At 39.9% G+C, this 72089-nt stretch overlaps 1 protein-coding gene across 2 annotated transcripts; it reads right to left on the bottom strand.

Annotated features, from left to right (window-relative positions):
• Nucleotides 1–15828: 15828 nt before the first annotated feature.
• On the bottom strand, nt 15829–45719 carry SPTSSB (serine palmitoyltransferase small subunit B). Of its 2 annotated transcripts, XM_053221251.1 has the most exons (4): nt 44789–45719; nt 34459–34554; nt 24297–24409; nt 15829–17447 (listed from the first exon to the last, which is right to left on the bottom strand). In XM_053221251.1, the coding sequence occupies exon 4, from the start codon at nt 17412–17414 to the stop codon at nt 17184–17186; it is 231 nt and encodes a 76-aa protein (XP_053077226.1). In that variant the 5' UTR covers nt 17415–17447; nt 24297–24409; nt 34459–34554; nt 44789–45719; the 3' UTR covers nt 15829–17183. The 2 variants fall into 2 exon arrangements, with proteins under 2 accessions (XP_053077226.1, XP_014921528.1); XM_015066042.3 differs by lacking the exon at nt 24297–24409 and having other exon boundaries at nt 44789–45685.
• Between the last annotated feature and the right edge of the window lie 26370 nt (nt 45720–72089).

The raw sequence follows: 72089 nt of genomic DNA, 5'->3' as shown, positions 1-72089 counted from the left end.
TCTTGGAGCAAACTGAGAGGTTGTAATGAAGGCAAGACGAGGAGGGCGCCTGGGTGGCTGAGTTGGTTAAGCATCTGACTCTTGATCTCGGCTCAGGCCTTGATCTCAGGGTCATGAGTGTAAGCCCTGAGTTAGGCTCCATGATGGACATAAGGCCTACTTAAAAAAAAAAATAAATAAAAGACAGGACCAGTGGTCCAGCGAAAGGTACTGTTTTTGTCAGGAAGCTGATTGTCACTGACCCAAGGGGTGTTGCCTGTATAAGAAACACTAGTGTGCAAATCACATGCAGAGAAAAAACTTGAAAAGAGGGATGACAAGGCTACATTGCAAAGATTCCATCCTCTGCCTCGGCAGACAGCTGTGAATGGGTGCTTTGGAGTTATAACCTGTAATTAGAAAACTTTCATCTTTTATAACCATCAGTTAGTGAACAACCTATAGTTATAGAGGTAGAATTTCAGACCAGCAGAACAGGGATTTTTTTTTTTTTTCCATCCTACTGAAATGGCACAGTGTAAGAATCTTCCTCTGTTCCCTGGTCTATTGAGATTTGCAGGAATTGCCACGGGATGCTTCCTGCAGTCGAGTTGTCTGTATTGTGCTAGATTATCCCCTTGGAGCCAAACTACAGAACAGTGAATGTGTAGGAGTCTGGGAAGAAACAGGTGCTACATTCCAACTGCATAATTTGAAAAGAGGGTAAGAAAGGGACCATTTTACAGAGTCAGGAAAAAAAAAAAACCAGAGTGCAGAACTCTAAGATGAGCAAATTTAGGAAGATCTGACCACCCTAGGCCTGGGAGGTAGAGCTTACCAGAACCCAGAGAGGGCTGAGGACAGAAGCTGTGGGCTTTGGTACAGTGGGCACCCAACCCGTGGTTCTCTGGTAAGGAGTGAACTGTGAGAACGAATACTGTACTTCCCTACACTCCCCACTCTGCCAGTGCACCCACTGTCAGAGCCTGTCTGGAGGCTGAAAGACACAGGGATCTGCTGATGTAGTTCATAAAGGTCATCCTTCCCAAGACACAGAGCAGGTGGAGTCCACAGAGGCATGAACCTGAAGGGGCAAATAATGGATGTCCAGCAGAAACAGAAAACCATGGCATTGGCCAAGCAGCGCATTTTGCTACTTTCAGAGTTAACATAATCTCATAAAACAGCTGTGATTAATATTAATAGTAATAATTGGTATAGTAAAAACATGCCTTTTATCTATTGGGCACTGTGCTATGCCTGCATTGTGCTTAGCACATTGCATGCTTTAATTCATTTAATTTTCACAATATTCCTATAGTCACTACCACTGGTATTTTGCAGATTAGGAAAACTGAGGCTTTAGAGGATTAGTTGACTTGTCCAAAGTACCATAGTTCAAAGGAAACACCTGAATCAAAATTTAGTCCCATGCTTTCTGAAACCAAAGTCCGTGCCCTTTTTATCACTTGAGTAATCTACTGATCCCTTTTATTTATGCATTTACTTATTTTCTACTCTGTCAGATGAATAAATTTACATATAAATTGAAACAATAGAGAAATTATAAAGTCAAAGTTCAGGTTGCTCCTTCCCATCTCTATCCCTCAAAACACTTAACCTCCTTGGATCTCAGAAGTCTGTTAATGGTGTGGTATGTCTCCTTCCAAACATTTTTGATGCATTTACAAATATACATGTACGTATGTTGCTCCTCTATTTTACATAAATAATATCATTTTGTTTATAATTTTCTTCAACTTTAAAGAAATTAATGAATTTTTTGATATATAATTAATTGACAACACAATGCTATATTAGTTGTACAACATAGTGGTTTGATATCTCTATACATTATGTGATGCTCACAAGTGTAACTGCCATCTGTCACCATATGAAACCATTACAATACCATCGACTATATTCCCTATGCTGTACATTTCATCCCCGTGACTTACTCATTCCATAACTGGAAGATTGTACTTCCTGCTCCCCTGCACCCATTTTGGTAACTTCTTTTTTACTCTGCCTACCCCCCCCACCCCAACTTTAGACCCCTTCATAACATAGTGACTTGAATTTTTTATGTAGTGGCTTCAATACATACAGATATATAATTAGGTATAAATTATATAAGCACCTTGTGCTTCTAGGTGGTACACAACTATAAAACCCAAATGAATTAAAGACCAACAAAATTTCACAAAAATAAAAAATTATCAGCATTGATGTAATGCAGTTTAATGTAACTTAAATGATATAGATGTTTGGGTTTAATGTAATTTACATTATAAAGATGTTTGGGTTGAATAATAGGGAGATGTTTGATTATTTATTTATTTATTAAAGTTTATTTGGAGTGAGAGAGAGACCATGCGCACATGCACACAAGTAGGGGTGGGGGGCGGTGGGAAGTGGGAAAAGAGCAGAGAGAGAGGAGAGAAAGAATTGCAAGCAAGCTCTGTGCTGTCAGTGTAGAGCTCACCAGTCTCAACTTGGGCTTGATCTCAAGAACTGTGAGATCATGACCTAAGCTGAAATCAAGAGTTGGATGTTTAACTGACTGAACCACCCAGGTAACTCTTTATCTTTCAGTTGTTGAGTTGTTGGCTTGATCCTTTTGATTCTGAGTATGGTAGACTATTCTTTATGTCATCATCGTCATTATTTTTATTTTTTCTTTAAAAAAATTTTTAATGTTTATATTTATATTTGAGACAGAGAGAGATAGAGCATGAGCAGGGGAAGGGCAGATAGACAGGGAGACACAGAATCCAAAGCAGGCTCCAGGCTTTGAGCTGTCAGCACAGAGCCCGATGCGGGACTTGAACTTGTCAACCGTGAGATCATGACCTGAGCCGAAGTTGGACACTCAACCGACTGGACCACCCAGGCACACCTGTTTTTTCTTTTAAACAATAAATAATACACTCTCTTTTGATCCTATGACCAATCAATGTAATAACGCATGCCTGTTTTACAAAGGACAATTGAACAAAAATATTTTCCATGTATCTCTTCAATTACACGTTCTGACAACAAACTTTTGCAAGCTGATTGGTATAGAAGAGGATATATACAAAAAAATCATCTTGCTTCTTGAGTGGTGCTAACAATCATACCATTACATCTAAACTGCTGTGGATAGTATGACTTGATTCTCCAGATGTTAAGCTTTTGCATAGCACAAGATGAGGTAATTTGACCTCCTGTTGAACTTGCTGCCTCATTTCCATTCTAGGTCTGTTTGAATTCTTTCCTCATTAGCTTGCTGCATTTCAGTATGTTACTGCACATTCATTTTCATGATGTCATATCAAAATCCCAATTTATTTTTAAAAAATTTTTAATTGTTTATTATTTTTGAGAGAGACAGAGACAGAGAGCAAGAAGGGAAGGGGCAGAGAGAGAGGGAGACACAGAGTAGGAAGCAGGCTCCAGGCTCTGAGCTCTCAGCACAGAGCCTGACATGGGGCTCAAACTCACACACTGTGAGATCATGACCTGAGCTGTAGTCGGCTGCCCAACTGACTGAACCACCCAGGTGCCCCCTCAAAATCCCAATTTATTAAGTAAATTAAGAAACTCAAGTTTTAGGGGGGCCTGGGTGGCTCAGTTGGTTAAGCATCCGACTCTTGATTTTGCCTCAGGTCAAGATCTCACAGTTCTCTGTGAGATCGAGCCCCTGGTTTTGATCATTGTGCAATGGTTATACACCATATTAACAGTAAAAGAAGGTGGGTGAAGGGTATATGGAAATTCTCTGTACTGTTTTTGCAACTTTCTGGTAAATCTAAAATTATTTCAAAATAAAAAGTTAAAAACAAGAGAAAAAAAATAGAACAGAGAGTCTTTCTTGAGAAGGGAAGAAAAAATTCAATCTTTAGGACCATCTTTAAAGTGTCAGGCAGGTTGAGGAGATAAAGATCTTTGAGAACACTTGTATATTTAGTTTGTGTGAAGATGTGTGAGGCATTGTACTGATTTGATTTTGTCCTCCCTTTCCCATTTTTCTGCCAAAATAGCCTGTTTTTCCTTGATAAGTGTGATTTGAAAATTGTGTTGTATTTTACAGTTGTCATTATAAAATTCTGAACACACAATTTTTCCTGTTGGGGACTCATCTCAAACTTTTATAGGGAAATAAAATGAGTTTTGCTTCCCACAGTTATATGTGGTAGTCTGCTTTTAGTGACTATATCTCATCTTTTAAATGAGTCGCAGTTGCATCCAAATCTGATAAAATTAATCAATCAGCAAATGTCCACTTACCACTTGCTGAGAACTCAGAACATAGCTGCAGTCCTCAGTAAGTTCACAATCTCCTTGGAGAAACAAGGTGAACACAGAGAAAGCAGGAAAAAACCCTCAATGAAACCCTGAGTGAGGTTGTAGTAGAGAATTTAAGTGCTGTGTTAGGAGAGGTGGTCAGAGGGTTGGAATGGTCATAATAACTTTCCTACAGAAGAAATTATTTCAATATCCAAACATCAATTTGTACAGATTAAGTATATACAATTTTTATATGTCAAAGATATCTCAATAGAGCTGTTAATAAAAAGGCATGATTTGATCTCAGTCTTGAATTGTGGGCAGAATTCCATAGATGGTAGAGAAGGGAAGGATTTCAGACAGGGAGAGAATAAGCCAGCAAGCCACCACTTGAGTGATCAATGACAAGCACAGCCTGTCTGGAGTGGGCAGTAGCCAACAGTAGGGGAAGGAGGAGGACTGGATTATGTAGATTCTTGAAAATTAGGTCAAGAATATTAGATTACAAGCCTATAGCAGATAATACAGAATCTTTGCACATTTGGGAACACAGAGTCTGTCGTAACGATCCAGATGGGACCTGAGGCCTTGCGAGGTTTGCATGTTGATAGTGGGGATGGAGAATGGACCTAGAATATCATAGGAAACATTCAAGATTTGATAAATGTGAGGGAAATGGAGAGGAGTCATAGAGGACTTGAAAATTAGGCTCAGGTAGGTGGATGTCAGTACTATCGACAACAGGAAATTCAGGAGGCAAAAGAATTCAGAGGCAAAGGACATCATTTTGGTGTAAAGTCTGACATATTGTAAGAGAGTCAAATGAAAGTGTTTTGGTAATAGTTTTATAAACTCATTCGTTTATTCAAAAAACTATCATGTGCTTTGTGCCAGGATTTATGCTAGGTGCTGCACGTTTTATTCTAAGGGAGTCTGGTAGAGACAGATATACATGCTGTGATTGTAGAGAGGATGAAAAGGCTCTAAGGGCATCAAGGAGGGGCAAGTTTCTCACGGTGTTGGGAATACGGGACAACAGGTCAGACAAAATATGGAGGATCTGAAAATGTTAAAGTCATCTGCAAGAAGTGATAAGTAGAAGCCTTGATTGGCTAGATCCAATTTTAATGAGAGCCAAAAAACAGGAGGTCAAAGTGTGTGTCCTGCTGTGACACAGAGAAAATAGGAGAAAGTCGAGTGTCAGTGACAGGGAGAGAGTACTGGAAAAGTTTCTGAGAATATGTAGTGGTGTCACAGACACTAAAGAGAGAGTTTCAAGGAGTTTTCCAGTTGTTCAGATTTTGAAACAGCTTTGAGCTTTAAGGGGATGGTTTCAGCAGAGCTCAAATGGCAGAATTTGGAGAGGAACTAGAGAGGAAGTGAAAGCATTCAGCACTTATGTGAAAAGTAATAAAAGAAACCTAAAAAATAGGGAGATAACCAGAAAGAGCACAAAGAGAGAGTGAAGTAAAAACTCCTCCGTTCATTCACTCCATTAAAAAAAAAATGTTGATTTGGTTGCCAGGCACAGTGATGGGTGCTTCATATATATTTTCTCTTTTAGTCCTCACAACTTCTTGAGTGGGTAGTGTCTCTTCAGCAAACATTTTTTGAGGGCTACTTGGTGCCAAGTAGTGTTTCCTGTGACACGGATATAATAGTGGACAAAAATAGACAGAGTTCCTGCCCCCTTGGCACTTACTGTCTAAGGGGGAACTGACATTAAATAAATCATGTCACACGGTATGAAAAGTTGAAAAAGAAACAAGGTGTACTTGCTAAGGGACTTGTAATCAAACAGGGCTGTGTTCCAGTTCACCTTTGTACTGTGAACAAAAATTTTGCTAAACAAATTAATAAAGGAAAGGCCATGACACATCTTTATGAAAAATGCTCTAACTTGCAGAGAAGTGTGCAAATGAGCACACTGGGTTTGCTGTAACTCTGATTGTGGGCACTGACGTTAGGTGACTTCAAGTGGAAACTTGTTCTGCTGCCCTCCTGAATCTTCTGACTCATCTGAGGCAACGTATCAAAGTCAGGAATTATGCTCTGTGTGTGCTCTGAAAGAGTGGAGCTGGTGTTTAGCATTGAGCCTGGGAAACGGGATCAGGTTGACCAAATGTCCCCTCCACCCCAGCCTCCCAGGGGCAGTGTGAAATTTAGAACCCCAGACATGCCTCACCAAGAGTGGAGACCATGGGGTTTCCAGACAGCATTCCCCCTCCAGCTTCTGGTGTTTCTCACTGGGTCTTGACACCCTATTTCTGTTCTCCTGGTTCCTGATTATTATTTGTTTTTGCCCAGATCTTGATCTTGGTTTTTCACTCTGGCCCAGTAGACTGAGATCACCTCTGACTGATTTCTTGTCTTTTCTAAGTTGGTTTCTGTCTCTGGAAGAGTCCGGCTCCCACCACCCTGATAGATTGCATCCTTTTTTCTCCTGCTTCCCATCTGGGAATTTAGAGGATATATGACCATCTTTAAATCAACTTTTTAGCTCCGTTTGAGTGTCCCATTATGATAATTAACCCAGAGTCAACCCAGGCTTTGAAGAGGTGAGAAGCAACCATGTCCTCCTTGACATTTCTTCCCTGAGCTTCTCGATGCTTTCAGGTGCTACAGGTAAATGTATCTTATAAGGCTTGTATCTTTGCATGTCTGTGGAATAAAGTCACCGTCATGGTCAGGTTGAAAGTTATTCATTATTATAATTAATCTGAAAAATATGGCTGTTAAATAAAAGGCATGATCACTAAACCAGAAATAAGTAAAAACAGGATTCCAGTGAAGTCCCTTTTTATTCTCTCTGATCAGCGTGCTTTCCTATCGGCCCAACCATCCCTAAACTAGGGCTCAGAGTGTATATGTGGAACCAATCTTTATTTGTCTGAAACTCACCAAACTATAGCATCTTTTCCTTCACGTCTTCATGGAGTTACCGGCTCATTACCTTTGATTTATTGGAGATTCTGAAGCTCTTGGCTGTAAGCGGAACAATTTTCCTCACTTTCTGGTGCCCTGAAATATTTTCTCCTTTCTGAATCAAGAATTTTATTAAATCTTTCCCTCCCTCTCTACTCTAAGAACCCAGAACATCACCTGGAAATGACATTTTAAGCCTTTTGTATGTAAAGCAAATTACCACAATTACGATAGGAATGCACTTTAGTCTTGCATGTAATTTAATGGTGTGGGTTTTCTTCTTTTTGAGTTTTGGGGAGGGGTGGTCACTCCATTTATAAAATAATGTATTTTGGGGTCCAAGCAATATAGCCAACTAGAATGGAAGAATTTTTATATTAGAAAATAAGCTGATTTTAATTGCTGATTTTAATGTGGCCCAATTGCTATTTATTCTTTAATATGTAACTCAGATATGATCTCAGGTAGAAAGCTTCTGAATTTTCCCACCTCCACCCGAAGACACTGGCTGGACAAACCAGGATGTATGATTAGCCTCTATAAAATTCTGTCTAAATCTCAAAGTGCTTACCACATTGATTGATCTCTGGTAATCACATGGAATCAATAAATAATAGAATGCAATATGGTGAATGGGGATGGTTGATACAGATGTTCAGAAGAAGATACCATTTCATCCAATGGTTAACCACATTTTCTCCGCTGCAGACTGCCTCAACTTAAATTCCAGCTCTCTCATTGACTGCGTAACCTTAAACAAGTCACTTAAACAGCCTGTGCCCCAGTTTCATCCATCTGTAGAATGGGGATAATAATAATATCTACCTAAATGGATTGCTGGGAGGGGTAAGTGAATTAAGTGCCTGACACATAGTACATGCTGCACAAACGTTATCATTTATTATTTGGCATGCGGTTGACCTCTTCTAGTAGAAGAGATAGATTTGAACTGGAGCTGAAGGGTAAGTGTGACTGGGTAAAGACAACTATGTGCCAGTATGTGTGTACGCATTTTTATATGGCTATAAAGATTAGCAGTAAGGTGGTGTAAATAGCTGTTTTCATTTTATTTCCACTGGTTTCCATCCAGTGTATTTTTTTAATGTTTATTTATTTTTGACAGAGAAAGAGACAGAGTGTGAGTGGGAGAGGGGTAGAGAGAGAGGGAGACACAGAATCTGAAGCAGGTGCCAGACTCTGAGCTGTCAGCACAGATTCCGATGCGGGGCTTGAACTCACGAACCGTGGGATCATGACCTGAGCCGAAGTCGGATGCTTAATCGACTGAGCCACCCAGGCGCCCCTCCATCCATTGTAGAGTTGGGAAAGTAATTCTCTGGTGTTTGGCCCAGTGGAACTTTAGCTTCACTTTCCTTCTTCTGACCTTGTGATAGACACTGATATGTTGATAATGGATTTCTTTCCAGTGAGCTGATACAGCCTCAGAATGCTTCCCAATGCCCTCTCCAGGAAGGCCCTGCCAGTGCCTGAAGAACCAAAAAAGACAAAAAACATATATGCCATCCCCAGGTGAGTCCCTCATTTCACAGCAGAGAAACCTGGAGCGTAGAGGAAAGTGACCTGCCTAAGGTGACACACAGCTACCAGAGCAAGGACTAGAACTTGGGCTTTCCTACTCTCTGGTTGGTATTTATCCTTTCACCATCCACGACTCGTATTTATTTTTCAATTACACATTTTCACTTGGTTAACTTAGTTTCTAATTAAAATGGCTTCTGTTACCACCCACACTGCTATAGCTTTAGGTGGTTTAAAAATGTGTGTGTGTATAATTGTCAAGAGCTCGTAAATAGCAGAAGTAAAACCAGGAATCACCTAAGTAGTAACCAGTAAAAGTTTATTGTGCACACACCAGAAAGACAGTCCTCAAACTGAGAACCCTCAAACCAAAATATGGAATGAGACTCAGACGTGTATCGTTATAAAGCAATTTATATTGTAGAAAGGCAGTGACTATTTATTCTTCAACAGTGATTGGTTTATAATATTATAATTTTCTTAAATGATAAGGAATTGATTAGTGGTTACCTCATATCAACTTTGGGAAACTTGTTTATGATTTCCACAGGCATAAGCAAGAAATGACCTGGTCAAGTTAGTCTTGCCAAAAAAAAAAAAAAGCTAAATTAAGCTTTGCTTATATTACTCAACTGGTTTTGTCTGCTCAGAGAATTTTCAAGGCTGGTCTCTGTTTGTTTTTGATGTTTAACAACATCTTATATTATGTGTATATTACATGAAAGACGGGTAACTACAAGTAATTGAAAACAAAAGGAAGCCAAGGTACCATCATTCATCCACATGATGCCTTGATGCCTTCCAATGTTCTGGTGAAATGTCTAAGCCTTGCTCCACCCTCTGCTGCAGTGTTGATGGCACTATCTATCTGGCTTAACCAAATTCTTGTGACATGATCTTGTACTCAGGTTGCAAATGAAAAAGCTCCACCAAGCCCATCAGTGGCAGACTGAGTGTACTTAGAGCTTCAAGCCTCTAAGCATAAATTGTGATCTTTTACTGCTTCTAAATTATGCATGATGAAATGATTGAAGACATCATTATGTGGAACCAAACCCGGTGGGGAGTGTGATGTTCTTAACTATTTCGCACTTCGAGCACTAAAGGGAGTGTTAAGTACTTTTACAGAAAAACTGTAGGGAAGTAGTATTTGTTGCGATTCAAGCTATATCTAGAGAAACAGTGGAGCCTTGACCCTATCACAGACATATTCAGGAACCCGGCAAGTGGGAGAGAGTAATGGAGAATCCGGATCTAAATTGGATTTTAGTGACTTAATTAGCACTTCATGATGACCTGGTAAAGTGGTCCTTAGTCTGGGCTGCATATGAGAATCACCTGGGGAGCTTTTTAAACTCTCAGGCTGGGGCTCCTTCCAGGGATTTTGATTTAATTTTGGGGGTGGGGCCAGACACCAGTGGTTTTTAGAGCTCCCAAATGATTCTAATGTATAGCCACAGATGAGAACCAATGGTGTAATACTTGAGGAGGAAATTCATCAATTAACCTTTAAAAACCCTCTATCTTTTAGCAATGCGCATGCGGGGATTGCCACGAGAGGAAATGTAGGAGCAGAAGATGAGCAACAGGTAGGAGAATATAAGGAAGGGTCAGTAATTTCTCAAAACCTTCACCTCCTTATTCAGAGTTTAAAACTCTCCCTTATAGGGGCACCTGGGGTGGTTCAGTCGGTTGAGCATCCGACTCTTGATTTCTGCTGGGGACATGATCCCCCAGGTCATGGGATCTAGCTGGAGTCATGGGATCCAGCCTGGGATGGAGCCTGTTTGGGATTCTTTCTTTCTCTCCCTCTGCCCTTCTCTCCTGCTCAAGTGCACATGCATGTTCTCTCTCAAAAAAATTTTTTTTTTTTTAAAAAAGAAACTCTCTTTATATGTGAATCACTCAATACAAACTCTAATGACAAATCATATCTGGAATATTACTCTATGCCTTTCAACCTGGAATTGTAAAAAGGACTTATTTATTCATCAGTTCATTCAATGAGCTTTTACAAAATTACATGAGGAAAACCACAACAACATCAACAAAAACCAAACACACACGCAAAACACGTGGTCTGTGCTCTCCAGAAGCAACACCCACATACCTCTGTGGGAACTGACATAGGAGAGGCATGGAATATGCATATGTGAGTAATGGACCTTCCTTTTTCCCCTCTCCTTTGGAGCCATTTACTTTCTCTGGCTCGAAGAAATACAATTCAGGGCTAGGAGGTTGGTAGTGCCTTTGCATAATAAGGTGCACAAGATAAGCTACCAGAGGTTACACTGACAGCTGATTTTTTGGACACTTTGTCTATTGGCTAGACCAATAGACATGAACCGCTTCTCTCTTTTTGGATTCTCCTCAGAGCCGCCCTGCCTATCCCCAGTCCGTTGTGTTCATCCAGTGGTGAAAACGGAGGTTGCTGAGAATGACAGTAAACCTTCCTGGGGCTCCAAGTAGGCGTAGGCAGGAGGACCTTGAGAAGGTCTGGGAGGTGATGGGGAAGGTCTGTGCAGTAGGGGTGGCTACTGAAATGCAAGATGCAAGCTGAATCCCCCAGGAAGGCCTCTCCTATAAACCCACCATCCATTCAATGAACTAGATTTTCTCAATTGAATCTAAGGTAGAGGACTGACCGATTACTCTTTGGGATTTTGTGTGTTTGTTTGCTTGTTTGTTTTTATGTATGGATTATATTACCTTTCTCCCACAACAATGATGGTCAGTGCTAAGGTTACAGAGACCATAGAATTTCAGGGAAATTCTGAATTTCCTATCAACAACCAGGGGATGGGGTGCCTGGGCGGCTCAGTCAGTTTAGTGTCCGACTTTGGCTCAGGCCGTGATCTCACAGTTTGTGGGTTCAAGCCCCACAATGGGCTCTGTGCTGACAACTTGGGGCATGGAGCCTGCTTTCGATTCTGTGTCTCTCTCTTTCTATGCCCCTCCCCTGCTTGTATTCTGTCTCTGTCTCTCTCAAAAAATAAATATTTAAAAAATTTAAAAAATAACCAGGGGAAGCTTCAAGAAGCTGAAATATTGAGAGTCACTAGAATTTCATGGACTATAGACTTTAATTTGAAGAATCCCTGGAGAGACCCAAGTCCATTCTCTAATTTTCTAAGGAGGTTATTGAACTTTGAAAAATAGTGACACAATAGGCCTGGGATAGGGTGAGGCAGAGTGAAACTTAGAAGCCAGGCGATAGAGGAGGGAAGACATAAGACCCACTGGAGGATGGAGAGAGGATCAATTGCCTGATTATTCAGAAGACTTATTTTAACTGAGGGAAAAGGAGAATTATTTTGACAAAAGAAACAAATATTAATATGAACAAGATTTAAAACATTTGGATATTGCTCATGTTAGGAAAAAATATGAGATCAGGGAAGTTCTTTGAGGAATGAGGACAGAGAAGGATTGCACTTTGCTTGGAAGTGAGACTTTCCCAGTATAAACTTAAAGAACAAAAGGATAAACTTTCTTCCCTCCCCTTCCCTCCCCCCAATCTCTCTCTCTCTCCTTCCTCTTTGTCCGTTTTGATCAGGTCTGATCAGGTCGGTGCCATCCAGGGACTTTACTGGCTGCTCGGTGTGGGTGTGGCTTTGGCAGGTGGAGGCTGGGAGGGTGGAAACTGGGGTGCTCTCCTCTGTTTTGCAATCTCCCCTCCCCCATAATCAGACATCTGGGTTAAATGCTGCCTCTTTTAGGAACAAAAGTACAATAATAAAAAGCAGCAATTTGAATTTTGAATTCCATCTGGAAATGATGAGAAGTGTGAATATTGTTAATGGAATACATCATCATTTTGTTCACAAAAAAGCTACAGAAATAGGCTTTGCCATAATAGTAAAGGCAACTGTCATTTTATTTTGGAACTCCTTCTGTACCCTATTTCTTTATAATTTCCAACCAAATAGCTAAAATTAAAAATTGGTCAGCCCAGTATGATAAGACCGCCATTAAATCTTCTCAGTACTATTACTTTCACTGTTGTCAGCTTAATAATTCAGGAATGAATCAAAGAGACCCCAAGCCCTGAAGTTTTCTTTCAAAGCCTTTTCAAGCTCTAGAATTAGTGTTGGGATAATTTAATCCCTTGGAAGAACCATGCTACTGATTTTTTGGTTTTAGTCTGATGATGCAAAGTACCTAGAGAATAACATTCTGTTTCATGGTGGAAAATAGGAGTCCTTTCTTCCAATCAGAAGTATAGACTCTTGGTGTGCCTGGGTCGCTCAGTTGGTTAAGCATCTGACTCTTGGCTTCGGCGGACGTCATGATCTCATGGCTTGTGTGATTGAGCCCCGTGTTGGGCTCCATGCCAACAGCGTGGAGCCTGCTTGAGATTCTCTGTCCCTCTTTCTGCCCCTCTCCCCTGTTCATGGTCTCTCTCTCTGTCTCAAAATAAATAAACTTAAAAATAAAAAGGATAAGGATTCTTGATGAGATATAGTGAAACTTTAAAAGCTGGAAAAAATAGTAAAAATACATGAACTTGGTTTCCTTCAGTCTCTCTTAGGACAGTTTATCATTTCCGGAAATTACCAAAATGAGAAGGAAGTTTCTGTTGGGTAGGTTAGATGTTTAAAGAAAAAGGTCTTGAGGGGCACCTGGGTGGCTCAGGTTGGTTGAGCATCCAATTTTGGCTCAGGTCATGATCTCACATTGGTGGGTTCAAGCCCTGTAAGGGGCTCTGTGCTGGCAGCTCAGATCCTGGAGCCTGCTTTGGATTCTGTGTCTCTGTATCTCTGCCCCTCCCCTGCTCATGCTCTGTCTCTGTCTCTCAAAAAGTAAAATTAAACATTTAAAAAATTTTTTAAAAAAGGAAGAAAAATGTCGTGAGTATTTCATGGAATTACTCCTTTGATCCAACCTATAATCAAGGCATGTTGTCTTTTTAGCTACAAAATACATGTGAAATCAGACCATCTGTCTGTCTGCTTCTGATGCTTCCACCTAGTCCAGCTCTCTCCTGCATGGGGTATCCCGGCTCTGACCCCTGCCCATCCCATCTGCCCTCACACAGCAGCCAGGTGTCCCCATCTTACAAGGTAAGATCACCTCTTTCCCACATTGTCCCCCTGCTTAACTTCCTACAGTAAGAGAAGTTTGGATTTAAGTCTCACTGGGTCCCCCAATTGCTCTACCTGCCTCGACCCTCTGTTTTCTTCCTCTCTAGCACTCTGCTGTTCCTTTCATAAGACCTTACCACAACTCGTAAATATTTTGTTTGCTTATTTTTGTCTTTGTGTCGTCTTGCCTGCCAGATTGTATGATTCATGAATTTGGGGATGTTACTGTTTCTGTCTCATTTATCTTTGTTTCCTAGTGGCAAGCTCAACAACTAGCACATGGTAGACTTGTCCTCCAATGTTTTCTCAATAAAAACTTTCAAACATGCAGTAAAGTTGAGAGAATTTTACAACAAACATGTGAATACCTACCACCTAGTTTCTACGATGCTTTCTTCATAGAATATCTATCCATCTTGCCATTCCTCTATCAGTACATGGTTGGCTTTTAATACACTTGTTGAATGAAGAAATAAACAAATGAGTGTTACTCTTTTGGTTGATAGAAGGAAATTGTCCATTCTGAGGTTGGCTCAATACAAATACTGAGTTTCCTTGTTTCTATGTGGATACAGGATATGGGAAACTGTGTAATGTTCTCTAGGAGGTGTATCTGCTAAGCTCTGTATTACACACTGGGCTAGATACTGGGCATTCAGAAAGAATAAATTTCCTGCCTTCCAGGGGACACATGCTCTGCTAGTGAGATAATCTAAATATGGTAATGATGGAAGAAGAAAGAAGTAGAAAATGTGAACTAGAGATTTTTTTTTTTGTACACACAACTTATTAACAAAGACTGACCAGTATTATCTTGCTGTTAAAACTGCCTGATTTCTTAGCATTTCATATTTTTTTTGTTGCTCAAGTAGGTGAAAGCAATTGTCGACTTGGCCAATATCAGTGCAGGAACATTTTATGATTCCAAGTTTAGTGAGTGACAAACATAAGCCCATTTTAACCATGAAGCTTTTGGCTATTTTTTTTTTTTTTTTTTTTTTACAGTTCTGTGACCACCATTGAAACATACATATAAAAGAAATAAAGAAAAAGCATATAAACAGTGTTTGTAAACTAGGTTAACTGTAGTCATGGTAAAGAGCATCTCTGCCTAGTCTAGAAAATTGACAAAGCAGACACGGCAGGTAGGGCTTTCTTGCCTTCTGCATGCAGATAGGTTTTTATCCAAACTGTTTGATTGTATTTGTTGGACTCTGTGTTTATCATTTTGATTGCTCAGAGGAAATGCTTACCTTCAAAGTGACATCCTGGGGTAGTGCTTTGCAATATCTTTTATTAAGCTTTGCTGTGTCTATTCACATTTATTTTAACGCTTATTTTTAGAAGGAGGATTTTAAGAAGGTCAATGCAGTATCTTTGTAATTGAATTCCAAGAGTACTTAGTAGGGGTCCATGTATATAAGGGTGTTAAATCATTGTGAACTGGGAATGTGTCCAAGTTCATGCTTAACTGAGAATCCTCTGTTAAATATTTAAAAGTGAAAGCAATCTTTCAAAATAGGCAGATGGGCCTGGACAGCATAGAAATGGGTGAACACAACACTTGGGTAACAGCAAAGGTGGAAGCTGGGACTTGGGCCTGTTGTTCCTCTGACCTCAGCTGTCTCCTCATACCCTTGCCCCTTTAAATTGATGTGGTTTTGCTTTCTGACATGTTGGTGACCGTATCCCATCAACTTTCATTTGCTCACATTATCCTCCCATGGGCTTGCATATGGCAAATATTTCAGGGCCCTGTGTGGTCCTGGATTTGCTTTCTTGCTTTGCCACTAGTAGATAAAGGATCTTAAACATGAATCTCATCTTTGCCAAGTTCTACTTTCCTTACCTGTAACTGGGAGACCTTAATACCTACTTCAACATGTAAAATGTGTTCACTATGGAGAAGGCTCTTGATAGATGTTAGTTTTATCCTACTGTTTTAAGATCAGTTGCCACAATGGATTAGTAAGAAACAGGAAGTCTGGGGACAAATGAGGACAGAAGCGCCTGGATATTTAGTGTAATATGAGGAAAAAGCAAATCTGGAGGTGAATATTTTATTTACAAAATTAAACCTAATTTTATTTTGCAAAAATCAACAGTACATGTTCAGATCTGGTTTATCTTCAAAACACGTTTTTGTTTTTTAACAAACATGCATGTTAATTTGGCATGCCAAACATCTTTCTCTCTGGGCTTCCTGGGAATGTTTTCTTTTTTTTTCCCCCCATAATACAAACATAGGTGCAAATATTGTCCAAAAACTATTTCCATTTTTACCCTCCAGAATTACTAACCTTACTGGTTATTGGAAGGAAAGACAAACTATAAGGTTTGGTCTTTGGCATTCACATCTGATTCAGCAGTATACTTAAAAACTTGTATTTGTTTTTCAGATAAACACTTTGAAGGAAATTGAATAAATCTTGTTTTTGCTCTGCAAAGGAGTCACTATATCAAAGCATTTAACTGGAGCTGTCGAGTTCCTGCTGGTAGAATATTACTTCCAGTCTATTTATTAGCGTTTCTTCCTGTAGCCCAATACGTGCTTCCCCCCAACCCTCCACTGAGTGAAATCACAGAAAGAAAGCAGTTTCTTTTCCCTCCCCCTTCTCCCCCTGGCTCCCCAGCATCACGCAAGGCCAGGCAGCATCGCAAGTCACAATATCTAAATTTACTTTGATTATGTTTTGTTCCTTACACTTAACATTTTTGTGTCATAATACTTACTGGGTTATCTAAAATCAACATTGTTGATTTTAACCTGTTATAAATCCAGACATTTAGAAGGCATTTGAAATAATTCATGAACCGTGTCTGAAAAGAGATAATTGCCTCCAGCCTATTCTTTTGCACTTGAAGTAAAAGAATTTTAGTTATCAGCAGTTTACTAGAAAATAAGACTTTAGGGGGCCCATATAATTTATTCATATCTTTTCATATGTTGTAAACAAGGATAGGATACTTTTGACAGGAGCTTATGAACAGATTTTTAAAAATAGACCCTTTAGTACAGAACAAGTATCAAGGGAGCATTTTAAATATGATTCTGGTAGGTCTCTTAGGAGCCAGCTTCCCAGAAAAATTTTATATGAAATTTCTGATTAAAAAAAAAAAATTTGAAGTTGTAGATTTAAGTTGAGAGAATACGGCTGGTATGTGAGGTAAGGTCCTTGTGTTATCCGTGGTCCGATGCACAATGCAGAATGTACAAAAGAACCTAAAGAGACACCTATCTCACATTTCAGGCAAGATACAAGAGTGCATAGAGAAGGGAGCTTTTCAGATCAGAGAGTGGAAGAAGACACAGTATTCATGTAAGTTGGTAAGTTGTAAGCAACATTTACAGAGGCAATGCCGATTCACAGAATGCAACTAAGATCAATTAGAAATTGAACTGTGATAGCCACACATTTTGGAGAAAAATTCCCAAGCCAGACGAATGTGGATTGGGATAAAAACATAGGCGGTGTATACCACCATAGCAAAAATGGTTAGTAAGATCGTATTGAACATGGATCGCTCCCAGGGTTCCAAGACAGCACAGCAGCTAATGATTTGGTACTGATAGTAGAGCCAGGAGAAATAGTCCTTCACACGTCTGAAATCCATGGTCGGCTCCTTTCAAGCTGCAGAAAGTCTGTCCTGTTAACAGATGAGAAGAGAAATAAAATAAGGAACCAAACAGAAGCTCCTTAGGTTTTCATGGTCTCCGCACGTTAACACCTTTAAAAACATGTTAGTGATCACTGAATGGATTAATATGAGTATTATATAGAAATAATACCCAATATGTTAATCATAGGAATTCATAATTTTGCAATTATGAATAATAATTAGTACTAGGATTAATGGCAACAATATTAGTAATGATAATATTTATCTAAAAATGATAATTGCTAGTAATAGTCTAGTGAAAATATCTAAAAATTGAGGCTAACCACATTTTCTGTAGCCATGTGTACAAAGAGTGAGAAGTGTGAACTTTCTATTTCCTACAATATGTATTCTGGAAGAAGATTTAAATAATGGTGTGCAGAAAAGAGTTAATATAGCAAGCCTGAGGCTGCTATCTTTAGAAGGATCTGCTTGCAAGTTTGGCCCTGGGCTGGCATCTGGGAACTTGGCTTTTGGAATGTTCTCTCCATTCCCTAATGGATAAGGATGATTCACTACGCCTAAACTGTGCAAATGACATAATTCATGGTGAACACCTACTTTATTCTGGAAGTCTGGAGTTTTGGTAATTGTCAGGCAAAGGATGTCCATGGAACAAGCCCCAGTGAAGACTTCAGTGCTGTGTCTCTAATGGGCTCCTCTGGGCAGAAATATTGCATGTGTATCATTGCACTTTTTGCTAGTGGAGAAAGAAGAGCACTTGGTCTGTCCACTCATGGGAGAGAGAGAGCATCAGAAGCCTCTAAATGAATTTTTTGGGATACTACCTGTATCTTTATTCCTTGCTGATACTGTTATACATCTGTTCACTGTAATAATCCTTATCTGTGAGTATAAATTATATTGACTTCTGTGAGTATTTCTGGTAGGTCACTGAACAGGTGGGTGGTCTTGGGGATCTCTAAAACAAATGGGAAGCCCAAAGTTGGATGGTCATTTGATTTTTGGGTAGAGAACTTATGAAAACCACATAAAAATGTTTTCTTGGTCTCACTGTGATTAGATGGATCACAGTTACAACTATATGCATCTAAAACCTCCTAGAAAGAAGGGCATCTATCATTTCTAAAAAAGATTCTTGGGAAGATTCTATAAAGTTTCATAGACATGATAGGTGTCTATGGTAATACAAGCTGACCTTTGTGCCTCTTCTGCTTACTCCTAAGAATATAACGGTGCCACATCATCTAATTCCACTTTGAGAACGCTTCCTATTCAAATCACAGTTAAATTTTTTAAAGATCATTTCTATCTTCTGACCTGAAAATGTCTCTTTTCTTTGATTCTTTTTCGTGAAAGTATGATGTATTTGCTCCATAGGACTGTGGACTCCTCAGGCTATGGTCATAAGTAAATATGCGCTGAATGAGTGAGTAAATGAATGACAAGCAACCAACTTAAAGAAAAATAATAGTTATAGATCACTCAGAGTCCCAACCTAAGTAGGATATAGTTAGCTGTTATTGACTTTCAACAGTTTGGCTTTGATAATAAGTAACTCTGATAAGTGTAATTTCTACAAAAAAAAAAAAAAAAAAAAGAAACACCTGAAAATGAAAAGTCTTTGTGTTACCAGGTTGCAATTATCTGTAATAATGGCCAGGGTAATCCAAATAAATGGATGATACAAACTGAAGTCATTGCACTTTCTTATGAAAAGTCAGCCTCCCATCTTTCCTAAAAGCCAAAGTAAGAACTAAGTAATTGGATTTAAATGCCTTGTCCTGGTAGGTGGACCTTGGTAAGAGCTGACTTCCACATTATTTTTCATTCCTAGCTTTGGTTGCAGAGAAAGAGCAAAGGCCAATAGAATTAGGTGTTGGAGGAAATGAATGACCGAAGAAGTGGTAATGTCAGTGAGTGATATTATCCAAACAACCAACATTTTTCACTGATAGGCTGAAATGGAGAAAATGAGGAGGTCTCACCATTTGAGCTGTTAGGGTGTCCCACTAGACAACTGTATATATTATATTTAAAACTCTATTCATGACCACCCATACTTGCTTCCTCTTCATTACCTGGATAGGATTCAGGGTGGCACCAGGTAACTGTTGGGGAGTGTGAGAATACCTTCATCAGGTATCATGTTCCAGGTTGTACTAGGAGAAGGTGGGAGAACAATGACTCAGACATAGGCATAGACCTATGGCATAGATCCCTTAGGAAACTTGGTTGAGGAGACAGGTAGCAATCAAATAATATACACAAATATGTAATTTCCAACTACATTATGCCCTAAAGGAAAAGAGCAGTGTATAAGGGGCTGTGGGAAACCTGATCCAGTCTCAGCATGTCTTGGAGGAAGAGCTATTTGAGATGAGATTCAAGGGATGACTATAAGTCATACAGATAAATGGGTAGTCAGGTGGGAGAATGGCCAAGATAGGGATCAAGTTGTGTTTGTGCCAAAGTTAAGGTGGGAAGAGGGTTGATGGATGTTTGTGGGAGGCAGGGAATGGAGCCATAGAGATCTGGGGATGGAGGGTGGGAGTAGGAGAAAACTGAAGAGAAGGGAATGGCCAGAGTTAGACAACCACTGCAGGGCCTAGGTGGATACGCTAAATATTTTGTCTTTATCCTATGAGTGAAGGGGTCTCTAAGGGTTAACAGGGGATTGCTGTGGTAGGTTTGAGAGAATGAGGAGTTAATTTCATATGGACACATGGCCTTCCCTGCATTCTAAAGCCAAGTTGAAATGAATTTGAAGCCCAGTGATTTCAGAAAACCTGTCTCTGTTCTCCCATGGGCATTACTCATTCAGGATCAACCTTGTACTAAAAATCTGGTTAAAATATTCTTAATACTCTTTTCACTTTTATAAATGAGATAAATTACTCATTTACAAATTATTTATAGAAATATCATTGACTTTTTCTCTCTACGTTTTAGCTTTTAAAAATACACACAAGCCATAGCTTTGTTTTCTAAAATTAAATTTCTTGCTTGAGCAGCCCCGACGGACACCTTGACTGCAGTCTTGTGAGAGACCCTGAGCCAGAGTTGCTCAGCTAAGATGTGCTCAGATTCCAGAGCCACAGAAACTGTGAGACAGTCAATGTTTATTATTTTAAGCTGTAAAAAATCAATCAACCAGTCAATCAAACAATAGATCTAAAGCATACCAAATGCATTACACCAAGGGTGGATACCTGGTAGGACATTGATTACACATTGCTAACAATTTAGAGAATTAAGATTTTAGAAGTTTTTCTTGTCTTGCTAGTTTTTCCAGTCCTCTGTATAATTTTCTAACCCTCTCGTAGCCATTCTGACATGTAAAAAATGCTTTTATTGTCATATGTCACTTCGGTCTTCTGAAGTTCTAAAAGTCAATAAAAGGCATTGATTTCTCCCCCCACTTGGATTGTTTTTTCCCTTATTGATGAAAAGCAATTTTAAAGATTGTTTATTGTTTCTTAGGTAGAAAGATAACTATGTAAATTAGTCATGGGGATGAAAAGTACAGCATAGGAAATATGGTCAATAATAATTGCAATAACTGTATGGTGACTACACTTATGTAGTGAGTGCTGTTAGTGTGCTGAATCACCATGTTGTACATCTGAAATTAATTAACATTGTATGTCACCTATATGTTATTTTTTAAAATGTTTATTTATTTTGAGAGAGAGGGAGTTTGAGTGTGTGCAAGGGAGGGGTAGGGGGAGAGGAGAAAGAGAACCCCAAGCTTGTGTGCTGTCAGCACAGAGCCTGACACGGGGCTCGATCCCACGACTGTGAGATCATGACCTGAACTTAAATCGAGAGTTGGATACTGAACCAACTGAGCTACCCAGGTACTTCAGTATGTCAACAATAATTTAAAAAAATTACTAATGCAGTTGAAAAAAAATGGCATTATAGTATATTCTAGAATCTGTGTGCATTTTTACAGAATAAAATGGGATAAAATTGTGTAAAACATTTAAAAAAAGAAAAGGTGAGAAGAGAGAGTGGGTTATTATTGGTAAACCATCTGCTACAATCTATTGTTGGAATATCACTATATTTAGGTTCTAGATTTGCTTAAGTAATATATGTCTACTTCCTTTTGATTCCATTTTTAAATTTCCTATGGGACTGCATCCAAGATTTAAAAAACCCACTTTTTAAGATGAGTAATGTGGGTAGAAGAATTCACTCATTCATCAACAAATGCATTTTGAGTACTACTGTGTGATTTCTTCTGAATAGTAATGGCTTCAGAAGGAATCTTTCCCCAAAATGGACCTGCAGACAGGAGATGCTCTTACAGGCAGCGCGCTGGACCATGTAACAAACACACAGTGGCTGAGGGGCCAGGAATGAGTACCACATGGGGGAAAGGACATGGAAAGATGCTAAGAAGGAAACTAGGAGAATAGGCTGAATTTGGGGAAATAAGATGGCAGAAATGCAATGAAATGAATTACCCATAGGTAACATAGAACTAGATGAGAGGAAACATCTTGAAGTCTTAATTTCTCACAATGAAGGGTGGAATTAGTTTGCTCACTTCCTTAATGACCTAATGCCCTATCCCAGTAAAGCTAAACAAAGAACTTAAAATGGTAACTCTGCTCAAGCACACAGTGAATCTCCTTGTTTTTGGTTAAGCGCTTTTGAAAGATGATTTCCATATATGGAAAAGAGGGAGGCAGTAGTTTGTTACCTTTAAAATAATTTTTCCCTCGGGGCTCCTGGGTGGCTCAGTTGGTTAAGCATCTGACTTCGGCTTGGCTCGGGTCATGACTCCGTTAATTTGTGAGTTTGAGCCCTGCATCTGGCTGGCTGCTGTCAGCACAGAACCCACTTTGGATTTGCTGTCCCCCTCTCTCTCTCTGCCCCTCCCCCTCACTCTCTACCTCTCCCCCGTTTGTATTCTCTCTCTCTCTCTCTTTTAAAAATAAACATACATTAAAACAATTTTGTTCCTCTAAACTTGATGATTTTAAAAACCTTCCTAGATCTTTAAGGAGGCTGTACTTTTAGGGGTAGCATTGCTTAAGCAGATAGTGATGTGGCTGCAGGGGCCTAGATGGGTGTGACGGACAGCTGAAGCTGAGTGATGATACCCTTGGGTGAATTGGGAGGGCTGGAAGCCCCTATGGAACACAAAGCAGTTGAGGCTCCCTGTAAGAGGTAGGAGGCGAAGCAAAGGGCAGCAGTGTTACTTGGAGGAATGGACTGTGAAGCGTAAGGAAAGGCTTTCTCTGGGCCATTGTTTTAAAAACATGGGGACCAGTGTGGTACTACATTCTAAGGTGCCTAATGGACTTGATTTACCAGAGTTTCTCTAACAATAATAACAAAACAATTTGGATTATTTATAGTTTGGGAAATGTTTTTATTACATTTGCATAATGCAGAGTATGGATTTGGGAATGAAGATAGATATTAGTTCAAGTCCTGACTCCTCCACATACTGGCTGTGCGACCTTGGCCCAGTACTTAACTGTTTTGGGCTTCAATGTCCTCAGTTGTAAACTGGAGATAATAATCCCTAGTGTTTAAGTTTGCTGTAAGGATTAGTAAAAATGAAACTGTAGCATCAATTCAAAGGATTTGTACATGGAGAAGCATATAGATAGGAAGTTAGAATCTAACTGGAAAAAGCCTTTCCTCTTTCCCTCCCTCCCTCCCTCCCTCCCTCCCTCCCTCCCTCCCTTTTATTTACTGAAAATAATTATTGACATGCCGGAAATTGCGCTAGGAACTGGAGATTCCATGGTGACAGAGATAGTCACCATCATCTTTGAGGATTCTTTTTTTTTTTTTAATTTTTTTTTTTACATTTATTTATTTTTGAGAAACAGAGTGAGACAAAGCATGAGCGGGGGGAGGGGCAGAGAGAGAAGGAGACACAGAAATCTGAAGCAGGCTCCAGGCTCTGAGCAAGCGGTCAGCACAGAGCCTGACGTGGGGCTCAAACCCACAAACTGTGAGATCGTGACCTGAGCCGAAGTCGGAGGCTCAACCAACTGAGCCACCCAGGCACCCTTGAGGATTCTAATTCAGTTGAGTATATTCCACCCATATACATTATGGACAATATTTGCCACATGTGTTAGGCAGCTAAAGTGAAATCTAGAATGTTAAAATGAAATCTAGAATGTTAATGGAACTGAGATCCCCTAGACCAAATCACTCAGTTTAAAGAAAAGGGCCAAGTCTATGGGGCTAACACCAAATTGATATTAAATTTGTTGACATTTAAATTGGTTTGTCAAACTGAATGGAAGTGACTGGACCAGGCAGGGAACACCCTGTGTTTTGGGAATTAACATTGGATGAAAGAAGTGAAAAGTCCAGTGAAGGTTTTCTGTGGTCTTAGAAGACTCAGTCTTGAGCAAGGACAATGGAGCCAGGTATGTAGGGTATCTGGAAGACTTCAGCCCTACCCTGTTTCCCCAGTCTCTACTCTTCTTGCCTTACTCAGGACTCTTTCCTGAATCCCACAGTTCATATGCTCCTCTAACCAAATGTGGATCCTGATGCCTATTTAATGCAAATGTTACCTGGAACTGGCAAAAATTAAGGTTCTTGTTAGTGATGTACATCTTAGTATGGTTAAAAGACCCAAAGCAGAGTTTTACCAAGTTCAGGGGAGGAAGAGGGAGAAGGATTATTAGAGTCCTGGGAACCACAGGAAGAGACTGAATCCTACAGAGAATCCAGCAAATGAACAGGGACACTGGGGCAGTGGAAAACAGTAAGGGCTTGGAAGTCCCCTAAGAAGTTATCCTACAATTGATTGGAGAGTAAGTGACTATATTTTATTTCTGAATGTCACTGCCCTTTTTTTATCAACAGATGATGATTTTTTTCTCTCACTAGATTTGTGTCCAGTGAGGAAGGAGATAAAGTTTCACCTCTTTTCCCAGAATGAACAGGGAGGACCTGGGACTTATGACACACATTACTCAGGAGCAGGACCTTGTTCCGGCCTGAGTGGACAAGAAAGGATAAATAGAGCCACATCAACAATGAAAAACAAACAACAACATGTGTTCCCATGAACCCATGTTTGAGTCATGAAATGAGAATACTGTAAAGGGAACGTGCAGGGATGTAACAAATGTGGAGGTGAGGCTTGCTCAGAAGTTCTGTGTTGTTCTCTGTCCATGGGAATAGGAGTGGCAGAAAGTTAGGCAACTGCAGTGAGAGGTAAGTAGCAGGTGGTTTGGCAGGGTGGAATTTACCTTGCTAATATCACAGAACACGTGATCCTGCACCTAAAGAAGGTACTCCAAATTCCTGGATTTTCTCAGTATGAGATCTCCCTTTCTAAACATTAGCTAAAAATGAATCTTCTCTCTTGGGGGATTAAAAAAAACACCCTCCAACACATTTTGGGTTAAATTTACTTCTAAAACATCAGAATCTGGGGCTGAGGAGAAAAGTCAGAAGGATTTGCAATTGATTTTGGGTTAATTCCTTTCTGACTTACTTTGGAACTCTATGTCAGTCACTCAGCTTTTGTGTGTGTGCTTCATATTAGGAACCTGAAAATCTGAGATGTGAAAAAATTATTCTGCCTGCTACAGAAAGAGACACTGAATCTAAAAAGAGACTGTGTCTGTTCTCAGATGTAGGTTTCCTTTTGGAAGGAACTCAATATGATTTACTCCAAGTTCAAGCCTCCCTTTAATTAAGTAATTCATTTTTAAAAGGAGCAGAGTGATTTCCTTCCAAAGAGTACTATTTGAAAAGGGAGATAAAAAAGTAAATTTACAGTGGAGAAGACTGATTAAGCACTACTTCAGCCAGTGGATCAAGGCCAACATCAATAGTGATAAATGATGTTAATGGTAGGTATCTATGATATCATGGCATGAAAATGGCACTTTACCTCTGTGTTTTTATCCCAAATAACTGACAACCTCAGTCTAATCATGAGAAAAAACACCAGACAAAATTCCAACAGAGTAGCATGCTGTAGAATATGTACCCCTTAAACTCTCAAGGTCATCAGAAACAAGCTAAGTGTGAAAAACTGTCATAGCTCAAAGGAGCCTATGGAAACACAACAACTAGATGCAACGTGTTATTCCGGGTGGAATCCTGGAAAGGAAAAAAGGATACTAGGTAAAAGCCAAGGAAATACGAGTAACATACTAGCTTTACTGAATAGCATATCAACATTGGCTCATTAATTGTAACACATGTTCATACTAATGTAAGATATTAGTAGGGGAAACTGGGTACAGGGCATGTGGAGACTCTGTACTATCTTCTCAACTTTTCTGTAAGTCTAAAACTGTTCTAAATAATAAAGTCTATTAATTTTTGGAAGGCAAAATAGTAATTAAGAAAGTCTTGAAAGGTCCAGAGTTAACCCTATTCCCTATTCTAAACTCCAATGAACTTAAACTCTGCGCTTCTGGAAACGTTTTCCTAATAACTCTGAACATAGTTAAATCATACCCTTTCATAAAGGAATGGCTTTCAAACATTTTTAAGCAGAATGGAGAGGGAAAGTACATTTACATTGTGATCCAGGGTACACACACACACACACACACACACACACACACACACACAAACCCAGCTACATAACCGAAACAAACATCTCTCAACAATATTACTCTGCAGTGCATGCTTTTTTTTTTTATTCTATTCTCTTTGATTAGCTCTACTGTATTCTATGTTATTCTCTTTGGTGATTGAAAAATATCCCAATTGTGAGCTACACCAATTGGAAAAACCCTCCTTTAAGGCTTAACTCAAGTGCCAGCTTCTCTAAGATGCCTCTGCACTGTCCAATATGGCAGCTACTAGTCACATGTGGCAATTTAAATGTTTAGTGCTCAGTAGCCACATGTGGCTCATGGCTACCATATGGGACAGCATGGATGTAGAACATTTTCATCACTGCAGCAAATTTTATTGGGCAGTGCTATGGATTCTCTCCATCTCTTGCTTGAACTAATGAAATAGCCTACCAACTTATCTCTTTTTCACCTTAAAATCTTCCATCCTGCTGCTGGAATTAACTTTCTAAAATCACAGATTAATTTCTCTGCTTGAAACCCTTCAGTGGCTCTCCATTTCCTATGATATGAAACATTTCTCTGAGGCCCTTCAGAGTTTGATTTCTCTACCTCTCCAGTAGCATCTCTGAACTCTCCTGCTAAATTCCATTTACTCTTAAGCTTCTATGCTTTTGTTCATCTTTTTTTTTTTTTCTGGAAATGCTCTTGTGCCCTTTCTCTTCTAGACATAATCCTGATTACTTTCATAATCCTAGCTCCTATATTCTCCCTTCTATGAAACATTCCCAAGAGACTACCCTTCCCAAGGGAAATATATTGCTTTCTTTTATGTGTTACTACTAGAGCAGTGTTTTAGCACTTACACCATATTATAATTAGCCATGTACAGTCTGTTTCTCCCCTAGACTATGAGGTCTTTGAGAACTGTGAATATGCCCCAGTCAGCTCTTTATCTCCGCTGTCTGCAATGTGGGATACTTGCATGCTGGCTGATGAGCTGGATGGCTGGATGGATGGCTGACTGGATTGTAAGTGGGGTGAGGGCAGGGATCACACCTGTACTTATTTAATATTTCCACAGCACAATGTGGGGTACATAAAAGGTAGTTATGAATTCTCATTGTCTGCTTTCAGGCAATGAGGTTTAGGCAGATTGTTTTTTATAAATTCAGTACAATCTGTCTTTTTGTAGGAAGGAAAGAAGAAGCTGGTACTAAATTTTTTTCAGTGTAACAAATGCTTTTTTTTCTTTCCTTCTCATACTGTTAAAAGTTCACAGACTCTGTGGGGAACAAAAAACTACTTGTGAAGTGGTTTTAAAGCCCATTAAAATGGCTTTTACAAGTGCTTACTCTAGGTGAGTAATAATTTAAGATTGGTAGGTAGAAAAATTGTTCTAATAGAAAAAAATCACAGGATGAGAGAACATCTGAAGACCTGAATTCTGTTTCAGCTTTACTGTTTTGTCATCATTCATTCATTAATTCATTCATTTTACTTTGTGTCCTTGAACAAGTTCCAAAATCTTCTGGATCACAGCTTCTCTGTGTAAAATAAAGATAATTCATAATTGTCTCTAAGTCTGTCTCACTGATATAAAGAATGTAGGGATAGGTTGTGAGCTCTTTAGAAGTCATAGTCATAGTAGTATTTGTTGTTGTTTCTTATGAATTGGTACCGCTTTAAACTATTTGCAAGATTTTCTTAAGTTATAAAGTCAAAGAGTCTTTGTGAAATAACGGTTATCTATAACGGAGTGCTTTGTATATTTTATGGGGAAAAGAAAACCTCAGCCCTTATTTGTGTTTGCTAGTTGGATTGCCTAGTAATGTTTTTGAAAAAATAAAAAATACAACAACACACATATATAGCGATGACCACAAACCACTACTTGAAAGGCACCGCAATCTCCAAGCACATTTTCAAATATCTTGGGCAGGGTTACCACATACCACTGTGTGGGCTGTGCCCTGCCCAACCTTAAGTAATAGTTTTTGTCTTGGGGACCTAATCAAAAGCTGCTTCTTTATATGAACATGATTTGATTCACAAAGATACAAAGTTCCTATGATTAATGGCAAAACCTCCTATCATGTCTATGTAAGAATCAGGCATAATAGCAGTTTATTGGCTTCCCGCTTTTCCAGATATCTTGCTCTAAGTTTTCTGTGGATGACGCCAATGTTTTCTGCGCCTCATAGAAAGTTCCATCCTTGCTTAACATTTTCATGTGAATTTCCCTTCCATCTTAGAATACGCTCCAGCCGTCCTTTGGCAACGAATTCTTTATGCTGATACCAGGGTTAATATTGGAAGTCAGACCAGAAGTGATGGATTTGAAAAATTCTCTAGATTCCTCAGAGAGGAAGAAACAAACAATTATAAGTCAAAGGACGTTACCGCTTTGGGCAAAAGTTACTCGAAGTCTTCTACTCTCGTACTTAGAAGTGAGTTACTGAAATAGTACTAAAAGGAAAAAGTCTCACTAACAGTTTAGCCAAGTTGTTGTTGGTACAGTGTTGGTTTGAATCATACACGAAAGCAGAGTGTTTTTGTGGCTATCTGGACCAACTTTATTACCTCCAAATTTAACTGACACTAAATAAAAGCAGAACAATAGAAAACATGTGTTTCCAGTCCAACTCTCAACTGAGACCACTGGGCAGCATGGCATGTATTGAGTAATCCTTATTGTTTGACATTTGCTGACAGATTCCAGAGGGATTTGTGAATTAAGGACAACTGCCTGGGAAAGAAAATTTGGAATTTGACTTTAACAGAAAATTTCAAAATAATTTAAGAAATAAACTATTCATACTAGACCAGTCTTTATGTTGGGTAGCTATCAAAAAGAAGATAAATATTTCAAAACTAAAAAAGAGCAGGAAGTACATTAATGTTGAGTAGATCAATAAGAGAAATTTGCACTAGGGGAGATGATATATCTTGTCTTATTCCTGTTGTCCTTTCATTTACTCATATAGAAAAAGAGCAAGTGGGGCACCCGGGTGGGTAATTCGGTTAAATGTCTGACTCTTGGTTTTGGCTCAGGTCATGATCTCATGGTTCATGGGATTGAGCCCCACGTTGGGCTCTGCACTGACAGCATGGAGCCTGCCTGGGATTCTCTTTCTCCCCCTCTCCCTCTCCCTCCCCTCCCCTCTCAAAAATAAAAAACCATTAAAAAATAAATAATAACAAAAAGAAAAAGAGCAAGTATGCCTATTTATTTCTGCCAATACTGGAGTGGAGAGTAGGGCTTCTAAGCCAAGTTTTTAACTATAATGTCATTTCTTAAGATGAACCTCTGTATTACTATTTTATTAAAGAAGAAACCCTGTTATCCTATAAAGAAGGAAACAGGAGGGGCGCCTGGGTGGCGCAGTCGGTTGAGCCTCCGACTTCAGCCAGGTCACAATCTCGCCGTCCGTGAGTTCGAGCCCCGCGTCAGGCTCTGGGCTGAGGGCTCAGAGCCTGGAGCCTGTTTCCGATTCTGTGTCTCCCTCTCTCTCTGCCCCTCCCCCGTTCATGCTCTGTCTCTCTCTGTCCCAAAAATAAATAAACGTTGAAAAAAAAAATTTAAATAAATAAATAAATAAAGAAGGAAAGAGGAAAGACTATAGCTTCTGGGTGGCCCTTTCCTTCTGAAGATACTATTCCCAAGGTCTGCCAAGTTGTTTTCAGAGGTAAAAAGTAAACAGAGTTGCCACACAAACAGTGGCCTTAAAGTCATTAAAAATAATTAAGTCATTAAATGTACACCCATATTATTCACAAGAGCCAAAAGGTAGAAGCAACTCAAATGTCCACTGGCAGATTAATGGATGAATAAAATGCAGTATATACGTATAATGGAATATTATTCATCCCTAAAAAGTAAGGAAATTCTGGCACATGCTACCACATGGATGAAACTTGAGGACATTATGCCAAGTGAAATAAGCCAGTCACAGCAAGACAAATGTTGTATAATTTCTCTTATAGGAGATATCTAAAGTAGTCAAACTCATAGAAACAAAGTAGAATGGTGGTCTTACCAGGGGCTAGAGGAAGGGGGAAACTGAGAGTTGTTCAATGGGTATGGTTATGTTCAGTTTTGCAAGATGAAAACATTTCAGAAACTGGTTGCACAGCAATGCAAATATACCTAACACTACTGAGCTGTACATTTAAAAATAGTTAAGATAGTAAATTTTTATGTTACGTGTAGTGTATCTTATTGCAACTAATTTTAAATGTCAGGGGCACCTGGATGGCTCATTCTGTTGAGTTTCTGATTCTTGGTTTTGGCTCAGGTCATGATCTCATGGTTCATGAGCTTGAGCCCTGTGTCAGGGTCTGTACTGACAGTGTGGAGCATGCTTAGGATTCTTTCTCTCCCTCTCTCTCTCTGCCTCTCCCCCACCAAAAATAAACTTAAAAAAATTTTAAATGTCAATGAATGACTCTAAACATTATGGAGAACTGAAATTTAAAAATACACTTGGAAACAGTCTGAACAATATATGTTTTTTGTCATTAAAAGTCATTGAGGTTCTTCATTCATAGTGGGGCATGACAAGTTGAGCAAAATCACATAGATGTACTATCCAAAGCTGAGTAAGTGAATAACCCCAGATGTCTTCAAATAATAATTGCAAGGTCCCAACAGGGTTCCCTTTTTCTTGACTTGCAGGGTTTAAGAGGAAAATTGGGAACTGCCAAACTACAAAGAAGCTTCTGAGAGGAGGATTGACATATTTAGGTGTATTCTTGGCATCAGTGAAATTCGGCATACAATATACAGAATATAGTACTCGTAGGAACTGTAATTATGATATGCTGATTCGTTTTTGACAATGAACACTTACGAAGGAGTAAGAGTGGAAAAGTGGTTAAATTGTTTGATTGAAACTTTTCTACTATCATTATAAACCCCTTTCTAGGCAACTGTGTTCCACGCACATCATAACTGTTCTGCCTTTCTCTTTTCTTCCCCAGCTCTTAGCCATAAAACCCACAATTTGGTAAAGGAACTACTTGCTTACTGTTTGTTTCAAAGGACTCTGTTTTCTTAGGAGCTAGAAGTCTGACCATGAAGCCTTTATCCATCCCCACCTATCCTCATTATAATTGATGTTTCATCAGAAACAGAAAGCTTATTTCCAAGGAACAATTTGAGGCCGAAGAAGGCGAGTTACTGCAATACTGATGTGTCAAAATCATACCTGCTGAGCACTTGCTCCCAGAGTTCTGTCAAAGGAAATCTGTTTGCATAGGCAGCTGGGCAACCAAGATACTTCCGACAGTGTTTCCTAACTGTAGTTTTCTTTGCAAATTTATTTATTTTTTTTGATAACACAATATTTGCTCATAAAACTTTGTTTTTGTTTATTTTTCTGTTCTTCCTCCTCTGCTTCCTCCTCCTTCTCATTCTTCTGGCTTATTTTTTACTTCTTATCATACTGTCTGGAATGCTCCTGGTGATGAGTTCGGTATTTTTCTTATTTTGGTGACCACTAACACTGAATTTCCATAGGTGTAATTTTTGTGACAGTACTAATATGGTCTGCTGCCTTTTCACTGCCCTCAACTGAGCTACTTCTGTGTCTCAGTTATTACTGCTTTTAGGCAAATGAGTGGAAAGCCAGGCTGACTCCAAGGGTCATGGAGATTGACATAGCATTGTTGAGCTATCTTCTCTGCCAACCCCCAGATCCAGGGGCATTTCCCTACTGAGTTGGTTGGGATTCTAGGTCAGCTAGTTTCTGGGATAGGAATTGGAGGGGTAAAATGAGAAGGGGAGAAAGGAAAGGCAGGTGTTTATAGAGTTATGTCAAAAAATGTTGTTGCTTTTAGTAAATTAAATTACTCTAATTAGATCTTATGATCTTGTACTTAGAATTGAGTTACTTAAATGACATACTAAAAGAAAAAATTCTCGTTGACAATTGAGCCAAGCGGATTTCTCATTCTCCTTGTATGTGGACATATTATCGCTGGCTTTATTCTCCAGGTGCACGGATGCCTTGTGTGATTGCAGTGAAAAGTGGAGAAGCTCTGAGCTCCACGCTTGTTCTTTTAAATGGGTAACACTTATTTGTTTCCTAGAACTTTGCTGATGTTCAAGTAAATGTGAGAAGGTTAGCGGCAAGTGGGTACATTAAGAAAAGTATTTTCAACCGGCAGATTTTATAACCAATTTAACGATACACCTAAACTGGGTGAGATGAAATGTTCTTTTCCCTCTTTGTATAAATGAGGGCTTGTTGGTCAAGAATACCAGAGGGAATCCCCTAAGAGTGGTGGATCCCCAAAAAGCTATGTCCACGTCTTGGAACTTGTGAATGTGATCTTATTTGGGAAAAGGGTCTTTGTAGCTAAAATTCCAGCGAGGGAGGTACAGAGGAAAAATGTTTCCTAAAGCCGTTGGAGGGAGTGTGGCTCTGCTGACACATTGATTTCAGACTCCTAGCCTCCAGAGCTATCAGAGAATACATTTCTCTTATTTTAAGCCACCAACGTTGTAGTGCTTTGTTACCACAGCCCTGGGAAACAAATTAAGAGCTCTTTAAAAACCCTAGAATTTTATAATGTGGAACTCTCTTCAGGGAACAGGAACATTTATTAAGTACCACTGCAGCAGGCACTGGCTAGATGCTTAACTTAAGTGATGAAGGATGAAGAAACTGAGGGCAAAAGTCTCACAGTGACAACACGGGGAGCTGGGTGAGAATCTCACTGAGAGGCAGTGTGGTGAGTATGGAGCTCTGGCTCTGGATCATGTCTGGCTTTGATCCTGGCTAAGTTACCCACTCCAACTCAGTTTCCTCAACTGGAAATTAGAAATCATAATAGAACATCATAAAATTTCTGGCAAGATGAAAACGTGTAAGGTATTAGAATAATACATAAGAAGGGCTAAATGAACATTAACTGTTAAGATTACTACACACTACACCACACACTATATTCTACACACTATACACTATACTAATCCTACTAATCATAGCCTTAGCTATGGACACCAGGCATAGACGAAAAGAGAATGAGCTCATCTGTAAGACAAATCATCTGAACTTTATCAGTTATCACACTGGAGGCCACTTTTAGAGAGATTCTTCTCTAGTACATTTATTCAGTTCTGGTGTGGCTGTCAAAAGGAGATAAAAAATATATCACTTCATTTTAAAGATACAAAAACTGAGGGGTGCCTGGGTGGCTCAGTCGGTTAAGCAACTGACTTCGGGTCAGGTCATGATGTCCCGGTTCATGGGTTTGAGCCCCACGTCAGGCTCTGTACTGACAGGTCAGAGCCTGGAGCCTGTTTCGGATTCTGTGTCTCCCTCTCTCTCTGTTCCTCCCCTGCTTGTTCTCTCTCTCTCTCTGTCTCTCAAAAATAAATAAACGTTAAAAAAAAAAAGAAAACTGAAGTTCGTTATCTTTTTGTACCTTGCTCATGGTCTAAAGCCAAGGAGGAAATGACAGTGGGATTCAGTCCTAGGATTCTCTCACTCCAAAGTGGTCTTTCTGTCACACTGCACTTGCTTCCTGTGACAATGCTCTGCACATGCTAATGTCCAAGGAGTGTTTTTTGAATTTTGAAATCAGGCCTCATTATCCATAACTTTAAAGTAATATTGGAACTTCCCAAATTATTTTGAAATGAAGAAATTGTGGCCAACCATTTCAGGATCATCAATCTCTGAAAACATTATGGCAAAGGGAAGGATTAAGAAACAATCAATTTAGAAGATAAATCTATTTCTTTTTGTCCCCACCCCTACTCTTTTTCCCATTTACCATAGATTTCATAAAAGTGGCCAGGCAACTAGTGGAAATCTAGGTTTATTTTTCTTTTCTTACTTTCTTAAAAATTAAAGAAACAGAAGGGAAATGAATGTCCTATTATAAGCACGGATCATCCTCACTTTCACAGTTAACATTTTGGAAAGAAAATGTTTTCATTTTATATTTCTCAATTTGTCCCATCTAGTTAATTAGATACTAAGACATTTACTCCTCTCTTGTATCAAAGGTCTTCAGGATGGGATGCGGCTCCATTTAAATAAAAGATGAAGGATACTGAAACAGAAGCAGCCTTTAACCAGCAGACCCATAAATAAGAAAGTAGTTGGAGCTATACAGTCCTGACCCTGGCACTTGTACTGAGCTAGCGAGAGGCTCCTCACCTGGAGGTTAAGCACTCGGTGGTGGGGTGCATCTATAAACCCCTTAAAATGTTTGCAAATTTTGCATAAACATTTTCTACCTACACTTCAAAGGGGCCTCGATATCTGTAAGCTGAGAACGGCTGCTTCAAGGCCTCATTACTAAAGCTAATTGCCACATTTTATTCCTTTATATTATCTTAAATGCCATTGTAATGTCAAGTGTATAATAAATGTTTGTTGGTTGCTTATGTGAGAACCAGAAGCTCCATGTTATTAAAGATGTCATATTGTTTCAAAAGGGTCAGATTTCTAAAAGGGCGATTCCATGCTCTAATTGGAAGAATTTACCTGCCAGGGAGGGTCCAGATTGGGTTCTTGCCCTTGTGCCTCTATGGAATGATCCTGTGTGGGTTACTTCTCTTCTCTGGGTTGCTGTTTCTTCATCTGTGAAATAAAGATGGGAATTAACCCAAAGTTGCCTTCAAACTTTAAAACAATTCTGTTCCATGTTGGTGTGCCTGGGTGGCTCAGTTAGTTGTGTGTCCAACTCTTAATTTTGGCTCAGTTCATGATCCCAGGGTCACGGGGTCAAGCCCTGCGAAAGGCTCTGCGCTGAGCATGGAGCCTGCTTGAGACTTTCTCTCTCCCTCCCTCTGTCCCTCTCCTCCACATGTGCATGCTCTCTCTCTCTTTAAAATAAATTTAAAAAAATGAATAAAATCTAAAAATAAATAAGACAATTCTGTTCCATGTCAAAACAATTCTGTTCCATCCTGCTAAATGATTTCCCACAAAATTCTAGATTGTATTATAAAAACAAGGCGTGAAAATTTAGCCATACTTTAAAAATTATTCTTAGAGAAGGTTACAGTTTGAGAACATGCCATTGGCTAGTGACATCTGAATGTACTTGGAGGACTATAAGGTGCCACATTACCACCCATAGCAGGGTTTAGGGGAGGTCCCAACTGGGACAGAGTTAGAGGCTAAGGGGCTTATACCTCTCTTTTATCAGAACAACCGGCTTGTAATCTGCTTTATGTAGTGGGTTTCTGAGCGAGATTTTGTTTGTAGAGAATGTTTTTTGATTTTAATTAGTCTCTGTTGATATCCATGTGGGGGGCAGGGAGGTTGTAGAAAAAGGAAAGAGGTGAAGTTAATTATTGTATTTAAAATCAGGTTTTGAAAAGTCACTGGAAACAGAGTCAGAAGGCCTAAGGCTTGTTTCTTAATTTCTTATTTATTAGCTGTGTCACATTTGGCAAGTCAGACAGTCTTTCTGAATCTTTGTCCTCACATATAGAATGACAAAAGTATCTCATTTACAGGGTAGTTGTAAGAATCATATGAAATGTTTGTGAAAGAGCTTCATAATTGGTAAAGTAACATAAATTTGGGGTTCAAGCTCTGTGTTGGGCTCTATGCTGACAGCTTATAGCCTGGAGCCTGTTTGGGATTCTGTCTCTCTCTCTCTCTCTCTCTCTCTCTCTCTCTCTCCCTCTCCCCCTCCCCCACTCATGCTCTGTCTGTCTGTCTCTCAAAAATAAATAGACATGAAAGCAAGAAAGCAAAAGAAGGAAAGAAAGAGAGAGAGAGAAAGAAAGGAAGAAAAAGAATTTGCAGATAAGTCCAAGTTATGGGGTGGAGTTGTAAAATACAGCAGATTACAGAGTTCCAAGTATGGTCAAACTTTGGGGGAAATATAAAGTCGTGTTCTTCAGTTCGAAAAGTCAGTTGGGGGTACCTGGGTGGCTCAGTCAGTTAAGCGTCTGATTCTTGCTTTCAGCTCAGATCATGATCTCACAGTTCGTGGGATCAAGCCCCATGTCAGTCTCCATGCTGACAGTTCAGAGCCTGCTGGGGATTCTCTCTCTCTTCTCTCTCTGCCCCCTCCCCCTGCTCATGTACAGGAGTTCTTGCTCTCAAAATAAATAAATAAACTTAAAAAAAAACCCTGAAAAAAATAGTTACTTGTCCAAGGGTAGGATGGAGGGAAATGTGGCCTATGATCAGTTCAAGTAAAAAACACTAAAGAATTTAAATTGACTTCAAGTTCATTATGAGCCATTAGTGTTGTGGAAAGGTTGGCAAATAAAAGTGATCTAATTGTCTCAGTCCATTTGGGCTTTTATAGAATGCCACAATCTGGGTAGCTTATAAACAATAGTGATTTATTTCTTATAGTTCTGGAGACTAAGTCCAAGATCAAGGTGCCAGCATCACTGTCTTTCTGGTGAAGGCCCTCTTCCCGGTTCATAGCTGGCACTTTCTAACATGTCCTTACATGGTGGAAGGGGCAAGAGATCCCTTTGGAGCCTCTTTTATATGATCACTAATCCCATTCATGAGGGGGCTCCATTCTTATGACCTAAGCACCTCTGAAGGGCCCCTACCTCCTAATCACTTTGGGGGTTCCGATTCAACATGGATTTTGGGGAGATACATTCAGACTGCAGTGCCAATATTCTTCTGTATCTACAGAAGTACTGTGCCGTGGATGACAAGAGGGGGCTGCAACTCTTTGATTAGCATCTTTTTTCCAGCTGGTATGAGTGGTTACTGCGGCAGGTTGAGCATAGCCAAAGAAAGTTAGATAGAGAACGTCTGGAAGGTTTTCAAGGGCAACATTGAGAGAAGATTTGGAGAGAGAGAAACTTGTGTTTTAAATGTGTTACAGGCTATCATGGAGGTGAAGGTTTGGAATTGTTTTATTGTTTTCAGAGGTGAATCTCAGGAAAAACTTTAAACAATAAGAGCTATCTAAAGGGGAAACGATTGCCTGGTTGAAGGAGTGAGATTTCCATTAGGGAAACTGTTCAAGCAGAGACTGAACCACACCTTCTGAGGGTTGTTACCAATCAGCAGGAAGGTTTTAAGAAGAAATTACTAAGATTTCATCAAATCTAAGATCTTATTTCTACAACAGAATTCAATATCCCACTAGAGAATGATTTGCTTCATTAAGTTGTTTTTTTGCCATAACAAAAGTGTGGGTTTTGAAATTGGCAAACTGGAGTTTGCTATTGTACGATATTCAGAATGTTGTTTAACCTCTGGGAACATCGGTTAGGTTGTCAGTAGCACAAAAATGATTATCTCTGCGTTGCTGTGAAGGTGATACAACAAACACAACATTGGTAGAGGATGCTTCAGGGAGCTCAGAGAGTAAGGGCTCAGAGAGAATAATTTTTGTCACGTTTATTACCTGTTCTTCTTATTTTCTACATGCATCTTATTTCCAGTCCGAAGAGATTCCTTTCAAGTGACTCTACTGGACCCTTCAGAGACATACGAGCTAAGTGGGTCAAATGGTGACTCCCATGAGTCTAGGAGAAAGACTTCACTCCGGAAGTTCACAGGGGTACCATATCACCTCTTTTGTGTTTGCATCAATGTTTGTTTTCTCCTAAATGGAGGAAACCTGTGGAACAACTCCTTTGTCCTAAATTATAACCTGATTTTCCTGCCCTTCGAAACCAGAACTAGGGCAACCTGATTGATTTATTTTCTTTGTTTAAAATTTTAGTCAATAAAATATCTTATTAAAAATTTAAGGACCAAGATCTCCCTTGTGGAGTAAAGTATCTGCAACCTCGAGGAATAAAGAGTTGGTAACTGAAGTATTTGGGTCAGTTATGTATTCTTTCTATGCCTATTTTTTTCCATCAATAAAGCAATTCTAAGCTGATTTTACTTAAAAACGACTCCCCAGTTGATGAGTTAGTAAGGGGCAAGCAGTTTACTATTCTTAACAGAAGATGAAAAACATGACATTCCTCCATGGTTAAGAAAGAGACCGTGTGAATTCTCTCTGACAGAAGTAGAAGGAGGCAGTAAAGACGCTGGGTTTCCATAGGTTGGTCATAGGCCGGCCTTTGGCCTCAGTTAGAAGGTAAGAGGGAACTGTCTATGAGGAGATACTATGATAATTCTGACTAAAGATCTCACACAAAAAGCGGATTATTCGATTTTCAAAAGAAATGAAAAAGATACTATAACACTCTTTAGGTTTATTTATTTATTTTTAAAAATTTTTCACTTATTATTTCTGATAGAGAGCATGAGTGAGCACAAGCTGGGGAGGGGCAGAGAGAGAGGGAGATGCAGAATCAGAAGCAGGCTCCACGCTCTGAGCTATCAGCACAGAGCCTGATGCGGGGCTTGAACCCACGAACTGTGAGATCATGATCTAAGCCGAAGACAGATGCTTAACCAATTGAGCCACCCAGGTACCCCACAATCTCTAGGTTTAGATAAGACTCAACTTCAAATTTTGTTTTCACTTTTCTTTCTTCTGCATGAGCAAACATTTATTGATGCCTGTGGGGCATGACATTCTATGATGCACAAGCATGTTGCAGAACAGCGATGAGCTGGCATTTTGGTCACCTAAAGAAGAGGTCTGGGTGTGAGGACAGTAGAGTTATTATTGCTCCAGAAAAATTGCCATGGAAGTGACATTTTGAACTTGTTTCCTTCTTTCTTCTGCTGGTCCTTTTAATTTATTTGTTCAATATTCTACTTCTATTAATTCCCAAATTCTCTTTTGTATCTTTTCAGAGATCTGGAACTCAAAATGATCACATTAGCTTGGAATTCCTACTTGACAACCTTTGATCTTCTAATGGAGCTGAAAAGGCAGGGATGCAATGTTTAAATAGCAAACTGTCACCCAGGAAACTACCATTCTATTTTGGTAACAATCGCAGAGAGTATTTATTGAACAACTTATGTCCCAGAACTTTGCTAACCACTTTATATGTATTGCCTTATGTAGTTCGCCTAATAACACTATAATGGAGGCACTATTTCTATAACTGTTTCACAAATGAGGAAACTGAGACACTGGGAAATTTAAAAGCTGGTGCAAAGTCTCGCAACTAATGTAGAGAACACAACTCTTAACCACTCTTGCTATACTGTCTCTTTGTGCAAACACCTTTGATCTTAACCTGGCAGATCATTAATCTACATATCCGTCCATCCAATCAACGGTTCATCAAGAGTATGCTGGAGATATAAACTATGAATAAGACTGACACGGTCACTCTCCTCTGGCCACTTTCTACAGAGAGAGAGCGTGCAAGTGAGGGAGAGGGGCAGAGGGAGAGGGATTAAGGAGGCTCCATGGTCAGCAAGGAGCCCGACTCAGGGCTTGAGACCCAGGGATCATGACCTGAGCTGAAATCAAGAGTTGGCCATTCAACCGACTGAACCACCCATGCACCCCAACAGGGATTCTTTTGACTTATTTCTAACTTGACTCTGAACATGCTTAAATTCTTCTCCTGTAAGCCTGAAATAAATGCTCTTTTTTTGACTTAAAAAAAATCAAGTCCCTGCTCTCTTTTAAGCCATTTTCCAAAAGCTCTATTCCAGGAAAGCTGCCACACCCATTGTATTTTACTGAACAATGTGTCCTCAGGTATCTTTTAAAACAGGTGACTTGAGTAGAGATTCTGGGACAGTCCAGCTAAGTGGACACTCTGGTTACTTTCCCCCACCTTTTATCAAGTGATCTGTGGGATTCCATGCTCTGTTCTCTAATTTTGAAAGATCTGTTCTCCTTTCACCTTTCCAAGTTGGCCTGAAAATTTTCTTCCCCTCAACCTCTCCCCTACCCTCTCACTCTTCAAAAAGATGTTAACTTTGGGAGAGCAGTTCTTAATTATTTACCACACAGTCCTCTGGCAGACTACAAGAATCCAGGGCAAAGCAAAAGAGAAAGGCAAAAGAAAACCGAAAGCCCGGGCTAATGATTTCCTTCAACGAGAATATTTGTTATCATAAGGCGGTGTTTTATTTAGGTTATAGTTCTTTAGAGCAGGTATTAGCTATGTCTTCCTTGTACCTGCTTGGAATTTGTTGAGGCTAATATTTTCCTTATTGAAACAGCAGCAAATCTAAGGTAGCAAAATAATGCTGATGGGAAGGGGAAACCAAGACTCCCAGGGGGCATCTTCATGGTCTATCTCAGAGACATGTGGCCAAGTTTGTACACAATCTTTATGTTATCTAATTATATAATTTTACTTCCTAGCTTGATGCCACAGTTTAAAACTGCACCTCATTCCCTTCCCTGGTTAATTTTTCTCCAGAGCCCTTTTCTCCGCTCATATGCTATAAAATTCACTTATTATAATAATTATTATTTTTAAATAATTCTTTAAATGGCTGATGTCCCCTCTAGAATTTAAGCTCCTCAAGGGAGCTTAGTTTATTACTCATTCAGGGCCTAGAGTTGTTCTGGCACAGGATAGGTGCACGATAAATATCTGTTGGATAAATGAATTATTAATCCTGATCAAAGTAATATTAATAAATAATAACTGTGATCAAGGGTTTTTTTTTACATATATTTAATTTATAGACAACTGGTTGGACATTTACAATTACAATTATTTTATATAAATCTTCTAATTGGCAGGGTGCCTGGGTGGCTCAGACAGTTAAGCGTCTGACTTCAGCTCAGGTCATGATCTCATGGTTCGTGAGTTTGAGCCCTGCGTTGGGCTCTGTGCTGACAGCTCAGAGCCTGGAGCCTGCTTTGGATTCTGTGTCTCCCTCTCTCTCTCGCCTCCTCCCCTGCGCATGCTCTGTCTCTCTCTGTTTCTCAGAAGCAAATAAACATTAAAAAAATTTTTTTTTTAAATTCTAATTGGCTAAAATATTGCAAAAGGACCTCTACAAAACTTTGGTGGTCAAAAGTCACATAGAACCCATTTTTATCAGCATGATAGGCTCTTCTAAACATGCATGGCATGGGGCGCCTGGGTGGCTCATGTGGTTAAGCGTCTGACTTTTGATTTCAGCTCAGGTCATGATCTCATGTTTCATGAGATCGAGCCCTGTGTCAGGCTGTGCACTGACAGGGCGAAGCCTACTTGGGATTCTCTGTTTCCTTCTCTCTCTGCCCGTCTCCTGTGCATGCGCACTCTCTCTCTCTCAAATAAATAAACACTTAAAAAAGGTAAAAAAAAATAAACATACATGGAAGGATCAGTCTGTGCTGATGAGAATGGAAAATCTTGAGTTTTCCTGAAGCCGGCAGACTTACTTGAGTCCCTACAGCTAAGGGTAAGGGTGTGGTTTGTCTGAGTGTATTATAACTGTTTCTAGCAGCAAGTTGAGGTGCTGCTTACCAGCCACACGAAACTCAGACTCACCAATTTTATATTCTTATTTCTGGACAAAACACTGTCATCCAATTCCATGGTTCTTAGGACCAGATCAGGCAGTCCATTAATTATTTGAGAGCTTCTCCTGTATTTGAGACTGTCCCAATCACAGGAGATGCTTCCCAGCAGTGACATGTCAGTGTGCTTTGAGGACCCTAGTGGCTGCCCCAGCTCGTCCTTTCCTCCCAAGACTCCTACTTCCGGGCCCAATCTAGTGTAAGCGAGACTGGGCTAATCTGAGTAACAAAGTTCACTTTTGACTGAGATTTAGTAACCTCCTCTCACTTAGTGTGGCCTCTTTCAATAAGTGGTCTGAAGAACTGATAAAGGACTAGATTTATCTAGAAGTGGGAGGAACAACTGGCTTCACTGGGCTTAAATTAATAGAGTAGGTTGGTGAATCCAAAAAGGTAGGGGATTTGCAAGCCAATTCTCTCTAGGCCTGCCTTAATGACATTTGACTTATTTCTAAACAGAGGAAAGCTTGGTGGGTTTGCAAACATATGCAAATCACATAGCCGTGTAACACCTGTGCCACTCTTAATTATGTCATCTATTTCAGTGTGGTCCTTGGGAGAAATCCTCATATAAACTATACATCTACTGGTACGTGGGGATTCATGAAGTCCAAATTCTAAATCCATCTGTTCTTTTAATATCTTGGCTAGTTTATTAAAAAAAAAAAAGTCTTATTAACATGTAATTCACCCATTCACCCATTTAATGTATATAATTCAATGGTTTTTAGTATGCTCACAGTTATATAAACATCACCAGTCAATTTTAGACCATTTTCATCACCCCAACAAGATACCTGTATCCTTTAGCAGTTGTCCCCTATTCTTTAAAAAAAAATTTTTTAATGTTTATTTATTTTTGAGAGAGACAGAGACAGGGTGTAAGCGGGGGAAGGACAGAGAGAAAGGGAGACAGAATCCAGAGCAGCCTCCAGGCTCTGAGAAAGCTGTCAGCACAGAGCCTGATGCAGGGCTTGAACTCGCAAACTGCGAGATCATGACCTGAGCCGAAGTCGGACACTTAACCAATTGAGCCACCCAGGCGCCCCAGTTGTCCTCTATTCTTTTCCAATTCCACCCTTTCTTTCTGGCTACAGGATTGCCTATTGTGGATATGGAACACAGATGGAATCATACAATATATGGTCTTCTTCCACTTAGCGTAATCTTTTCAATGTTCACCCATGCTGTAACAAGTATCAGTACTTCATTCCTTTTTATTGCTGGATAATATTCCGTTGTTCCATTCTGTACCATACTTTATCCATTTTTCAGTCAATGAACACTTAGATTGTTTTCATTTTGGGCTATTTTGAGTCATGGTGCTGCAAACATTTGTGTATACATTCTTACGTGGACACACATTCTAATTCTCTTGGATATACAGCTAGGAGTGGAATGGGGCTGGATTATATGGTTACTCTATGTTGAACTTTTTGAGGAGCTACCAAACTACCTGCCATAGCAGCTCACCATTTTACATTCCCACCAGCAGTGTATGATGATTCCAATTTCTCTACCTCCTTTCCAACAACTGTTATTATTTGTTTTTTGTTTGTTTGTTTGTTTCTTATTATGGCACTTTGGTTGGTGTGAAATGGTATCTTACGCTTTTGATCTTCGTTTCCCTAATGACTACTGATAGTAAGCACTTTTTCATGTGTCGATTGGCTGTTTGTACGTCTTCTTTGGAGAAATGTCTATTCAATTCCCTTGCCCATTTTTAAATGGCTTATTTGTCTTTTAGATGTTGAATTTTTCCTCACAGGCCTTAAGAATTGGGGATAGTTGGAGGAAGAGCCTCAGACCTCTTGCCTGCTCCAGTCTAGAAAAGAACTTTTGCAACACAAAGCTGGGGTGGTAAGATGCCGGCAGCCTGCTTTTCTCAGGGATATACCATAGCCCTAGACTAGGATCCAAGTTGAGAGGGAGTCCTGTGTTCTCAGCGGCACCCATCCAGAGTGGAACATGGTCCCATAGCTGGAGGTGGGCAGGGACTGGGTTGTGGCTTAAATGCCTCACACTCTTGCTGCTCTTATTGAATTTTAGTAGACTGTCTTGAATAAAGTTTTCTTCATCCGTTATATTTCCTCAGGACAATTTCTAGAGACTAACTAGTTGCTGATGTATACTCTTTACCAATTGATGTTTTGCTAAGGAGTGGGTTCATAGAGCTCCTTACACACCATTCTGGAAGTTGAGTTCCATTTGGATAATTTTTTAGAGAAAGTGTTTCACCTTGTATACTTGGTGGTAAAATAGTTTATGCTGACATAGTAGATACAGAATTATGAGGGGCAGTTTTTATAAAAGTATTTGCAAGTTTATAAACAGTGGATTAAGAAAACTGATTGAAGTTGAGGACTGGTTGACTTTTAACTTTGTATCCAAATGTATTTGGTCTGACAAACCATTTTTAATTTATTGCTATAAATAGTTGAATGGAAATATTTGAACAATGAGGGTGATAGTGCATTTCAGATGAAAGCTTATTGTTGCTCTAGTAATCTGTGTAGAAGGCCATCACCGCCATTGAAATTTATCAAAATGATGCCTGTTTTTAAAAGCATAGGAATAGTTACAATGTGCAAATCAAGTTATGAAAACCTCATTAGTTCTATGCATTAATCTGAAAAGTTCATAGGCAAAAATGACCATACATTTCTTCATTAATTCAAAAGAACTACCACACCACTCTATGTCTTTTTGAAAAACAACTTTCCCAATTTCCCTGATGAATTTATTTGTAGTTTTAGGGCTAAGATTTACATTTAATAATTCTTCAAATTCTTTATTGAATCAAGGGCTGATCTCCTATATATTAATCGCCAACCAGTTGAATATCACTTTAGTTGAGACTCTGCTCATATCTAAAACCCTTTTCTTCCTATTCCTCACACCCCCACCTCCATGGTGAAGTTGACTATTCCTTTCTCTTGGGGTTTAGAAGTCTGGTTAGTTATAAATAATCACATCAGCATCTTTGAGAGAATACGTATTGCTTAATAATCGTGAGAAAACGTTAAAATGTATTCCTTATTGGAAATTCGTCACTTTTTGGCCAGTTGGCTTGTGTGTATTACTGCCTAAAGTAGCTTTATGGGCAAAAAAAGTATTGTATAAGAACATAAAACTAGAATATTTAAGAATGAAACCAAGCATCTCCCAATGATATTTCCCTGAACAGTTACTGAACTACACAAGGATAAATCCTGAAAGTAATTAACGAAGTAATTTTCTCTTCTTTTGGCTGGGAAAGTTTCAGTAATAAAGTTTGGCTTCTGTTGAGTTGAAACCTCTTAGTTTCTAACACAGTTCAAGGCAAATGGAAAAACCCATTCAATCCTTAATTTTTTAATGCAGTTAAATAATAAACTGATAAATTGCATTAAAGCTAGGATTAATTTTTCCCCTGCAAAGGCAGGAATTCTATCTTACTAAATCTGCTTTAGCGTTCAAGCATATATTTTGGAAGATGCTTACCTCCCGGTTGGGTGTATCTCCCTGCGGCTTAGGTGAGCACCCAGGCTTTGGCTCCTCCCCAGCTGCTGCCAGCTTCCCACTGCGCCGGGTGGCTCGGAGCGTCCTGGAGTTAGGTGTTCGGCCCCGCCCTCTGCACTATTGCTAAAACTCCAATTCTGCCAGACTGATTCCGGTGATTAATTATTGACAAAAGGAAAACACTCCCACGCAAACTTGTGTCCAACAGCACTGCTCCCAGCGATTCCTTCCAGAAGAGAATGCCGGCTGCACCACTCCCCTCCCCCCTTGCTCTACGGTCCCAACTTCCCACACGCTGCCACTCTCAGTCCTGGGCGATCAGGCTCGTCCTCGGAGGAATGCAGCCCAGCGACTTCTACATTTTTAAATTTGGTTTTCTGCAGCTCGTTGGCACTTCTCCGGGGACCAGCCTCTCTGGAGGGGGCGCTTTCCGGATGCAGGGGAAGCCGGGGCTCTGAGAGCAACGGAGGAGGCTAAGGCGTCGCTGTCACCTCCGGCTGCTGCAGTAAAACCCCGAGCCGCCGCGCGGATGGGGAGGAGGGGATAGGGAGGTGTCCTCCCCCTCGCTTGGGCTGGGAGCCCCGACACTACCAAAGGGGCACGTCCTTTGGTAGTGGTGGTGGGGGCGGGCTGATAAACAGGAGGCCCAACGTGGGAGCTTTGGGGCTTTAGCCTAAGCCGGCGTTAACCCGACCAGGGGAAGGAAGCCTGCCCAGCATCCATCCATCTGCAGACCTGGGCAAGGGGGCGAAGCTCGGCGGATGCCGCGCAGGACTGCGGAGCGAAACTCGGCAGCAGGCTGAGGAGTGAGCCCGGGGCTCGGGGCCGGGGCGGCGGTCGGCCGAGCAGGCATCCCACTGCATTTGTTTGTCAAAAACCGAGGAAAGTAAACCCGTTTAGCGTCGGCAGCTAATTTTGGTGCCTTTGAACGTGCAAAACGCCTCTCCCCGCCCCACTCCCTCCATCCCGCCACCTTCCCTCCGCCCCTTGGCTGGGAGGTTAATCGTTGAAAAACTGGACTCCCCCGGGGAAACAGATGGAAGGATCGTGCCCGGGGAACTTGTGTGTGCTCACTCACAAGTGAAGAGAATTAATGTGGGCCCGGACTGCGGCAGGAAAGCAAACTGGGGAAAGAGGGCTGGGAGGCGGCTCGCCGGTGCAGACACGCGCGGCGCGGGCTCCCGCGGATCCGGGGCCCGCGTGCCCAGCGCTCGGGCTCCGCTCTCAATTATCTTCCCGAGGAGGCGCGGGACCGGCGAAATGCATCTTCCCTGGGAGCCAGCATCCAGAACACCATCGATCCCTTCTCTACCGAGAGCAAGGTGCTTAGATTTAACGTGGCGGCTGCTTTGCCGAGAGCGCCGAGGCCCTAGAGGCTCCCAGCCCTGATAACTCCGCACCTGAGACGATCTGCCCAAGACCCAGGGGCGTCCGGGGCCCAGAGCCTCCTTTGACTGATGAGCATTTGGGCAACATCTGCCAGTCAGCCCCCGGGGCTTGAGGAGGCACTGCACATGCTCGGCCCGGGCTGGTTGTGCTGGAGCGGGAATTTCAGCTGCTGGCAGGTTTCTGCTCATCTCACAACACACTTCCAGCAGGTTCCAAGCTGCGGGTGCCGCGAAGAGGGAGACGACGTTATCGGGCGGGATTTTCTCCACGCAGGAGGGAGTGTGTCCCCAAAGGAAGCTGGAGGTGGTTGGGACCTGGGGAAGGAAACCACTAGGAGGAACTGAGCACTTTGGAGCCTGTATTGGCCGTTTTTACATGTTACCTTGTCCTTCTCCTGTACGGCATCTAAATATTTGCACCCGTTGCTAGTATTTTTTATTTCATCATCACTGTGTGCTGTTCGCATTCCTAACCTCCCTGCTTCTCCTGACAAACCTCGTTATTTGGGCAGAGCAAGTAAGACTCCACCATTGGGGTAATGAGGAAAGAGAAAACCTGAAAAGTGACTTGTCCAGGGTCACCAAGCCTGTTGTACAGTACAGCCAATACTATTTACACTAGTTTTTAGGTCTCATTATTCATTATCTAGTTTTCTTCCTAGATCTTGACTCACCCCCCCCCCCCCATGTGATTATACCTTTGTGGAAGCATAGAAACAGGTCTCACTTCTCCCTGCCAAAGGTTTGTGAAATGGATACGAGACCTTGTGATTACTTCAACTGCAGTTGGGGAGAAACTGGTACAGTTGGCAGAAGCATCCAGACCATTAAAAATAATCTTGGGGCGCCTGGGTGGCTCAGTCAGTTAAGCGGTCGACTGCGGCTCAGGTCATGATCTCGCGGTCCGTGAGTTCGAGCCCGAGCCCCGCGTCGGGCTCTGGGCTGATGGCTCAGAGCCTGGAGCCTGCTTCCAATTCTGTGTCTCCCTCTCTCTCTGCCCCTCCCCCGTTCATGCTCTGTCTCTCTCTGTCTCAAAAATAAATAAACGTTAAAAAAAAATTTAAAAATAACCTTAAATGACATGTGTGTAATATAACCACACCCAGATAAACCTTTATGTGTATCTTTTCACTTTCAAGTGGAAAAAAGATATTTTTTTCTATCTAAACATAGAACATTCTCAAAACTTAATTAGGTTGGGAAATAAAAATCAATACATTTTAGGGGCGCCTGGGTGGCTCAGTCAGTTAAGCGTCCGACTTCGGCTCAGGTCATGATCTCACAGTCCGTGAGTTCAAGCCCAGCGTCGGGCTCTGTGCTGACAGCTCAGAGCCTGGAGCCTGCTTTGATTCTGTGTCTCCCTCTCTCTCTGCCCCTTCCCTGCTCATGCTCTGTCTGTCTCAAAAATAAACATTAAAAAAAATAAAAAAAAGAAAAATCAATACATTTTATATTATTTAATATTTATTTTTGAGACAGAGAGAGAGACAGCAGGAGCAGGGAAGGGGCAGAGAGAGAGGGAGCCACAGAATCAAAGCAGGCTCCAGGCTCTGAGCTGTCAGCACAGAGCCAGATGCAGGGTTCAAATCCACAAACTGTGAGCTCATGACCCAAGTCAAAGTCACAGGCTTAACCGTCTGAGCCACCCAGGTGCTCTCAAAATCAACACATTTTAAAAGGCAGAAATCATACAGATCACATCATCTATCAAAGCACAATGAGGATAAAATTAACAAGAAAAATTCCCCCTCGTTGATATACAACTAGACATTTAAAAATACTTTAAATATAGATTAAAGAGAACAAATGAGATTACAAAATCTTTTTTTAAAGTTTATTTATTTTGAGAGAGAGAGAGAGAGAGAGAGAGAGCTGCACATGCCCAAGCAGGGGAGGGGCAGAGAGAGAAAGAGAGAGAGAATTACAAGCAGGCTCCGTGCTGTTGGTGCACAGCTCACCTGGGGCTCAATCCCACGAATTGTGAGATTATGTCCTGAGCTGAAATCAAGAGTACGACGCTTAACCGACTAAGCCATCCAGGCTCCCACAAAATCTTTAAAAACAGAAGAAAAAAAAAATCATACGTAACAAAGTCATGAGAGTATAGATAAGCAGAAATCATGAACCTTAAGTGTATTTTTTGCAAAACAATGTACAAACCAAGAAACTTAGGAAAAAATTACAAAAGAATTATGTTAACTAGTAAAGATTAGAGCAGAAATTAATGAAATAGAAAAGTAAAAATCCAGGAGAATTGATCAATAAAAGAAAAACTTATTCACTGAGAAAATCAAGAAACAAAGACACAAGTAACATTAGGAAGGGAAGATGAAATATAGCCACAGATAAGGAGGATATTAAAAAAAAATTCTCAAATGATGTGCTTTCCCCACGAAGAGGATTCTCCCTTGATGCTGATAATACAAATTGTGAGATAAGAAATGGTTAAGACACCCCACAGCTTACGGAAAGGGGAATAAAATTTAAAGAACCAGAAAGAATTGTTAGAATATAATAGTAGAAGAATCTGAAGTAATGATAATTGTATCAACTGAACATTTTGAACCAGGCCTTTTGTCATCATTATCATAAAGCAACTGTTGCACAACTGAAGAGCCCATGTTTGCTGAGGTAGAAATCTTTTAGAGGCAATAAAAGTTAAAAGTAATAAAAGAGTATATTCCCTTTGGTAACCTGGGAGGTTTGGGGACAAATATTACAAGGAAGGGAATGGGATCACTTGGTTAAAAGCTGTACTCATTGATCGAGAAAGGTTGTTTGGAATCTATCTGGAGTTCAGCATACCAGGGAGGAGAGAGGACCTGATGTGAGATTTTACTTAAAACAGCCAGCTGTCAGGTGCGAGATCTGGTGTGCATCTGCTGAGGATAGTCTTACTTCTGGGGGAGCAAGATTAACAGTTTGAAATGTGAGTTTTCTCAGGCTTCCAAACTTAACCACCGTGGCATGGTGGAAAGGGTTATGGACTTTGGGACCAAATGCTCCTGGGTTCAAATCCCAGCTTTTCTACCAACAGACTATATTCTGAGACAAATGATCTAGTATCTCTATATTTTAGTTTTCTCATCTGTGACGTGGGAATAGTACTAGCTTCATAGGGTTCTTCTGAAGAATAAAATGAACCACCATTTACAAAGTACTCATATAGTTCTCCATCTCTCCCTCCCCCCTTCTCCTCTTGGCTTCCTTCCTCCATTCTGCCTTCTCTAAATACTCATCTTTCAGAACTTCTCTTATGTGCTATGACATTTCTCCTATTTTGTTAGTGGGACTGTATGTTCCTTTCCTTTCAGTGACTCAGCCACCTCCTTCATGACTCTTTAGCATTCAGAAATCCAGGCATCATGACTGAGAACCTTTGGAATACTTTAGAAAGAGCCCCCTGAATTAAAAACTAAACGAGCTGCTCTCCTATAAGGTGCATGTCAAAAGCAGGATTGCCTCCATGCCTGCCTTTCCTCCCTCCCCTCCTTCCTTCCTTTACTTTCTTCTTAGTTTAATGCATTTTCTGAGTACCTATGGAGCTATGTTCTAGCAGCATGAGCAACGCTGCTCCAGCTTACTGATTCCAAGTTTACAGATATGTATATGCTTAAGCTGAAGTCTTTCATTGTCAGAAGATCCTAACCCTTAAACATTCTCAATTTTAATATTAGAATAAAAGTCATATTAATAATGAGAGTCAGTAGTTTGTTCTAAAAACTGGAAAAGGAGTATTTCATTAAGGAATGAATGTGGCTGTCCCGTTAATTGTCACAAACATATGAAATGTATCATAATAGGCTTCTTCTTAAAAGGATACTTCTTAGCAATAAAGAGACCCCAGAAGAACAATACATAAACCCCCAGAGCTGCTGTAAGACCAGCTTAACAAAAGATTTCCTACAGGATCTATTCTAAAGCAGTTTCAAACACTGTCTTTACATAACACTATCCAATGTGTATCTACAACCATGTGGACAAGACAAAGAGGACAACGGAAAGCCAATGGAATTAAGACAAAAAAATAAAGTTCCAGCTAACTACATCAGCAACATCTCCCTTTAACTATTAACCCCTATTCTCTTATATTCATCTTATTATCAGGAGGAGAATAAGTAGGAAACCCAGTAACAGATGTGGGCATTTAAAAGCAAAAAATGGGTGCACATGGGTGGCTCAGTCACTTAAGTGTCTGACTCTTGATTTTGGTTCAGGTCATGATCTCATGGTTGTGAGATTGAGCCTCACATAGGGCTCTGCACTGGGATTCTGTCTCCTGTCTCTCTGTCCCTCCCCTGCGTGCACTCTTTCTTTCTGTGTCTCAAAAATAAATAAGAATAAATAAATAAATAAATGCAAAAACAGAAATTTGAGACAAATTTTATTGACTTCTTTCTGGTTTGCTTTCACAGTGTGCAGGTTAACCCTTATTTTTTAAAAACAGTATTAGATTAGCATCACTTATTTTTATGATGACATAAAATGCTCTTACTGTCCCAGAGTAGAACTCTTTGTAACACTTAGTAGAATTCTAAAGGTTTGTGAAGCTTGCATAGAGTCACCAACTAGCTTTGTACCGACTCTGCACTTTTGGCTAAGCCAGCTACTGTTTCCAGAACCATATCATGGTTAAACCCAGGTGCTTGGATAAATTACTGGAATATATTAATCAATTAAAGGAACAATCTCAGTTTCCGTCTGCTTAGTATAAGGAATGTCATTAGTGATTGTATAGTTATCCTTGTGTTCTCAGAACAAGTGGGTAATTCTGTTTTTCTGTTAAATGAAAACATTTTTTCCCGTCCTGGCTATGTGATTATAAAGATGTACCTGCTATCCTCCATTACTATCAATTCTTGTGTTTCCCTCTATCTACATAGAATTTTATTTTCTTCATTAATTAGAACTTTTAGGTTGAAAACCAACCAACCAACAACCAACCAACCAGGAAAGTTGTATGGCTTGGGTCTTTGAGCTCTCTGTCAAGCTTCAAAAGAATAATAATAATGATAAAGATAATAATAATGATGATAATGACTATAATTTATTGAACTATGATTACCAAGGTTTCCATAAATCATCTTTGTCTTGCCACAAGTCTGCAGGATAGGAGGTTTTAGTTCCTTTTCATAGATGGTAAAGCAAGAATCAGAGAGGTTGTGCCTCTTCGGAAGTGACATAACTTTAAGAGCTGGATTTCAAAACCTGTCTTTTGCCCTATACTCTGTTGGCTCAGTGTAAACAATCTTCCCATGACTTTGTATATATCACTTTTCTCAGAGAAGGTGGCCATGTTGTGCTGGTTAGGAGAACAGATATTGGAGCCAGACCTCCCATATTTAAATCCCAACATGACCACGTAACTTGTGAATGAGAACAGCTTACTGAACCCTCAAAGCCTCAATTTCCTCATCTGCCATAAAGGATAATAAACATAAGTTAATACTCAGAAAGCACTCAAAATTGTGCCTGGCCCCGAGTAAATGTCTCATAAGTGTTCCCTACCATTATTTTGAGAGCTTAATGAGATTATAATACATATATAAAGCAGTTAGCTAAGTATCTGGACCTTAGAAAATGCTTAATACATCTATTTTACTTATTAGAATCTTTTCTTTTATAACACATACAGCTTGAACCTAGTCTTTTAGGAATATGATTGGTTTCTCCTTCTTCTCTCCTTCCCTCCATCCCTCCTTTTCTCTCCTACCTCCCTATCTTCTTCCCTTCCTCTCCTTTTGTGCCAACTATGACTTACTCAACTGTGTTTTCTATGAACCATTTTTTAAGGGAAACCCATTGCTTACCTTAATGTAACAGACCAACATAAGACATATTTTAATTCAGTATCACATATTCAAACACAGAGCACTTCACTTCCTCATCTGTTTAAAAGACTTTTAGTAAAACAGTAGTTAATTAAAAAAATTAAATAATTCAGATTTCAAAAGTAGAAATTAACTTAAAGAGAACAATTTCCTGTTTTATGAGAGAGATTGATTCATCAGTTAAGGATAGTAATGATGGAACTCTCAATGTCTGAAATACATATTGGTCTAAAGTGACTGTATTAGGGTTCTCTAGGGAAACACAACCAATTATAGAGAGAGTGAGAACAGAAGAGAGAGAGAGTGGGGGTGGGAGAGGAGGAGAGAGGGAGAAAGTTTATAAGGATTTGGCTTACTTTCATATGGAGGTTGACAAGTCTCAAGCTCTGCAGTTGGAAATCTGGAGACCCAGGAGAGCAAATGATGCAAATTCCAGTCCAAAAGCTGACAGTCTCCAGACTCAAGAAGAGTTGACCTCTTGATTTGAATCTAAGGCAGGAAAAGACCAACATCCTGCTCAAGCAGTCAGACGGGAGGAGTTACCTCACCTTTTTGTTCTATGTGGGTATTCAACTGATTTCATGAGGCCCACTCACATTGGGGAGGGCAATCATGTTTATTCAGTCTACAGATTCTAATGATAATTTCCTATGGAAACACTCTCACAGACACATTCATAATAATGTTTGCATAAACTTCTGGGCACCCCATGGCCCAGTCAAGTTGACCATTAATCAGCACAGTGGCCAAAATGTTTGAATGATCCAACTATTTTACTTTGGGTTTTGACGTGTAACTGCAACTCTGCCCAGAACAAACTTACTTTGCCTGTCTTTTGCTAAGAGATTCATTGCCTTCTTTTTTTTTTTTTTTTAAGGCTTTTGATTTAGCATCAATCTTCTCAGACTTATCCTTAATTAGTTGGAGTAAGACTCTTCAGCTGTAATTAATAGCTGTGTAATGAGAAAAGGAGAACTCCAACCCCATCACTGCCCCATTCCCCACTGAGTGAATTGTCACCCTTCTTCAACAAAACATCTTTCTCTGACTTTTATGTACTATGAAAATTCATAGCTGCTCTAGGGTTGTGAGATTTTTCTGTGGCGAATTTGGCATTCATTGTAAAGATATTATTTTAGTTACCATCAAATTTAATTTTGGGGTCAGGGTTGCTGTTAGGTATAAAAAGAACAAGCCCAGAGTGAAAATAAGAAACAAGAAACTAAGGCAATAAGAAAATTCAGGTGTCAAGAGTAAACAACAATAGGCAAAGAAGCTCATGCAAACATAATGGCAACTGAAAATGAAGCCAAGGTCCTTTTGTGGGCAGTTTGTCCCACTCTTCAGTATTTGGTCTAGTGACCTAGTGACCTGTATTTTAAATTTATATGACAGCTTTATGGGAGGCATTGGGGGAATTTGGTGAAGCATCTCACAAACCATGTAATAATCACCTAAGAAATTCTTCCCAGCAAGACTAGACTTTTTAAAATCAGGCAGGTCACAACATGCTATTGGCTGTGTAAATTGAAACAGAATCTTACCATAAATAGGAACCAAAAGTGTATATTGATGTCCATCATTTTATTTTTTAAATGGCTGTCCTACTCTTCTTTTATTTTTAAAAAACAGCATTATTGGATATAATTCACATACCGTACAACTCACTCATTTATAAGGTACACGTCAGTGGTTTTTAGTATGTTCACAGAGTTGTGCAACCATCATCGCTATCTAATTCTGGAATATTTTCATGACCCCCAAAATAAATCTCATATTCATTAGCACTTTTTTAGAAGTTCATTTTATTTTTTGAGAGAGAGAGAGAGAGAGAGAATGAGCAGGGGAGGGGCAGAGAGAGAGGGAGACACAGAATCCAAAGCAGGCTCCAAGCTCCAAGCGGTCAGCACAGAGCCTGACGTAGGCCTTGAACCCACCAACTGTGAGATCATGACCTGAGCCAATGTCGGTGGCTTAACTGAGCCATCCAGGCGCCCCTAGCAGTCACTTTCTATTATCTTACACCCACCTCCTCCCTAGCCAACCACTAACCAGCACTCTATCTCTATGGATTTGCCTATTCTGGAAATTTCATATAAATGAAATCATACAAAATGTGGTCTTTTATGATTGGTTTCTTTTATTTAGCATAGCTTTTTCTTTTTTTTAAATTTTTTAGTTAATTAATTAATTATTTTCAATATATGAAATTTATTGTCAAATTGGTTTCCATACAACACCCAGTGCTCATCCCAAAAGGTGCCCTCCTCAATACCCATCACCCACCCTCCCCTCCCTCCCACCCCCCATCAACCCTCAGTTTAGCATAGCTTTTTCAATGTTCATTCATGTTGTAGTATGTGTCAGTTATCCATTCATTTTTATTGTTGAATAATATTCTATTGTGTGGCCATACCACATTTTATTCGTTCATCATTTGATGGGCATTTCAGTTGCTTCCCCTTTTGAATTTTTATGTATAATGCTGCTATAAACATTTGTGTACATTCTTTGTATCAACATGTGTTTTCATTTCTCTTGGGTACATACCTAGAGTGGAATGGCTGGGTCATATACCAATTCTGTGTTTAACTTTTGAGGTACTGCCTCCATCACGGTACTGCCAGAATCACAAAGTGATTTCTGAGGTAGTTGCACCATTTTGCATTCTGACCAGGAATATATGAGGGTTCCGATTTCTTCACATCCTGGCCAATACTTGTTATTGTTTGTCTTTGTGATTTTAGCCATTCTGGGAGGTGTCAAGTGGTATCTCATTTTGGTTTTGATTTGCATTTCTTTAATGGATCATGATGTTGCACATCTTTTCATGTACTTACTGGTTATTTGTACATCTTTGGAGAAATGTCTATTCAATTTCTTTGCCCATTTTTAATTTTTTTTTAATTAGGTATTTGTATTGTTGAGTTGTAAGAACTCTTTATGTATTCTGTACACAAGTCCCTTATCAGATACATGATTTGCAAACATTTTCTCCCATCCTATGGGTTGTCTTTTCACTTTCTTGATGGTGTTCTTTGAAGCACAAAAGTTTGTGTTTTTTAAATATTTATTTATTTATTTTGAGAGAGACAGACAGAGAGCATGAGGGGGGGAGGTGCAGAGAGACAGGGAGAGAGAGAATCTTAAGCAGGCTCTGTGGTGTCAGCACAGAGCCTGATGCAGGGCTCCGTCCCACAAATCATGAGATCATGACCTGAGCCAAAATCAAGAGTTGGACACTTAACCGACTGAACCACCCAGGTGCCCCTGAAGCATAACATTTTTAAACAAATTTTTATGAAGTCTCATTTATCTTTTTTCTTTGATCTCTTGTACTTTTGGTGTGTAAGTAAGAAACCATTGCTAATCCAAGGTCATGCAGATTTATTCATATTTTCTTCTAGGAGTTTTAGATTTTACATTTAGGTGTATGATCTGTTTTATGTTAATTTTTGTGTGTGGTGTGAAGTAGGTATCCACATTCTTTCATTTGCATATGGATATCAAGCTGGTCCAGCACCATTTGTTGAATAGAGTATTTTTTGCCCATTGAATTTTCATAGCACTCTTGTCAAAATCAATTGACCATTGTTATGGACTTAATATTTGTGTCCCCCCATCCCCACCAAATTCATATGTTGAAATCTAATCCCTAAAATAGTGGTATTTGGAGTTGAGGTCTTTGGAAAGTAATTGGGTCAAGAGGGTGGAGTTTCCATGGATAGGATTAGTTCTTTTATAAGCAGAGGCCAGAGAGCTAGGTATCTCTCTTTCCACCCTTTGAGAACACAAAAAGTCATCAGTCTATAATCTGAAAGAGGACTCTTACTAAAACCCCACCATACTGGCACCCTGATCTTGGACTTACAGCCATTGGAATTGTGAGAAATAAATTGCTGTCAATTATATGCCATCTAGTTTATGATATTTTGTTATAGCAGCCCAAATTGACAACCATAAATGTAAGGGATTATTTCTAGACACTCAATTCTATTTCATTAATCAATATATTGAGCCTTATGCCATACCATACTCTTTTGATTACTATAGCTTTACTGTACTAAGTTTTGAAAATTTGAAATGTTTTTCCAATTTTGTTCTTCTCTTTTAAGATTGTTTTGATTATTCTGGATCCCTTGCATTTTTATATTCATGTAATTTAATTTTTTAATTTTTATTTTTTTTAGAGAGAGAGAGCATGTGAGTGGGAGAGGGGCAGAGGAGAGAGAGAGAAAGAGAGATGGGGTAGAGAGAGAGAGAGAGAGAGAGAGAGAACCCCAAGCAGGCTCCATGCCCAGAGTGTAGTGGATTGACCATGGAGCTCAATCCCATAACTCTGGGATCCTGACCTGAGCTGAAATCAAGAGTTGGATGCTCAACTGACTGAGCCACCCAGGTTCCCCTTTCATATGAATTTTAGAATCAGCTTGCCAACATCTGGAAAACAACAACTGCAATTTTGATAGGGATTTCTATCCCTTTCTACAGATTGAATCTGTAGATCAGTTTGGAGATTATGCCATCCTAACAATATTAAGTCTTCTGATCCATGAACATGGGATGTCTTTCCATTTATTTAGATCTTAGTTAATTTTTTTCAACAGTGTTTTGTAGTTTTCAGTGTACGAGTATTGTACCTTTGTTGTTGTTGTTAAACTCTTGATATTAAACCCCAAGTATGAATGATATTTAGCAATGTTTGGGAACTATGTCTTGGTCAACTCTGCTCTGTATCCCTCCTTCCTGGCTTAGTGTCTTGAATTGTGGTTGGCAATCCCTGTGCTTATTGAAGTGAATTGAGAAAATATATTTTATATTTTTAGAAACTTTATGAATATTGGTTCTTTTTTATTATAGCATCTCATTTAAAAAAAAGAATAAGTATTAACCCTATTTAATAAGAAAGTTAACTAATAGATAATATATGAAGGCCAAGAAGATTAATTGGCATGGCCAAACATACTTGGACCATGTCAAATATAAAATTAGAGCAACATTCAACATTTCCCCCCACTATTGTATTAATACTGTAAGTTTTTATTTTTTTAATAAAACAATTTTTTTAATGTTTACTTATTTTTGAGAGCGATAGGGTCAGAGCACAAGCAGGGGAGGGGCAGAGAGAAAGACACAGAATCCAAAGCAGGCTCCAGGCTCTGAGCTGTCAGCACAGAGCCTGACGCGAGGCTCAAACTCACGAACCACGAGATCGTGACCTGAGCCGAAGCCCCATACTTAACCAAATGAGCCACCCAGGTATCCCTGAAAGCTTTTAAACCAGGAAGCACATGGAAAAGATCAGGGGGAAAAAGAGGATGGCAGTATGTGACTTTTACTGAATTACATAAAAAATGTATATTGTCATATCATCCAGATCCTTTAGGGCTAAAAGAAGGGTTGCATTCATAAGATGTATTTCTTTTTTGAGCTTTTCAATTAGCAAAGTGGAGAAAAGGCTTACAGTTATCACCACGTCACATTTCAGTGACTCATTGATGTGAAGATATAAGTCTCTTGACTTAATTAAAGTCTGACTACCAGAGATGGAGTTAAACATACAGCAAACCTTCTAGACACTCTTTTCTACTTGTGTTTCAGAGTGGAGGGATCTCTATTACCAGTTGACATCTCCTAGAATGTTGTGTCTCTTCATTAGACTTGTGCATCCAGTTAAGCGTTTGGTTGAGCATCCAATAGAGAAGTGCATGAGATAAAACAGGTATTAAATTATTATGACTAAATGAGTGATGGGTATATTAAGGAGGGCACTTGTGATGAGTGCTGAGTGTTATGTAAGTGATGAATCACTGAGTTCTACTTCAGAAACTAACTTTACACTATATGTTAACTAAATAGACTTTAAATAAGAACTTGAAACAAAAGTAAAATAATAACAAAAGGATAAAAATAAATTACAGTGACTGAAAGGAGATCAGGGTATCTAGCATTTATAGACCAGGAAGACGTTGTCAAGGCGAGGCAACCAAATGGACAAAAAGTAAAGTGTTAGACCTGGCTAGATATTACTAATTACGCAATTCTCATTACACTTAGAGTTTCCGACGCTGGAAACAGGAGGTGAATTAAGAGAAATGCCTGTCATCAAGGATATCAGACATTGTGGCATAGGGAGGAACTGCCATCATTGACTGATGCCTTTCAGGTCTAAACTTGATGAACGATGATGGCTGCCTGGACCCAAGATGAAGAAATTTTCAATTGTAAGTGGTTCAAAAAGAAATGACCTCAGGAAGTATTCCCAAAGGAATAGTTCCCCAAGGAAGTAATACCTCAGGAAGTATTCCCCAAGGAAGCCACATTAAAACCTGTGATATTTCTTCTCTGTAGAAAAATGTAAGTAGATTTTCAGATTTTTCCCTGAAAAAGAATTTTCAGATAAAGAAGTAAGTTGAACTGCTGTTTCTCACATATTTATTATCTTATTGATTGTTTGAAAATCTAACCAATGAAATAAAGAAGTAAACGTTTTAATGAAGGCTGCAGAATAGACCCTGGGCATAACATGTGGATGCAACATTTTTTTAATTTCACTATATTTAAATCATTTTAGAGGTCTTTAAAACTTGTGCTTTTGCTGAGCCACAAGCTTGAATTCTGAATTTGAGGTTAGAATGAGAGAGCAAGTTCCTTAGTTGGGAAGTGACCTAGCTAGTGAGTAAAAAGAGGTAGTCTTTAAAAAGTCGTTTTGTTTTATTGTGTTTTTGTTTTTAATTTGCCATCAGCTCTGGTAAAAACAGGTGGGAGGTAGGGGCGCCTGGGTGGCTCAGTCGGTTGAGCGGCCAACTTCGGCTCAGGTCATGATCTTGCACTCCGTGAGTTCAAGCCCCACGTCGGGCTCTGTGCTGACCGCTCGGAGCCTGCAGCCTGTTTCAGATTCTGTGTCTCCCTCTCTCTGGCCCTACCCCGTTCATGCTATGTCTCTCTCTGTCTCAAAAATAAATAAACATTAAAAAAAATTAAAAAAAAACAGGTGGGAGGTAACATGAATATTTACAGTAAAATATTTGAATTACTGGAGTCTTATTTTGCAATATCCCTATCTTCTATTAGCATAGATAATAGAGTTTATTTAGAGGAGATAGGGCAGTTCCGCATTTCTATTAAAAAATTTCTGGGGCTCCTAGGTGACTCAGTCAGTTAAGCGTCCAACTTCAGCTCACGTAATGATCTCAAGGTTCATGAGTTCAAGCCCCCCCATAGGGCTCTGTGATGACAGCTGGGAGCCTGGAGCCTGCTTTGGATTCTGTGTCTCCCTCTCTCTCTCTCTCTCTCTCCTTTCTTGCTCTCTCTCTCTCTCTCTCTCAAAAATAAATAAACATTAAAAAATTAAAAAAAAAAGAAAATTCTTAGACATGGCAAATAGTAGGAAGATGAAGCTTTCATCATGAAGCTACATTTCTATGGTAAGTATCCAAATTTAAGTGAGGAGAATATTAAATAAAAACTGCAAGAGTTTATTTTTTCATCTTAATTTCAAGGAGGCTTATAGTTTTTTAAAAAGAAAAGATTCATATTGCTGTTATTGCTAAGGAAAGTTGAGATACCGTTTTGAGTAAGAGGTTACCTAGGCATTCTCCTCAAACTGTTGTGTGAGTAATACACCATCAATTCCAGGTTATAAGGGTAAAGTTATTTTTACTGCGGTCGTTGTTTAGATGCAACACAGTTTTGTGGAGGGCTTACTCAGAAGTCTCTTTGACAGGTCTTTGGAAAATGCGAACTCAAACTTAAGCCCTTCTAAGGACTAAGGATCTTTCAAGTCCCAGGAGAAGGGAGCCAGACTTGGGTTCGTTGGACTTAGCAACAACAAAAGACCTGCTTTTGAGGAAGAAATAACAGAGCTGTGAATTTGGACCCATGGTAGGACCTGACAGTAACTCTGAAGCTGCAAGGAGTCTTGGAGCACAGATTTTTGTTCTTTGTTTTTTATAAGCTGGACAAGTTTCAGTCAACAATACACCAACCTTTGTGTCCTCCATTTTGAGACATTGGGCTCCGAGGCGGGGTCTCTTAAGTTCAGAAGCTGCTGGGCAGGGAGATACTATCCTTTCTGTCAGCAGCTTTTCTCCCCACAGGCATTTGAGGGATAAACAAATGAATATATAGGCTAAGCCCTCCTTCTGATTTTGAAATCAATAATAGCAAAGGAAGGAGCAATTAAGAGGTAGATCAATAGCTGAAACAAAATGAGCACTAGGAATTTCCCTCTATTTGAGAAAATTGTCTTATATTAAGATAAACTGGTTTTTTCTTTTAAAATAATTTTTTTTTCTGTTTCAGGTTTTCATTCTTTACACGGAAACAGTGTAATAGTTTGAGTCAATATACCTCAGAGATAGTACATTTTATTTGCCTCAAGCCTTTTATACTAGAATTTTTTTTTATGATGACTTTTATTTTTGTTTTTAAGTCAATGGTTGGCTTTATAAGAGGTCGAGCACTCGTAGATACATACCCTCCTGCAGTGTGTATGTATTCCTTCTCCGGATCTGCAGAAATGCTGCTTTTCCTGAATTCATCTTAAAATTATCTTTCATGGAGGCGTAGAACAAGGTTTTCTGGATTTAGCAGATTTCAAGACAATTTTAGTAATTATAAACCTTGAAGTTTTAAATAAGACTGGAGCTCATTTAAAAAAAGCTGAGCCATTCTTAAGGGAGAACTATAAAAATTTCCAATCAAGGGCTATAAAATTGAAGACTTCAATTCTATACCACGGCCACTAGGGGAGAGACGGAGGGAAGACGATGAGGATGCGGTGTCACCAAGATGGGGAGAGACACACACAGATGGTTCTTCCCCCAAATGACAAGAGAATGAAAAGTGGCTCAGCTAGAGAGATTGACAGATAGAGAATGAGAGACAGGAGGGGATATTTACTGCAAATGCTCTGAGAAGACACTCTGCTTTCTCACCATCTTAGTAAATAATCCACTTCTGAGCCCTCCTTTGCTTAGGGGAGGTTTTTGACCTCCTATACCTCTTACGAAGGACGGGATGATAATCTTTACCCTCCCTGTATCTTTTTAAAAATATCACTTGGAGCCCTTTTGGCTGACTTTATTTCTTTGTTCACGAGGAAATAATCAATGTCCCTTGAAATGCCTGTCCTTTCCAGTGATATCAAATAGTATTCCTGACTTAATCGGGAAATACCTTCCCTACTCTTGTTTACTAAAGCTAATGTTTCTTCTCTCCAAGTCTAGTTAGTCATTTAATGCATGGGTAAGGCATTAGAAATTTACTTTTCAACTTAGTTGTTGGATCATTTAATTTAAATTTGACACAAAAGTTGCCTGATTGGCTTACTGTTGGTTTCAGTGGATATCTAGATATCTACATTACCTGGCTATGTGAAAGTTAGTACCTACTGATGTGGTGAATAAAATGATATTAAAAAAATATTTTTTTAAATTTATTCATTTTTGAGGAGGAGAGGAGGGGCAGAAAGAGAGGGAGACACAGAATCTGAAGCACACTCCAGGCTCCAAGCCATCAGCACAGAGCCTGACACAGGGCTTGAACTCATGAACCGTGAGATCATGACCTGAACCAAAGTTGGACGCTTAGTAGGCTGAGCCACCGAGGTGCCCCAATAAGATGATATTTGTGAAAACTGAAAACAAACTGAGCGTTCATGGGGGGTGGGAGGGAGGGGAGGGTGGGTGATGGGTATTGAGTAGGGCACCTGTTGGGATGAGCACTGGGTGTTGTATGGGAACCAATTTGACAATACATTTCATATTAAAAAAAAAAAAGAGTTTCCCATTGCCTTGCACATAGCAGGTACTCCTTGGTTATTAGTTTTCTTACTTCCTTAATATGAAGTTTATGAAAGATTTTTTTTTAAGTAGCAAAATTATGATTTAGGATTAAATGGGTTAATAAAAGCTTTAATTTCCTTTTTTGAGTAGGTTTCATGTTCATATATACAGAAAGCCTTGCTAGGATCAAACTAAAATTAAATTTTTTTAAAATTTCACAACACTAATATTTAATTTAATGTTTCATATCTGCATTTATGGCTTAACACACTAAATTTCCTCTATTTTAACATGTCTCTTTGGTATCACTAACTAGGATTTTAGATATAAAACACAGATCCTTCTTCTATGAAGCTAAAACTTGTGTCTTTGCAGTCTTGTAGGAACCTTAGCAATAGAACAAGTCATTTAGGGTTATTCTGGAAAGTTACAAAGTATTGTTACAGCTATGGGTGCCTATGATGGTTTCATTCATTCATTCATTCATTCATTACTTTTTCCAATGAACACTGATTGAGCACCCAGGTCCAGCTGTGCCCATTCTAGCCTACAGTGGTGACAAACACAAGGTGACTTCCTCCTTTCATGGAGCTTTTCATTGTTGTGATTGTAAATTAGCTGAGCAGTCTGGAGGTTTTGGTTTTGGAGGATTTATTTTAAACAACAATCATATCATGTGAATAGGTCAGGGATGAGGTAAAGCTACTCTGAAAGTTACTTGTGTAGATCTCGGTCTTCCTCTTTAAAAAAAAAAAAAAGTTTTGGAGAGGAGGGGAGGGGCAGAGAGAGGGGGACAGAGGATCCAAAGAGGGCTCTGCACTGATAGCAGTGAGCCCAATGTGGGGCTCAGACTCACAAACCATGAGATTATGACCTGAGCTGAAGTCAGACACTCAATGGCCTGAGCCACCCAGGCACTCTCTGTCTTCATCTTTTTGGAGACTGTCATATTTGCATCTCCTAAGAATCTTGTAGGAAAGTTTCTTGCAATATAGGCTGATGGGAAGTTAAGCCAAAAGATTTATTTATTTTAAAAAATTTTTTAGTGTTTATTTTTGAGAGAGAGAGAGCGAGCACGTGTGCACATGTGAATGGGGGAAGTGCAAAGAGCAAGAGAGAGACACACAGAATCTGAAGCAGGCTCCAGGCTCCACTGAGCTACCTGGGCGCCCCCTAAGCCAAAAGATTTCTAAGGTCCCTTTCCTACCTAGGATTTGGTGAATTGATAAACCAAGGGGAGGGGATCTCTCCAAAGTGACCCCAGAAAAACACAGAAACCCCCTTAAAAAGTGCTATTTGACTCAATGTAACTGTAGTGAGCTCTAATGAGTCTGCAGGGATGGGCTATGTCTATTGCACTATTGACCCTTGCTCATCTTTTATCATTTTGTGCAAAGAAAGTCTGGAGACTAACGGACAAGCATTATGGAGCTTTATTGATCTCTGCTTCTGACTGTGAACTGGAGCTAGAGACTTGTTAAGCTCAATGAGCTCAACTGAGACTCGGGCTGCCCATATTTATGCAGAAGCTGCACCTTAGCTTCTGTGTCTGCAGAGGTTTCATATGTAAACAGTTTTGAGCTGGGCTTTCTGGTGTTTGTAAAACAAAAAAGAAGAAGTGTGCCCTCTTAGTTTTTGGTGAAATATGGAAATTTCTGTTGTTTTTATTTCAGAAGTATGTGTTTAGAATTTGTTACTACAAAATGCTTTTCAATTTAACATTTTGAAAAGTAAATAAAATTCTAACTTCCTGAAGCTTTGCTGAGTGGGCAGTGTTAATTTCACTTCAGTGTCCATTGTGGTTGGAGATATTTAAACAGAGGATCTATAGCAATGAATATTATAGGGCAGTGGTTAGCGATGAATATTATAGGTCAGTGGTTCTCAGAGTGTGGTCTTTGGCCCAGTGGCATTAGCCTCACCTGGGGACTTGTTAGAACTTTCCCTTGCTCTGGGTGGTTCTGATGCATGCTAACACTTGGCAGCCCTGTGATAGGAATAGAAGACTTAGGTCAATAATTCTCCAGGAGGAGAAAGAGGAAGGAGAGTATCAGAAACATTTGGGTTTCTTCTTAAGCTCACAGTCTCTCTTCCCTTTCTCATACTCTTCCTTCTATCTTCCATTACTGCACAGTGAGCCATTACTCTGAGAATCTGAACACAACTTTGGGAGGTGTTGGGGTGAACCATTAGACTGGATAAATGTAATTTTCCAAGAGATGGTCAATCCTGGTGAGCTTTTTACAATACTTGTTGATAAAGATTTATAAAGTTCTGTTGTCATTGCATCTACTATAGAAATACTGATAGCCCCCACTACTCTTAGGAGTTAGAAGTAGGAGATGCGCAATTGTTTCATAGTCTAGGACTAGCACCTGTTTGCAGATCTTTCCTAGCAAACTTGAAAAATTTGTTACTCTTTTCCAAAATAAAAGTTTTAATCCTACTGTATTATGCCTTGCACTTTGGGTTTCTCAGAGGTAAGCCACCCTTTAACTGGCATTGAGGAAAGATAATGCAATGGCCGGAATATGCATAAGCCCTTTCCCAGGCTGTCTGGGCACAAATCCTGGCTACATATGTGATCTTCAGAAAGTTCCTTTAGTTCCCATGGTCAGTTGTTTTCATTTGTAAAATCAAGCTAGTAATGTCTACCTCTTACTCTGTTTCAAGCATTTAGTGAGATAATACATGTTAAATGTGAGATTTACAAAAATATTTAGTGAGGTAATATATTTACCTAATAAATATTAAGTACTCCTATTCTGACTGTTACATAATGATATAAAATTACACACACACACACACACACACACACATAATCTGATAATCTGTCAGGATAGAGTGAAGAAGCTATGGAATTAGACACACATAGGTTTGACTTCTTGGTATGTGTCTTACTGTAAGTAACTGCCATTCTTGAGCCTTGATTTTCTTAGTTGTGAAATGGAGACAATGCTATCTGCTTTGCAAGGCTGTTGTGAGCAGAAACAGTAACACTCTAAAGGAGGCTGGTGGTATACTCAATACAAATGGCTATTATTCTTTTCATTGCTGCTTGCTATCTTGACTAAATTTTAAACAGCGACTTCCCTTTCCTATGGAAATCTAGGAGTCTGATTTAGAGGAAATGTGTATATGCTGTGGAATGGCCCATATGCCACCACGTTGCTATTAGAATGTGACTCATTATTTCTAAACTTAGTGTTCCTTTATTTGTATGCTATTTGCTTTTCTCAGAAATCCCTGTGCTCTGATCCAATCATGAACTTTGGGTATTAAAAGAAAGCAACCTCAATTAAATGCATTTTTGTTGGGAGCAACCACAAGTCACTCAGATGTGGTTGTATGACCAAGAAGTGATGTAAAGAGGACTGTGGCATTTTATATTTGTACACAGCTTTTCTATTTATAGAATTTTAAATGCTATTATCCTTTTTATTGAGCCACAATTTACATATGGTGAAATGCATGGGTCTTAAGTGTGCATTCTATCAGTCTTAACAAACGCATATACTCTGTTAAGGGACAGAACATTTCCATCACCCCAGAAAGCTTCCTCATGTCCCTTCTCAGTCAGTTCCCCCCACCCAGCCCCATGCAACCACTGTCCTGATTTTTGTCATCACTTGTTAGCTTTTCTTGCTAGAAAACTTCATATAAATTGGGTCATTCAGGCTTTTGTGTCTGGCTCCCCCCTCCCCCACCCGCTTAGTGTAATGCTTTTGACAGTCATCTGTGTTGTTGCAGGTATCAGTAATTTGTTTCTTTCTGTTAATGAGTAATATTCTATTGTGTGGATACACCATAGTTTTTTTTTTTTTCTTTTATCCTTTTTCTTATTGAGGGACACCTGGGCTATTTCCATTACTTTTTTGATTCTCAGTGTAATAATGTGGGATAGGCAGAGGTTTTACTATCTCCATTTCCCAGATTAGGAAACTTGGACTCAGAGCAGTGGGGCAATATGTTTTCACTGCCAGCAAATGATGATTCCAGGCAGAAAACTTGGCCTTCTGCTTCCAGGACCTCTGTTCCCCTCCCATTAAAAAAAAATGTTTATTTATTTAATCTTTTTTGAGAGAGAGAGAGAGAGAGAGATTGAGCAGGGGAGGGGCAGAGAGAGAGGGAGACAGAGGATCCGAAGCAGACTCTGTGCTGACAGCAGAGAGCCCGATGTGGGGCTCTAACTCATGAATGTGAGATCGTGACCTGAGTTGAAGTCAGACACTTAACTGACTGAGCCACCCAGGTGCCCCCGCCCTCCATTTTCGAAGACCAGTTTGCTTTGATTTGACCCTGACTCATATTTGATTGAGAAAGACTCAAAACATCAAAATTCAGGAATTCAGCCTAATCTGGGGTAGCCCTTGGCAAAGCCTTAGTGTCTCAGAAGGAGCAAATGGATTTCCGAGGCTGGCCCAAGGGTTGGACCAGAACAGGGGATCTGGATGGGTTAGATTATAGATCTCCAGATGTCCCTCCCAAAGATGCTCCAGGAGAGCAGCCTTGTCTTCTATGGTGCAGAGGGGAAGGGGGATGGATGTGGAATAGGACCGGCCTCGGTTACACTTCAGCTCTGCCATGTGCTGGCTGTGAGCGCTCAGGCAAGTCAACCTCCCTGAGTCTGTTCCCTTCTATAAGGGAGGTAGTCTGGTGCTTTTCTCCCAGGTCCTGATGAAGAAGTTTCTGACACATGACCTGCCCTTTCTATGCTCTATCAAGGGTGGGCTTAAGGGAGCATTACAATGTGCTGTTGACCTTGCTGTGAACTAATCCTTCCTTTTATCTCTGAAGACAGTAATTCATTATTTATAGACTCTGAACAGAGACAAGAAAGTTTACTTGTCAGTAAGGTCTTCACCAAAATAAATCAAAGGAGGGGCACAGAGGCACTCACTTGCTTTAAGAGGGCTGGGAAAGTGAATAAAGCTAAATGTAGCCTTTGGAGACACTTTGTCGTCCCGTCTCAAGAAAAATGCGAACATCTTCAGGAGGCTGCCCCTTGTTTAGGGTGCTGACTAGGCATATGGTTAAAGAAGGCCTGTAGGAAAAACAAAAGGAGAAAGCGTTTTATTTCGGCTTCCATCATCCCATTCCTGCCCTGTTATGGATTTAGTAATGTCTCTGGGTTTCAGTTTCTCTCCTGTAACCCTTAAATAGCACTCTTTATCACTCATCAGGATTTAATGTGAAATTTGAGGAGTTCAATTTGCCAATAATTTACATGCCTGCAAAGATTTTGGTAAAGAAAAAATAGTACTCATGTGCATACTATGTAATTTAAGGTTAAGTGTGCTTCCAAGAAAACCTTACAACCTATAAGACTGAGATGTGGATGACTTAAGTATGGGATACATTAAACTCTAGCAAAAATTGGAACAAGGCATAGAAGAAACTACGGTTGAATAATTAGCTTGGTTGGTAAGAGCGTCTAAAGGAATTTTCAAACAGCTCCTGACATTACTGAGCTTTTTTCAACCAGGATTGAAAATAGCTCATCTCAAGTGACTGAACACGTACCACTGCTCTGTAGAACAACCCTGTTTCACAGCACTTACCTGTAATGTCTCCCTCAGTGTTCCCAAAGAAAGGACACACTTCTAAAGACTCAGTGCCTGTGGTTGGGGAGCAAGAACAATCCTAATGTGTGGAAACTGGAGTGCCTGCAAAGTACTTATGCAGGAAGTGAAATGATATGGTTCATTTATGGTTCTCCATAATTGCTGTTTGAACACCATCACTCTGTTGCCTCAGATTTTTAACGTAACAGATCCCTCGCGTGTAGGAGGAAGAAAGAACATGCCTCTCAATATGGGCTGCCTTTTTATTTTATTTTACTTTTTATAACGTTTTTTAATTTATTTTTGAGACAGAGAGAGACAGAGCATGAATGGGGGAGGGCCAGAGAGAGAGGGAGACACAGAATCTGAAACAGGCTCCAGGCTCTGAGCTGTCAGCACAGAGCCCGACGCGGGGCTTGAACTCCCGGACCATGAGATCATGACCTGAGCTGAAGTCGGACGCTTAACCGACTGAGCCACCCGGGTGCCCCTGGCCTGCCTTTTTAAATGAAAAACACTTGAGAGGGAAGAGATGACCAGAAGACAAAGATGAATAAGTTAAAGGGAAAAGCATAGAGAAAAAGGTGTCCTATGCGGTGGATGTTTATGTAGCAATTGTTTGGTTTGGGCTTTTTGTTGGAGGACATTTTCTTTCAGAACTTATACTCAGTTAGGTATTACTCTCAAGTGGATTACATAATTTCCATATTTCTTTATATGTCTGTCTTCCTTTGAGGCATAAAGAGAAGGATACTTTGAATCTCAGGAGACAACAGGACATATATGCTTTTAGTTATTTTTTAAAAAGGTATCCTTTATTGAGTGCCTTTCATGTGCCAGACACTGGAAAAATCACTTTTATTTGTAGTATTTTATTTGGTTCACATAATGATCATATGAAAAAAGTATAATTATTATTTTTATTATTATTATGCTACAGATGAGGAAAACCCAAGGCAAGAAGTTGCCAAGTTTAGACAACTGGTAAGTAGCAATGGCTATATACTATATTGAGTTTCTCAAGAGTGGAGATCCTTGTCTCATCCCTCTTGGATCTTCAGCACTCAGCTCCGTGTCTAAAATATAATATTTGTTGAATGATTTACAGAACCTAAATATTTTTCTTTATTTATTTAAAAAATGTTTGTAATGTTTATTTATTTTTGAGAGAGAGAGAGAGAGAGACAGAGTGTGAGCAGGGGAGGGGTAGAGAGAGAGGGAGACAGAATCCCAAGCAGGCTCCAGGCTCTGAGCTGTCAGCACAGAGCCTGACGCAGGGCTTGAACTCACGAACCGCGAGATCATGGCCTGAGCCGAAGTTGGGTGTTTAACCGACTGAGCCACCCAGGTGCCCCAAACCTAATTATTTTTATAGTGACTTTTGCAAAACAACTGGTGTCCTTAGATCTTTTTCCCCTCTATGCTCATAATCAAGAGGTGGGGCTTAGGTAAAATTTGGAGTCTCTTTTGGAAATGTTAGCTTTGAGATGCCAATTAGACACCCAAATGTGGAGTGGATGTTATTTAAATAATTGTATTTGTGGAAAGGAACAAAGGAAAAAAGAGACAAACAAAGACCCCAGACTCTTAAATACAGAGAACTAGTGGTTGCATGGTGTGGGGGCGGGGGTGGGGGGTGGGGGGGTGGGGGGTGGTCAGGGAATGGGTGAAATAGGTAAAAGGGATTAAGAGCACGCTTATTTGTGATGAGCACTGAGAAATGTATAGAATTGTTGAATCACTATATTGTACACCTGAAACTTATATAACACTATGTTAATTATACTTGAATTTAAAAAGATGTATATATGGGATCAGAGCTTAAGGAGGAGAGAAGTCAGGACTGGAGATAAAAATAAGGTTGTCATTAGTGAATAGATAACATTTAAAATCATGGGCCTAGAAAAGATCCATGGTGGGGTTGGGGTTGGGGGTTGGGGTGGGGGGCTGGTGGGAGCAGAAAGGCTGGAAGAGAAGAAGGCTGAAGACTTAGGCCTGGGATCTACGATTAGCAGCTGGGTATAGAAGAAGGAAAAGGAGGTTGGAATAGGGAAAGAGTGAAGAGCTTCAGGTCCTAAGAGAAAAAAGCTTATCAGGAAGAGGAATGTGGACAACGGCATCAAAATTCAGTGAGAGGTCAGTTCGGATGAAGACTCAGTCTTTGGGTTGAGTGTGACAGAAAGTCCTTGACAAGACTTGTTTCTTGGGAGTGGTGGGGTTGAAAGATGATTAGAGGGGTTGGCCAGGGAGTGGAGAGAGAGAGAGGACTTTAGAATTTTGCTCTGAAGAAAGCCAAAGAATGTGGCAGAGGCTGAATGGGGTCCTAGGGTCAAGGGAGCGTTGGGTTCTTTAAACAGATGTTATCATTTGTATTTTATCCAGTAGTGAGGGAGAAACAGAAGACGCTGAGGAGAGAAGGGAAAATCATGGAGTCATGTCCTTGAGGAGACAAAGCGGAGAGGGAAGCCGAACTGCAGTGGAGGGATGGGGCTTCCATGGAGAAGGGATGCTTCTCCCATGTTCCAGGAGGGGAGGCAGGGTGTGGGGGGTTAATGATAAATACTCCTCCTTTACATTTGTTCTTTACACTCCCAAGAGCTGATGAATTTTGCATATGCCAACCGACAAAATTTATTCTTATGGATAAGTATATATGCAGAAAATATTCAGTCAGAAGCTGGTGTAAGAATAAGGCAAAATGTGATGGTCAAAGACAATTTCATTATCAGATCAACATTTAATATTGAACTTTAAACTGCTTGCTGTTTTCTATGGTTGCTATCTCAGACTAAAAGGAAGAGTTAGTCATACATATAAATGCAACAAAACCTTTAATAAAATGGTGAACTGTGGAAGTTTTAAAACCAAGAATTCTGTCTTCTGTTTCAAAGAATTTAAATCTTCGCAGAAATGATAAAAGCAACAGTGTCTATAATCAATTGTAAACTCTGTGTGCTAAGAACCTATCACATTCCTGGTACTTTTCAAACATTCTTGCTGATCCTCACAACAAAGCAAACAAAGTGGTTTTATTACCGGTTGATAAGTGAGAAAACTGCCAGGGAGGTTCTGCAAGGTTTAATGATTTGCTCAAGGTCGCCCAGCTGGTAAGGTGAGATTTAAATTAAAGCTCATTCTGGATTCAGAGTTGCTTTCTCTCATACACTGTCTTGATACAGCAAATGTTTTGATATAGGTAATGCCTCCATTTAACATGTGGAAAGCATTTGACTCGAAAGATTAAGTTCCTCAAATATCAAAAGACGTTGCATTTATTCGCACAAAGTGCTCCTATTTTACTTTTGGTCTCATGTATAGACATGGCTGGAGGAAACGAAGGAAGGAGGGAGGGAAGAAGGGAAACCTACGTACAACTAGAGACAGTCGTACCAGGAACTGTCATATCTCATGATCCAGCCTCAACAGGGGTCAATTTCTGGCCAATCTGAGTTCATCTCTATCCCCCTCGCTTCCTCTCCCGGCCACTAGATTATTTGAAATCCCAGATGTCATATCATGTCATCCATTCATATTTCAATATATATTTCTAAAAGATAATTTTTAAAATGTCACCTTGATATTATTACCACATATTTAAAAAGTTAACAATAATACCTTAGATTTGCCAAATATCGAGTCAGTATTAAAATCACCTCGAGCGGCTCATGAATGACTGTAACAGTCAGCTCCTTCCGTTTCTGAAGGGCTGCACAGGGTAGCTGGTTGAATGGCTTCTCAAGTCTCTTTTAATCTATAGTTTCTGTGGCCTTTTTTCCCCCTCCCTCTTGCAATTTGTTTGTTATTTGTCCTGTAGAGTTTCCATTTTTTGGATTTTTGCTGCTTGCATCACTGGGCTTTGGTTTAACATGTTTCCCTGACTTGGTATTTCTTAGAAATTGATTACTGATCAGATTCAGCAGCATGAAAGCAGGCTGCATAGCATATATCTCAATATTTTAAAGTTATAAACTAAGCCGTGTCCACAGTCAGCCTACCATTCCCACCCATGGTCCTTCTTTTTCGGGAGCAGAAGGAGATTTGCACTCCTAGAGACCAGCCTTGCCGGAATGACTGCCAGGATCCCCTGGGGCAGGACAGGGTGGAGTCAGGGACTAGACCTGAAACTTCTGAGACTGGATCTCTCTGCACCCATGTGGGGACCTACTTGAGAGCAAGCTCCCCAGGGAGCCAAGGGATCAGGTTATACTGCTCCACACCTTACTTTTCTAACTCAAGATTTCCAGGGAGTTAAAGCAGCTTCTAAAATTTGGCCTTCTAGTAGACGGATAGGAAGGAGTGCAGACGTCTGGGAAAACCAGTCTTCTGAGACCCTTACTTTTGCCAGTGCTCGTTTCTCTTCCTGTTCATTGTGGGCACTGAAGGCTGTTGCTCTCTTCTCTACCCTGCAAATGTTTCTAAATGGAGGATTAAGGCTTGCTCTGCTCTAAACCTCACTAGGGGGGTCCTTTCTCACCTGTGTGATGTTTTAGCTGTTGCCTGCTGAAGACACCCAGGGTGCTGCATCCAAGCCACAAAAAATCTCAGCCATCAGTCACAAGAGCTGACAAACTCTGGGAAAATCATACGTCCACTTGTCCACTTTATTTAGATGCCACAGAGGACAGACTTAAATAATTTTGTCTTATCTTTTGAGTTCATCATCTTTAGAATCAAAAGTCAGGCAGTTTGAACCAAATTTTCTCATTTCTGTC

Source organism: Acinonyx jubatus, chromosome C2 (assembly GCF_027475565.1).
Source record: "Acinonyx jubatus isolate Ajub_Pintada_27869175 chromosome C2, VMU_Ajub_asm_v1.0, whole genome shotgun sequence".
Taxonomy (NCBI): Eukaryota; Metazoa; Chordata; class Mammalia; order Carnivora; family Felidae; genus Acinonyx; species Acinonyx jubatus.
The sequence above is the reverse complement of the archived record's forward strand: the minus strand, read 5'-3'. Positions and strand labels throughout refer to the sequence as shown.

Excerpts from the sequence above, each read along its gene's own strand:
- SPTSSB (XM_053221251.1), bottom strand. The coding sequence starts at position 17,414 with ATGGATTTCAGACGTGTGAAGGACTATTTCTCCTGGCTCTACTATCAG.